This window comes from Homo sapiens, chromosome 10, assembly GCF_000001405.40.
Source record: "Homo sapiens chromosome 10, GRCh38.p14 Primary Assembly".
Classification (NCBI taxonomy): domain Eukaryota; kingdom Metazoa; phylum Chordata; class Mammalia; order Primates; family Hominidae; genus Homo; species Homo sapiens.
This window is the reverse complement of record NC_000010.11, coordinates 61,520,262-61,592,350: the sequence shown is the minus strand read 5'-3', so window position 1 is coordinate 61,592,350 and position 72,089 is coordinate 61,520,262. Positions and strand designations below refer to the sequence as shown.

At 36.8% G+C, this 72,089-nt stretch overlaps 1 long non-coding RNA gene across 1 annotated transcript, besides 1 other annotated feature; it reads left to right on the top strand.

Annotated features, from left to right (window-relative positions):
* Nucleotides 50,084–50,284: a silencer, noted in NCBI's record as "peak958 fragment used in MPRA reporter construct". NCBI's record gives its function as "represses an SCP1 promoter by STARR-seq MPRAs in K562 erythroleukemia cells {active_cell/tissue: K562}" and the evidence as "EXISTENCE:reporter gene assay evidence [ECO:0000049][PMID:32103011]".
* Nucleotides 56,655–59,263, top strand: LOC124902535 (uncharacterized). Its single transcript, XR_007062359.1, has 2 exons — nucleotides 56,655–56,769; nucleotides 58,926–59,263. It is a non-coding gene; the product is annotated as an uncharacterized LOC124902535 (long non-coding RNA).
* The last annotated feature ends 12,826 nt before the right edge of the window (nucleotides 59,264–72,089 follow it).

The following is a 72,089-nucleotide window of genomic DNA, read 5'->3' as shown; positions in this document are numbered from 1 at the left end:
TAGACATGCTAGAACTAGATTAGGCTCCAAGGAATAGAAAAAAAATTAAATCACCAAATGAATAAGACACAGGTTGATTTCTTTCTCATATTGCATCTTGGTGCTCCACCGTGTGTTCCTTACTTTCCGAAGGTCAACTCACAGTTCCAGATGTTCACAAAATCTGAAAGCTATAGGCATCGCATCCAATATTTCAGCCAGAAGGAAGCAGGAAAGGGCAGGAGAGAGAATGACACTTCCTTTAAGGATACTTTACATCCTACTTTCTATAACTTAGATGGTCAGATGACCACTCTTACCTGCAAGGAAGCATGGGCAATGTGAATTTTATTCTGAGTGCCCACATGTCCTGCTAAAATTGGAGGATGCTGTTCTTAAGGAAAAAAAATCACAACCAGCAGTATCCATTTTAAGAGGGAGCATCCTTCCTTATTACATAGTCACCCCAGTTGATAAAACAGTTGGGAGCAGATTGCTCTGGTTGAAGCAACAGTAGTTTCTGGAGTCCTGCCCACTCAGCCTTCTATACCTGTGCTCTGGTCCTTGAGACGGTGATAAGAAAAATGGGACTACAGAGCTCAGCTGGAAAACCATTGTACAGAGATGACAGCTTGCAGCTCAAAGGGTTACCTGCTTCCTGCTTTTGACAAACACATTTACTTATTTTTCATGATAAATTTAAAACTTATGGAAAAATTAAGGAATAGTATAGCAATAATAATATGCCTGCTACCCAGATTCACCCTCATCACATAAGGTACCAGTGTTGTTTAAAAAATATAAGGCATTTTGGATTCTTCTAGAATTCCTTTGAACCACCACACAGCCTCATTGTACACTTTCTTCATGTCTATGGCCAACACTGCTCTCCCCAGCTTGTATCATAATACTGGGAGGTATCCTTCTAGCTCATTATTTTTCCCAATTAGCTAGAGTCCATATTTATTTTTATTTCCTTTGTTCTTACCTAATGTCCTTTTTCAGTACCAGGATTCCATACAGGGATGTCACATGATATTTAGGAGTTTACTAGTCATGTCTCCTTTGGGTCCTCTTGTGGTGACAGATTCTCATACTTTACTCGTTTTTGATGGCTTTCATAATTCTGGTTAGGTATTTTATAGGACGCCTCTCTACTTGGATTTATCTGCTGTTTTTGTCACGACTAGGGTTATGGAAAGGTTTGGTGGAGGAAGACCACAGAGGTAAAATGCCATTTTTATTATGTCATACCAAGGGTACATTTTATCGACATGATTTATGACTGTTGATACTCACCTTAATCACCTGGCTGAGGTAGTATTTGCCAGATTTCTCCATTGTAAAGTTACTCTTTTATCCTCCTTTTTCCATGCTGTACTCTTTGGAAGGAAATCAGTAAGCCCAGCTCACACTGAAGCAGTAGGGAATGAAGCTCCCCTGCCCCAACTTGAGGAAGGAATATCTTCTACATCTAGGATATAGCATTTGGAATGCTTCTGTGTGAGGGATTTATTGCTTCTCTCCCATTTATTTATCCAACCATTTATTTATGTCAGTATGGATTCTCGGTTATTTATTTTATACTTTGGGTCCAATTCTACTTTATTTATTTTTGCTCAAATTGTTCCAGCTTAGAACATTGGGAGCCATTTCAGGTAGCTACTATTTCCCTTTGACACACCCCTAACCTCCCAGGGTCATTTTATTTAGTTATTTACTTTAGCAATTCTTTATTTTCTGGTACTACAAGTTGCCCCCAGGCTCATTATGTCCCAGTCAGAGAATCAGCCATCTATTCAAGAAGCCCTGATTTCTTTATTGGAGGATTATACAAAATGCTTTTTTTTTCTTTTATTGGAGGATGTCTATACACACATATACATATATACACACACATATATGTATATACATATATACATATATATGTAGAGGATTTTCATTTTAACAGGATTTAGTTGTGAGCTAACAGCAATACAGTTCTAATTGTGGCATTTTTTTTAGCATTAAAGGAACAGGTGATAGAATACTTAGGGGGTGGTCCTTGGGGCTACTGGCCCCTACCACCATCACAATGTGAAAGCAGTCACTTATTCAAATAAGGGACTTCAAACCTTCAAACTTTCTTTGAGTCATAAACTCCTTTTGGGAAGCTGCAAAAGGTTAACAGATCTTTTGCCCAGGGAAAGAAAAAGCATAAACAAACACACACAGAATCTGCCCAGGATTCCTAATGTTCATAGGCTCCTTGAAGTTCTGACTTAGGGCAGCCGGTGACTCCTGGACAGGGGACCAGGTGTAGTGGAAGGGCCAGGATGGCCACGTGCCTTGGTTCTTGGTTGCTGTTTTTCTCAAGCTTCATTTTCATTGTGACCTCTTTTCTGGCCAAGGAAATTGAGTCATTTAACAAATAAATAAAAAAAGTCTGATTTAATATTATAGTTTCTTCATTGGTTGATTACAAACATTTTATTTTAAGCTGCTCCTTTTATGTACAATCATGATGGAGTTGTTTTGGGTACTTTTTTGGTTTGTATGATTTAAAGAAAAAAATCAGAGGTAATTTGCATGGTTTCTTTAATTCATATCTCTTTGAATTTTGTTTGAGTCACTTCCTCTTTGCATCAATGGTTCCTATTTAAAACCGGTACAGTGAGAAGAAGGGTATATTTAGCATAAAGTTGTGCCTGTGAGAGCCGACATCAGTGTAGGACCGAAAGAGTTAACTGAATTAAATCTCAGTACATTTTTCTGAAGCTGTTTAACACTGATTATTTCAAGGTGGTTTTTATAATCACTTCCAAATGTTTTAATGAGGCTGTTTTTCATTTTTCACTAGACTTCTTTAAAAATTTTTTTCCTTTCCATATTGATTTTCCAGCCACTTTCCTTGATGCCACCATTGGCAGGCCCCTCCATGCACTTTTACAGTTTGTTCCAGAAGCTTCCCTCCACCTCCTGGCCCCATCTCTCTTCCTGTCTCCTGGGTGCTCTTTATCCGAGGAGGATGCTCTTCTGGTCTGATTCCTCCTGGTTCCTCTTGCAGCCTGAGTCCTAGGCCATGTGCAGTTTTTATTTCACTCTATCCATCTTAGCTACCTCCTGTTGTCATTTTAGGTTTTAAAGATCCCTCTGGAATAGAATCTATAAGACTTTTTTATTTTATCGAATTTTTGATTATAAGCATTGGAGATCTGTTTAATCATACGCGCCTTCCTTTGATTTCAAACTTGGCCTCAGAAGCAGTTGCTTCCCTTTCCCTATCTAGGTCTCCCTGGCCTGGCACGGGGCCCCTTCCCTACTGTATTAGGTAGCAATGGTCAATTAGGCTGCCCAAAGAAGACAGGGCTGTGACACTTGTCCCATGCCACAGCTTTCAGACAGTTCTGTGTAAACACACGTTACCAGCCAGCCCAGGCTGATGTCAGAGATTAGTCAGAATGCGCCTGCCATTCCTTCAGAGAGAGGTCCTGTTAGGTCATGATAAACAGCCACAAGATTTATGGCTTCCCAAAGAGGAAAACCAATTCCCCAGACTATCTCTGAGAGTGATATCTGTATGCTGGACACTCTTCTCCTTGCAAACATCATGATGCAGAAATGAGATCGCTCATCAAATGTGTTGCATCTTGGTGCAAGAGTGTTGGGTGTTTTCTAAAAGGTAATGGTAATAAATGGTCCTGTTTTCCCTATTTTCTTTTCCTTACTCTTCTATTTGAATCCAGGGCCTATTCTCAATTTAGTTAAAATCTTTATAAATATAGCTTCCCACCCCTCCGAACTAAATTACTTACATAAGCTTATTGAGAGATGCTGCATTTTTCTTTTGAAATCAAAGTAGTATATTTGTTTTTAATGGAGAAAGAAGGTGTGTCTCAGGTTGATGTCATGGTCTCTGTCAAGGTTATCAGAATTAAAAGCATTAATATAGTGTCCTTTATGTATGTGCTTGGGTAGTTAAGCTTGCTAATTGACTATTCCCCCAAAATGAGAAACTATTTATACATTAATGATGTTAAGTAGTTCTACCACTCAGTAGAGGAGAAGGCAAATTAGGTACTTTGTTTTTTTAAAAAAAAGTTTTTAAAATTTGGATTGTGGTACAAAGTTAATGTTAATTTTCAAGACCAAATTGCTATTTTTCAATGTAGTGGTAATACTAAAATAACAATAAATTATGGACAAATAATAAGAATCCACATTTTCCTAGGAACATTCAGATGGAACAATATGAATTGTCAAATCACTTGGATAAATACCGTCCCCAAAACCCAAATGTTTTCTTTTCACATATCTAAACATGTGAGTATTTGGAAATGTCAATTTAGGGTTGATATTTTTCTTCTTTCAAGCAGATGTTTGGCACCCTGTGAACAGGACAGCGTGTGTGGCTAAAAATTATGTGTTAAATGCATTGAAGGTTGAAGGACAAAGGCCGATTTGAAAAGAATCTTTGGAAAATCACAGTATCAGGGTCTCTGTACCATGAACTGGGTTCCCAGACAATATCCGCTGATGATTTCTTCATGAATGCCCACAGAAGTGATTGATCTGACTCTAGTCCTAGTCGGCTTGAGCTATCCAAACTCAAGAAAAAAGTGTTACTTGAATCTGGGGTCTTTTATTAATAAGATCAATTGGCATAAAATTTAATAATTGGGAAAGGATACCAAAAAGTAAGATAAAATGGGGGTTCTAATGAAAAACAGATACCCATCCCCAAGGAAATAAATGTGAGCGCGGATGTAATGTTAATGCAAAGAAAAGGGGAAAATGTGTATTTGCTGTGCATAGTGGTGAGCTCCCTCCTAGGGCTACGTCCTGGCTTCCAATTCTGTTCCCCCTATTATCTCTAACTCAAAGCTTCTGCTTTTGGAGCTGAAATTCTCCATGCTTTACTCTACCCTAAGGGAATGCATTCAGTTTTTCTGGAAGTTTTTATTTTGTGAAAGCTAAATCTCTTTGCTTTTATCTCGGCAATGATGTATTTTAACAAACGCAGGGCTGGCAGTCCCAGCAACAATTAGTCCAGCCTCTGCCTGGTCCTGCAAGGGGATAGGAAGCACCAGCTCACTCCCACTGGCGTCTGTATCCTCATTAATGTTTTTTCTTTTCTGACATGCTTTTCTTTTTTGGTTCTCTAACTGTGACCAATCATGGGGTCAGCTTGAGTTCTGCTTGTTCCATAAAGTCTTTCTTAGGGATTCTGTTCTCCTTGTTCTCTCTTTGCTTGGATGCTGAATGACACTGGCTCCTGATTGAGCCCTTGGCTATATACTATCTTCTACTTCTTTCTCTCTTTCTCTCATCTCACATATGTTAGCTTCAGTCTTATCAGCTAGACTGTAGGCAGCTTGAGAGACAAGAGACTCATCTTCCAGGAGGTCTCTTCATAACCGCACTCATGATAAGGGGCATGAAATTTTTACTGTTTCCACATCTCCCCTGTGGGCTTGATGGACTTGGGTAACAAAGAGGGTCCTTTTTCTTGAGAGGAAAGAGGCCCTGAAGAATGTATTGGAAAATATTCTCTAATTATGTTGTTAATAGATTATAAGAGATGACTGGGGTTTCTGAGAAAGATATCACAAGTTATTAACTGTCCACTGTTGTGAATAACTATCAAATTCCTGAGACCGATTATTTTGGGCAAAATTAGCCTAACATTATTGTTTCAGCAAAGTGTCTGACAATACTATCTTTTTGTAATCTTTTGGGACATGCAAACTGAGTTAGATCGGTGCTTTACAGATTGTTTTTCCATGTGCTAAAATCAGTTATACTTGCATTTTTAAAATGTGGCTTAAAAAATTCATAGTGCTATTTTCCCAACTGGCACATATCCCTTATGGCACTAAACCACATTTCTGGGGTAAGGTGGATGAGATGTTTTAGGGAGATGCACCAATGGACATTCTTAAATAAAAACATTTATTTTATAGATGCAGGCAGTGGGTACATGTGCAGGTTTGTTACGTAGATATATTGCATAGTGGTGGAGTTTAGGCTTCTAGTGTACCCATCACCTGAATAATTAACATCATACCCAATGGTTAAGTTTTCAACTTACATCCCTCCACTCACGTTTCCCCCTTTTGGAGACCCTCAGTCTCTGTTATTTCTCTCTGTATGTTCATGTGTGCTCATTGCTTAGCTCCCAACTTACAAATGAGAACATGTGATATTTAGTTTTCTGTTCCTGAGTTATTTCACTTAGGATAATGGCCTCCAGCTCCATTCATGCTGCTGCAAAAAACATGATTTCATTCTCTTTTATGGCTGTGTAATATTCCATTATATATATATTATGTTATATATATAATATATATATAATATATATCACATTTTCTTTATCCAATCATCCATTGATGGATACTTAGGTTGTTTCCACGATTTCACTATTGCAAATAGTGATGCAATAAAAAATGCATGCAGATGTCTTTTTGATATAATTTCTTGTCCTTTGGGTAGATACTCAGTAGTGGGGTTGCTGCGTCAAATGGTAGTTCTAGTTTTAGCTTTCTGAGAAATCTCCACACTGCTTTCCATAGAAGTTGTACTAATTTTTATTCCCACCAACAGTGAGTAAGTGTTCCAGTTTCTCTGCATCCTCAACATCTGTTGTTTTTTGTCTTTTTAATAATAGCAATTTTGACTAGTATAAGATGGTATCTCATTGTGATTTCAATTTGCATTTCCCTGATGATTAGTAATGTTGAGCATTATTTCATATGTTTGTTGCCACTTGTATATCTTTTTTCGAAAAATGTCTGTCACTTTTAAATGGGGTTAGTTGGTTTTTTTCTTGTTGAGTTGTTTGAGTTCATTGTAGATTCTGGATATTAGTCTTTTGTTGGATGCATAGTTTGCAAATATTTTCTCCCATTCTTTAGGTTGTCTGTTTACTCTGTTGATTATTTCTTTTGCTGTGTGAAAGCTTTTTTTTTTTAAGTACCATCTATTTTTGTTTTTGTTGCATTTGTTTTTAGATCTTAGTCATAAATTCATTGCCTAGGCCAATGTCCTGAAGAATTCTCCCTAGGTTTTCTTCTAGGATTTTTATAGTTTCAGGTTTTACATTTAAGTCTCTAATCCATATTGAGTTAATTTTTGTATATAGTAAAGGATAGGGTCCAGGTTCATTCCTCTGCATGTGGCTATCCAATTTTCCCAGCACCGTGTATTGAAAAGGTATCTTTTCCCCAATGTATATTTTTGTCAACATTGTTGAAGATCAGTTTGTGGTAGCTATGTGGCTTTATTTACTGGTTCTCTATTCTGTTCCATTGGTCTATGTGTCTATGTGTCTTTTTTTTTTTTTTCAACTAATACCATGCTCTTTTGGTTACTATAGCCTTGTAGCTTGTAGTATAATTTGAAGTCAGGTAATATGGTGCCTCCAGCCTAGTTCTTTCTGTCTAGGATTGCTTTGGCTATTCTGGCTCTTTTTCAGTTCCATATGAATTTTAGAATAGGTTTTTTCCTAATTCTGTGAAAAAAGACCTTGGGAATATGATAGGAATTGCATTGAATGTGTATATTGCTTTAGGCAGTATGGTCATTTTAACAAGATTAATTCTTCCAATCCATGAGCTTGGGATATTTTTCCATTTGCTTGTGTTGTCTATGATATCTTTCATCAGTGTTTTGTAGTTCTCCTTGGAGAGAGCTTTCATATCCTTGGTTAAATGTTTTCCTAGGTAATTTGTGTGTGTGTGTGTGTGTGTGTGTGTGTGTGTGTAGCATAAATGGGATTGAGTTCTTGATTTGGTTCTCAGCTTGAATATTATTGGTGTATAGAAATGCTGCTAATTTTCATACATAGATTTTATTACCCAAAAATTCACTGAAGTCATTTATCAAGTCTGTGAGTCTTTTGGAGGAGTCTTTAGGGTTTTCTAGGTATAAGATCATGTTATCAGCAAGCAGAGATAATTTGACTTTCTCTTTTCTAATTTCGATGCCTTTTATTTATTTATTTTTTTGCTTGATTGCTCTGGCTAGGCCTTCTGACATTTTAGATTTTAATAATATTTTAGTATGAACTAGAAAAGACTTAGAAGACAAATAAAACCTTAATTTCACTGGCTTTATTTCTTTGGATAAAATGTGTAAGACATTGTGAACCAGGTTAAAGAAAACTATCAAATATTTAAGTATTTACTTACGCTTTTAGTTGGACAAACAGATACAGCCAAAATTGTGAATTTAATAGAAGGGAGCAACTTAGAGAAAACACAGCTCAAACCAAGACTAGATCATTCAAAAAGAGGGGAAAGAATAGCTGTTTATTAGCACCCATCCAGTGAGAGAGATATATGCACCTAGTATGGTGCTGACTCCATTGCCATTGGTGCATTCTCCCAAGGGCCCTCTGCATGCTGTACCCATAATGCTTACTATACATATACATATACATACATATACATATACATATACATATACATATACATATACATATACATATACATATACATATACATAGTGCTCACTGTAAGTTGAACACAGCCTGAAGCCATTGATGACCAGGTTGTGTGTCTGGCAGCATGATTAGAAGAAAGAGTGAATATTTTTCTAAGCTCCATACCTTGGCATTACTACATGCTTGTGTGTCCTATAAAGTATGTCACAAAAAATCTGTTAATGAGAAATATTTATTGTACCAAAGTAGATAGGACTTCTCTTTTGTTATAAGCTAAAGCAGAGCCTCTTACATCTCTGTAAATATCATTGCTTTCACTCAGGTGTAATACTTTTTCTTGAGTGGAAGAGAAAATATGGGGAGATACAGGAGAGAGCTGGAACTATCCCTGCCTCTGGGTGTATCTTAAAAATTGTGTTATATTTGGGGCCATCATCCATTCTATGTGGCTGCCATTCTAGAGCATCTTATCATAAACCCTACTTCTTCCTCAGCTGTGTCTGAACACATGATTTATTTCTATGCTTTAAACAACAATGTACTTTTACAATTTAACAGCATCTAATTGACTTTTTTACCCATGGTCATAAAAATTGGCAAATTAAAGGAATAATTCTTGCTCTTTCTAAGTATCACTTTGAATGGCTGAGAATGAAAGAAGCTGATAAAGGGCAAATCACACCAGGCAAGTGACTTGGCCAGCATTACACTAGGCTTTCCATGTTACAGAACTCAGCGACTATTTTACCAGAACCCAGAGACTCATTATAGACTTCGTTGTTTGCTGGAACTGAAAAATCTCCTTTCAGAAGAGCTGTATGAAGAATTAAGAGCTGCCATTCTTCTGCTTTAATGAAGCTACTGGTAGAAATAGGAAGCTACTGGTAGAAATAGAAATAGAAATAGGAAGCTACTGGTAGAAATAGGAATTAGTACGTAGTGGGGATTCTAAACTGTCAGCTTCCCCAGGCAGGTACCATATCTTATTCATGTAGGGATTTTTGGTGTGTAATGCACTGTCTGGCCTATGAAAATACTCAATGGATGTTTGATGGATGTATATGAGGCAAACACAGTGTTATAGAAGAAGCCTGGGGCAGAGAAACAGCTGAATCGCGTTCTACCACCCATGCTGCCACCAGCAAGCATTTGACATTGGAGAAATTACTCCCGTCTCTGGAAATCTACTTGAGATTTATCCTATATCTCCAGAATGTGGGCGCTTAGAATATATAATTTCTAAGTTATAAAAATGTGCTTATATTTCAGATTATGTCCATTGATAGATCATGCCTATATGCAATAAAAAAATTAAAAATAACCTCAACTATTTCCTTATGTTGAGTACTTACCATGTGCCAGATACTTTACTAAGGTGTTCCATATATTATTTAATTTGATTATCCTATCAAACATGTGGGAGTAAACTTTGCAATTTCCATCTCACAAGTAAGAGTACCTTGAATTTAGCACTGTTACTTTCTGAAGACATCAAAGCTAGTAAGTGGTGGACACTGGATGGGAGTCCAGGACTGTGTGACTTGTCAGTGTTGGCCCTAAACCAATTTACTGCCTCCCTAACTATGAGTAGTCAATGTTACCAGAGACTAATTATATGTTTATAGCTGGCCATGCCACTAATTGAAAAAAAAATGGTGAAAAAGAAGGAGGAAGAGATATGAGGGGCAGAAGATATGACTATCTAGTTTATTATTTATTAATTAGATTTAAACATACTTTATTACTGAAAAAGTAATCTCTAAGGACGAGAAATTTAAAACCCGGTGATATGATTGTTTAAACTTTGTTTCTTTTCACTGACTTCAGTAGATCATAATTATTTTCCATAACTCTGATACTAAAGTGAGTATTTAATCAATGTGTTAGTAACTTTTTAAGCAAAGCAAAACATTAGTATAGGCTGAAACAAGAATTCTTATCATTCCCATTCACTATGAACTCTCCATTAAGCACAATTGGATAATAATGTAGTGTGACCATGGCTGTTCTCCGTCTCCCTTTGCCTCCATTTCAAGACAGTAGTTCTCATAATCTCAAATGTATTCATTTGAAATCATGAATGCTACAGAATCACTAAAACCAACACTTTCAAAGTTTACAGATCATTAATTGAACTTAAGTTGATTTAGTGATTCCAATATTGCAATTATCCTCTACTGAACTCTTCAGTAGGGAATTTGAAAATACTGAAAGTAAAGTGCTGGTTTAGAACTGGAATCTAATATGGATAGCCTTCTTGTTTTCCTTTCCTCCCTTCATCTCTCCCTATCTTTCTCCTTTCTTCCCTTTCTCCTTCCCTTCCTCCTTTCCTTTCTTCCTTCTTTCCTCCTTTTTTTCTTTCTATCTTTCAGCTGAGCTAGACTCAGTATTACTTCTGCCCATAGACTGCTTGGATTAAAACATTTGAAGAAATTAAAACAATATTTCTGGCTACTGTTCTGTCTTGATACAGAAGCCTTTGTATAATAACAAACATTTCTTCTGATGACAAATATCCTGCATTAAATGTTTATTAAACAAGTTTTAATTCTTAATTTATGCATGCAAGGTTGAAATGATACAAAGGAAAACCAAAGGAATTTGGTTATGAAGACACATTTCAACTTGCAAAACCTCCTAGGAACTGGCCAATAATGCTTGTGTTAAAGGCTATTTTATTTACTATTATATTACCTAAGTGAATTTAATGCATCAGTAATTTAGATACCTGGATGCCTCTAAGACTATGGATTTGGGGAGTTCTCATTACATGTAAAAGCATCCTGCAGTGTTCTTTGCTTAGGGAATCCAACCTGTGTCTATAAACCTTTGCAAGGTTTTCTTTGTTCACTGCAGGGGGTTCTAGCAAGTAAGCAGATAGAGAGGTTTTAAAGTAAAAAGAAGAACCCATTCTGTCATAATGGCAATTCTACAATACCTCTGAGGAACAATGTTAGTGATCAACACTGGCAGTAGAGATGACGATTTGGGTTGTGTGTGTATGTGGGGTGTGTGTGTGTATGGAAGATTTACATTTGCAAGGCTATTTAATGACTGCGCAGAATGACTTTCAAAAATAAAAATATTGCGGTTGATGCAGTGTAAAGTAATGCTTCCCTCTACCCTCATGACGCATCTCTTTACCCTCACTGGCCTGGGACAGCCTACAAATGCAGATTTTCTGATGTAGAATGAGGCATCATTAGGGCTCATGTCTTCAGAGATTCTCCAGGGATGGTCAGGAAGTTCCTACCCACAGCCCTCTACTTCACTGATTTTTCTTTGTTTCTGTTCTTTTTAAAACTTAAAAGAGTAGAACATTTTTTCTTTCTTCAGTTTTATTCAGAAACCCAATATAAAAGAAAGAAAAAGTAGAGTAGCTGCTTCTAAAGTGCTAGTAAGAGCCTCAGAGCTCTGACCACTGAACTGTCTCCCGTCCAAGGCTCTCTCTAAAACCAGCTCTTCTATAAATCATTCTAGAGTAAGATAAGTGTTCTAGTGATTCATTCATTTGGGTTGAGACTCAGAACCCCTGAGCCGCAATGTAAACACCTGGGAAGGTTTTCACACTTTGCCATTTCTTATTTAGTTGTTCCTACTTTCATTCTCTTCTGTTAGCTAGTAATGAGCAGAACCCTAAGTGGCTGAGGCAGAGGATAGTGAGCTCTAATTTTGGGGAAAATTAAGGAAAAAAAAAACACTGGGCTATGCCAGAGAGAATATAAAAAGGCTAACTCAATTAGAAGGACTGAGCATTTGGGAACAGTCTTAGAGCACTGGTTTTCTGGTAGAAGGAAATACATAGGCCAAAGGGAGGGAAGTATTGTGGAAAGAGAAAGTAGGTGATGAATTAAGACAAGTATCTGCTTTTACGTTAGGCAGTCCCTAGTCTCACCAATCTGGTACTGTGTTTGATTCTTTTGGTGAGAGGCCTCATTAACATTTAAGACCATTTAAGAGCTTATTTTGCCCAGGCAATTGCCTCTGAGACCAACAGAGTACTCCAGAAAGGAAGAAAAATTGGCCAGAACTTTCCAGTGTAGATCCCAGAGGTACATCTTGGCTTTCAGAACACCTTTGGTTTGGAAGTCCATTTGGGAATATTCTGGAGCCCAACTACCTGATGCCTAGTATCTGAATCCCTGCTTGGCTTAGCTATCTATCCCAAGGATGACTCAGAAGCAAGGAAGGGCAGGAACGCCTTTCTTAAATTTACCCCAATCTCTGCTGGGCCCTCTAATTATTTCCTTTCCTCTTCATATGAGTTGGATGAAAGTTCTGAAAAGTTATCCCATTTTCCAAAGGTGATGATGCAGAGGGTTGGTATATGTATAAAGCAATTCAGGTAAGCCACTCTGCATAAGTGTCTTATGGTTGACTTAATTAGGATTTATGTATAAGTGAAAAAATAGCAAAAATAGATTATACTTTCCCCAGTCAACTTGTTCTCATTCTACACATTTATGAGGAATAAATCAGTAATTTCTAGGTGCATTCATTTCCATGAATGTATTTAATGCAAATGCTTCTGCATGTGATATTTTCAAGGCAGTGTTTGTATGCAATTTTCACCTATGGTTTGTGTTTTGGGGGTTTAGTTTAAGATACAAAGATACCTTCCAATATTATGTATAAACTTTTTCTTTAAGCTTTTTTTTTTCTGCGTCATTCTTTCTATTATCTCCTCTGGGACTTCAAATATACATCTATGAGACCATTTGCTATCGTCCTACAGGTTCTGAAAGCCCTGTTCCCTTTTCCCCCTATTTTTTTTCTCATCTTCAGATCAAATAATTTCTACTTACCTATCTTCTCTTTTCTCTGTCATTTGCATTCTAATGTTAAGCTAGGTGGTGAAATTTTTATTTCAGATACTGTATTTTTAATTCTAGAATTTCCATCAATTTCTTTCTATAGGTTTTGTTTCTTTGTCTTTTCATTCACCATGAGCATATTTTCCTTTACATAATTGAATGTATTTATAATAAATAATTTAAAATGCTCTAGTAATTCAACATATGAGTCATTAGAGGTTTGGTCTCCATTGATTATCTTTTCAATTGAGAATGGCCAGCATTATGTTGTTACTTCATATTTTAAGTAATTTTGAATTGTACCCTGGACATTGAGAATGATATGTTATAGAAGTTATTTTATTTTTATTTTTTTGAAATGGAGTCTCACTCTATTTCCCATTTCCCAGGCTAAAGTGGAATGACATAATCTCGGCTCACTGCAACTTCTGCCTCCCAGGCTCAAGTGATCCTCCTACCACAGCCTCCGGAGTAGCTGGGACTACAGGTGTGTGCCACCACACCTGTTTAATTTTTGTATTTTTTTCGAAATGAGATTTCATCATGTTGCCCAGGCAGGTCTCAAACTCCTGGGCTCAAGCAATCAGCCTGCCTGGGCCTCCCAAAGTACAGGGTTACAGTCGTGAGCCACTGCACCTGGCCAGAGTTCTTTTATCATTAATTAGGGTATGAAGTCTACTTCATGTATATGTTCAAGCATCAGCTACAGATTTGTGTAGAGTATCAGTATGCCAAAAACTTGGGGCTTCCTTTCTTCAGAGTTTGACTTTCTGAAATTTTCCCCCTCATTTTCCTACTATGGTCGTTGCACTGAACATTGTCCTCTGGTTTTTCTAGCAAGATAATCTCTGTATTTTATGTCAAAGTTTTAACCAACTCACATAGTCCTCACTGTGGTTTGCTCTCATACTTAAAAAAAATAATTTAAAAATTAAAAAAGCTCACTGCATGCTATTTCCTTTTCCTCTCTGGCGTTTTCTTGTTTATTCATTCTCTATGCCTTCAAGTCATTTTTTTCCCCTCAGATCTTATAGTTGTTTCCCGCAGATCTTATAGTTGTTTTAATTTGTAGTCTTACCTTTCACATTTGTGTGTTTAATCCATCCCATATCTCTCTATGTTTATGATCTTAAGTGGAGGATCAGTTTTATTTTATTTTTCCATATAGTGAGCAAGTTTCCTTCCACAAGATCTACTAAATACCTGTTTCTTCCTCCACTGATTTGTAGCACAACTTTTATATATAAGAGTGATCTGTCTCTGGGCTAATTATTCTGTTATATTTGTCTATTCCTGTGCGAGTAAAAAAATTTTATTATAATGTGTTTGTAGTATGTCAGTAGCTCGTAATGTAAGTCCACTCCTTTGCTTTTCGTTTTCATATTTTATTTAACTATTTGTTTATATTTGTTTCTCCATGTTAATTGTAAAACAAATTTATTATCTTCTTCAAAAAATTCAGGGAACATGAATATTTTTATATTAGTAAGTCATTACAACCAAGAGTAAGGAATGTCTCCCCACATATTCAAATTTTTTTATGTTCTTTTATGATTTAAAAATCTTATCCTTAAAAGTCTTTTGTATTATCTTTTAAGTCCTGGATTATTTATAGTACCTTTGGTACTATTATGAATAGCCTTTTTCATTTATTATATTTTCTATTATGTTATTGCTCATATAAAGAAATGTTACTGATTATTTACTTTTAATAGGGGTATAAATTACATATAGTAAATTGCATAAACCTGAAGAATACAGCTTAATGAATTTTTATTTTTGTATATAGCTGTATAAATATAGCTCAAACCAACATGTAGTAGCTTTCAAGAATTCCAAAGGCTCCTTCATGTCTTCTACCATTTATATGAATTTGTGTAACTAGAACCATATATTATGTACTTTTTTGTGTCTGCATTCTTTTGTTCAACACATTTTTTTTGTGAGATTTATTTATGATGGTTTATTCTTTTTTCGTTCTTGAGTAGTATTTCAGTGTGTGAATACACCACAATTCGTTTTCCCATTCTCCTATTGATAAACATTTGGATTGTTTTGTTTAAGTTCATTGACAAGTTGCTATGAACATTCTTAGACTTATTTTGTGCTGGACATTAGTAGTCATGACACATGCTTTAGATTTTCATTAACTGATTTTTAAAATCTCATTAACCTTATTGAATTATCTTATTAGTTTAAAATTTGTTGAACCTGTTAATTGTGTAGATGACCATATAGTTTGAAAACATTTACATTTTTAACACTTTCCCTCCAATCCTCACAGTTGTAATTATTTTTCCTTCCTTAAAGCATTCACCAGGTTCTCTAAGAGTTTGTTAGAAAACAGTGGTAAAAGTGAGTGTCTGTGTGGTTGCCCCAATATGTAAGGAATAATATCTAAAATTATTTTCATAATAATGTGTTTCTCTATTAAGTATTAAATTTCTATATGTTTTTCTTATATAACCCTTGCCAAAGAAAGTTGTTGACTGTTCTTTGTTTGCCAACAGTATTTTTGTTTAAATTTCAAATGGGTATTAAAATTCCCAAATTGTTTTTCTGAAACTTTTAAGATAATATGATTTCTCCTTTTTGTTTGGAGAAATATATTGATACATTTTCTAATAAAAATTGATACTTGCTTTCCTGGGATCATGATGTTTTCTTTGAGTACAATTTTTAATTTATATAACTAATATTTTATGGAGGATATTTTTAACTATGTTTTATGCAGCATGCACCTAAAATTTTCTTCTCTTCTTTTCTCTTCCTTTTGCTTCTCTTTTCTCTTCTTTTTTCCTTGTCATGTTTTGGAGTCAAGGTTATACTAGCCAGGGAGCCAGCGAAGTTGGTAGCATGGCTCAAAGCCTTAGAACCAGGGAAACTGATGGTGTAACTCTCAGTTGGCGGTTGAAGGCTTGAGGATCCAGAGGGCTCCTGGTGATAGTCCCAGTATCTGAAGGCCAAAGACTTTGGGGTTCTAATGTCCAAGGGCAGAGGAAGAAGGGTGTCACACCTCCAGAAGAGAAAGAAAAAATTTGTCCTTCTTCTGCCCTTTTGTTCTATCCAGTCCTTCATCCAATTAAATAGCGTCTGCCACATTGGTTGAGAGTGGATCTTCCTTATTCAGTCCATTGGTTCCAACACCAATCTCTTCTGGAGACACCCTCACAGACACACCCAGAATGCCAGTATGAGTCTGTCCCCATCATCATTGTTTTGTTATTTTTATTTTTGTGGTTCAGCTCTATTGCTTACCCTTCAACTTACTGAAATAAATGCTTACCTCATTTGTTCTCAACTTTTCTTGCTTTCTGATATATGCATTTAAAGATATATTTTCCCCTCTAAGTATTGTATTAGCTTCATCCCACAAATGCCGACATGAACTACTTAATTTGGGGTACCCAGCTACCTGGGTATCCCTTAATCCAATCAAGTGGACACATAAAATTAATCATCACAACCAGATTGCTGGAAGCTTAGTAGAAGGCATCTCTTTAACTATGAAGGTCCAGGGCATTTTAGAAAGAGAGATCTTTGATTACAGTTTCAATTTATTTGGTGCATAATTGTCTCTTTGTTTCCTATTTTTTCTTGCACCAATTTTTCATTTTAGGGTGTCTGAAAATTTATCAGTTTTATGTAGATTTTCAAATGTATGCATGTGTTTTAAAAATAATATTTAAAAAATTTTTGCTTTTTACACTTTGTACTTTTTGGTAACTCCTTTCTCACTTTCTCTTTCACTTTACCTCTTTGTTCTTCATTGAGATATGAGTCTGTCTTCATCATGATTATTTTATTATTTGTATTTTTGTGGTTGAGCTCTATTGCTTACCCTTCAACTTACTGAAATAAATGCTTAGCTCATTTGTTTTCAACTTTTCTTGATTTCTGATACATGCATTTAAGGTATATTTTCCCCTCTAAGTACTGTATTAGCTTCATCCCACAGATACTGGCATGAACTATTTAATTTTTACTTTACAATATTCCTCGTGATCTCTAATTAACTAAAGAGTTATGAATTAATATTTTATTTTCTAAAATTTGATTTTTAGCAATTTTTAATTAATATTTTCTAATTTTATTGCATTAAGATCAGAGAAAATAGTCTGTAAGGTATTGATTCTTTACAATTTATTTAGGCTTACTTTGTGGGAGAAATGTAAATGTAAATGTTCCATATGCCCTCATATATAATAGTTTCTTTCTCAAGTATAGATTTTTTTTGTATAACTAATAACTCAAGCATGTAAATTTTATTATTCAATCAAAGAGTTCTAAAGAAATATCAAGATATTTGTGTCTTTATTATTATCTGCTTCATCTATTAAGTTCTAAAAGAGGTGTTTAAAAATCTCTAATTTCTATCAGTTGTCACTTTATATAATTTGAGGCTATATTTTAGAAGTATATTCTCTATTATTCTTTTTTTATAACCAATGTCAAAAGATACCATAGTGCATTATGGTAATTTCTACCTTAAATTTTATTTTTACAAAATTTAAAACTGCTATCACAGCCTCTTTGGTCTATATTTTTTTTTCCTGTGTAACTTTTCAATTCTTTAAATTTTGACTCTTTTTGATTCCTTTTGCTTTAAGTGTACCTATTATAGAAAATATGTTATTGATTTTTCCAAATCTGAGATCATTGGAATACCAATATCCAAGAATATAGGTGAGTTTATTTTGTTTATTATAATTCTATTTATATTTGAATTGCTTTCTGTTGTATTATTGAATAATTTCTATTTTAACTTTCATTTTTCTTCTTTTCCTACAGGTTATCTTTTGCTAGTTTATATTTTAAGCTATGCACTTAAAAATTTATGTGTTTATTTGTTTCTATGCTGCTTGTCTCTAACCTAAAAATCAGACTTATGTTTATTAATCCCTGATGATTTTTGTAAATAGTTTTTGATTTTGTAATTTTTCTGTCAATTTAGAAACAGAGAAAACAGTATAATAAAACCAATGTATCAACCATCCTACTTAAACTCTTAGCAACACATTACCAATATTTTTTTATTTCTAACTTCTTCACTGTCTGCCACCCTACCATTCCCAAGATTATTTTGAAGCAAATCCAAGATTTCATATCATTTTGCTATAAATATTTCACACTGAATTTCCAAAAGATAAAGACTCAAAAAACATATCCACAATACAATTACCAAATGCTAAAGAAAACTGTTGTATGTAATCTAATATTTAGCATTTTCATTTTGTTGTTTACCAATTTTTTCTTAATGTTTGTTTGAATCACAATCTAAATTATGTGCTTATATTTAACTGATTGATAAGTCTCTTAAATATCTTTTTTTTTTTTTAGCCCTCTTCTGTGTTGTAAGAGGTTCAGTACACTAGAGGTTAGGTAGGAATGCTCCACATGAGTACTGAGTCTGAATCTGCATTTTAATAAGAATTACAGTTGTTACAAATACACATTAATATATGTGGAACACTGTATTATTAATTCCTCCCCCCACCTTTTCATTATTTTTTAATTGAGTAAAATTGGGTTGTCTGTTTCATAGATTTTTTTAGTCTGGATTTTGCTGGTTTTTCCCTGTAGTATTTCTTAATATGTTTTTCTAAACCTTCTATTGTCTGCAAATTGATAGATCTGGAGTTTGAATTATATTCAGGTGCAAATTTTTTTGAAAGGATTTCATAGATGGTAGGTACTTCCATTAGGAGATATACAATGTTCATTTGTCTCTGCTTTTGTGATGCTTGTTAAGTCTTTGTTACCCTTAGATACGGATCACATGGGAAAAATAGGATAAACTCTTGATTCTTTTACTTTATTTACCAATTTTCAAAATAATGAAATGGCTCATTAGCACCCTCCAAAAATGACCTATTAAAACTTTTATGTTGATTTGTTTGCTTTTATATTATTCATTCATCTATTTATTCATTCGTTTTGGCATCATTATATACTCATGGATTAAAACACATTTTATATATTTCAACTAATTTCTGCTATTATCCTTACTGATGCTCAGCTTTTTCCACTTAGGCCAGGTTGGCTTCTCAGTCCTTTTGGCTTACATTTAAGAGTCCTTTATAACTTTTCTGCTTTTTGATATGATAAACTTTCTGATATATTAATTTTGTATTCTCCCTGTCTTGAACCGTTAGTAATTTCTATAAGGAATATGGTTCCTTTTGGTGTAACATGGTGTTCAAGAACATAACCTGATTATTGGAAAGGCTCATTGATTCTATTTTTGTTGTATAATGTAGTGAATTATGAGGGCAGAGCTGTGAGCCTGGAGGGTACGGCTATGGGCCTTAGAGGATTATTCCTAGGACTTGAAAATTAATGGAGTTTGCCCAGCTGGATTTCAAAATAGCTTGGGACCAGTAACTCCTTTTCTGCCCTTCATTCCTCCCTTTTTGAATGAGAAATACATGACTGTTAGCTAGTGCTTGTACCACCATTTTATTTTAGAAGAGAATTAGTTTTCGTGAATTTCAAAGGTTCACAGATAGAAATTTTACTACAGGATGGATCATATCAGAGTCTCATTCATACCTAATTTAGATGAGGTAGTGAGATATTTTACTTTTGAGCTGATGAGACATTAAATTTAGGAGTTGAATTGATGCTTAAGTCATGACATTTTGGACTTGTGTTGAGACTTTTGGTGACCTTGGGATGGGGATGAATGTATTTTGTATGTGAAAAGAATGTGACTCTTTAGGAGCTAGAGGGTTATGATAGGCTGAATAATGATCCCTGGAACCCATACATATGTTATCTTATATGGTTCATTAGTCAGGGTTCTTTAGAGGGACAGGGCTGGTAGGATAGATGTATATATGAAAGGGAGTTTATTAAGGTGTGTTGACTCACATGATCACAAGATGAAGTCCCACAATAGGCCATCTGCAGACTGAGGAGGAAGGAAGCTAGTCCAAGTCTCAAAACCTCAAAATAGGAAACTGACAGTGCAGCCTTCAGTCTGTGGCCAAAGGCCAGAGAACCCCCAGAACACCACTGGTGTAGGTCCAAGGGCCCAAGAGCTGAAGAACTTGGAGTCTTATGTTTGAGGGCAGGAAGCATCCAACATGGGAGAAAGTTGGAGGCCAGAAGACCCAGGCAGTCAAGCCTTTCCATGTTCTTCTGCCTGCTTTATTCTAGCTAGCTGTGCTGGCAGCTGATTAGATGGCACCCACCCAGACTGAGCATGGGCCAATAGGATATATATCCTATTAGTTCTGTCCCTCTAGAGAACCTTGACTAATACAGATTTTGGTAACAGGAGTGGTTCTAGAGGAACAGAATGATAAGGATGGAGTTCTTTCTTTGGTTTTAGGGTTTCTGGAGTTGGATGCTTAATATGATTAGACCCAAAAATGCTAAGGACTCTACTTCTAGTAGTATGGAGAACACTGATAGTCCTTGAAGTAAACTTCTTACAGAGTTATGCAAAATAAATGCATTTGAAACTCCTGATTCACTGCTCGTGAGAGGCAAGGAGTTTAGTGGCTCTATACATAATGCCTTTGACCATATGTGGAGAACCAAGGAACATAATGAAGCTGGTTACTTGCTCCTAAGTTCAGTGGACAAAGTGATAAAAGAAAATTATCAACTCAGGGATTATGTCTCCCACCTTCAAAAACAGATACTAAGCCTCAAATCTGCTAAGATTGCCCTGAATGAGAGTCTTATCTCCTGTAGAGAAAGCTGAAATTGTGGAAAAACAGACATAAGCTCTTATCATGCGACTGGCTGACCTGCAACAAAAGGTACATACACAGCCTCATCAGGTGTCTACTGTTAAAGTGAGGGCATTGATTGGAAAAGAATAGGACCCTGCAACTTGGAATGGGAATGTGTGGGAGGACCCTGATGAAGCTGGGGACACTGAGTTTGTAAACTCGGATGAATCTTTTTTTGCCAGAAGGAACAACTTCCCCATCCCCATTAGTGGCAACATCCCCTCCCTGACCCATGTTGCCATCAGCCTTTCCACCTTTGTCTGAGGAGATAAACTCCGCACTGCCTGAGGCAACAGTGATGGCCTCTCCTGAGGCAGATGCCAGGCAAAATAATGTTGATTCTTCTCAGGAGCTACCCCCAACACCCCTGTTTGCTTCTAGACCTACAACTAAAGTCCTGGTGGGTCCCTAGAGGTGAGGTTGAGAGTATGACCCATGAAGAGGTGCACTGCGCTTAAAAAGAACTGTTTGAGTTCTGTAATTTATATAAACACAAATCTGGAGAACAGGCATGGGAATGGATATTAAGGGTATGGCATAATGGTGGAAGGAACATAGAGTTGGATCAGGCTGAGTTTATTGATTTGAGCCCACTAAGTAGGGACTCTGCTTTTAATGTTGCATCTCGAAGAGTTATAAAAAATTTAATAGTTTATTTTCTTGGTCAGCTGAAATGTGGATTAAAAAAGGGCCAACTGTGAGAGAGCTGGAAATGCCTGATCTCCTTTGGCTTAATGTAGAGGAAGGGATGCAAAGGCTTAGGGAGATTGGGATGGTGCATTAGTCACATTAGACCTACTCATCCCAGCTGGGAGTATCCAGAAGATATACCCTTGACCAATGCCTTGCAAAATAGATTTGTGAGGGCAGCACCTGCATCTTTGAAGAACCGTGTAATTGCTCTTCTCTGTATATTAGATCTAACAGTGGGAACCACAGTCACTCAACTACAAAATTTAAATACAGTGGGAATAATTGGATCCCGAGGTGGCAGAGGCCAAGTGGCAGCACTCAACTGTGACAGGCAAGGTGAGCTACCATAATGGGCAGCAGAGACAAAGCAGCGATCAGAGTAGTCTGACTCATGTAAAGCTCTGGCATTGACTAATTAACCGTGGTGTTCCTAGAAGTGAAATTGATAGGAAGCCTACTGCATTCCTACTTACTTTATGTAAGGAGAAAACTTCTAGGTCAAATAGACAAAAGACTAATTTGAATTATAAAAACAGAGAATCGTGGCCCCTCAATCAATTTCCAGACTTGAGTCAGTTTACAGGCCCAGAACCCCTTGAATGAAAGGAATGCCGGATCCTCTTAAGGAAAGATCCTACTATATTACTGATAATTTATGCAGTGAATCTTTCTCCCATCCTTCCCCAAGGACACCTCTGGCTTTTTACCAGGGTAACTGTGCACTGGAGAATGGGAAATGATCGGACATTTTGGGGACTACTGGACACTGTCTCTGAGCTGATGTTTATTCCAGGGAACCCAAAACATCATTGTGGCCCTCCAGTTAAAGTAGGGGCTTATGGAGATCAGGTAATTAATGAAGTTGCAGCTCAGGTCTGACTTACAGTGGGTCCAGTGGGTCCAGTGGGTCCCCAGACTCATCCTGTGGTCATTTCCCCAGTGCCAGAATGGTAATTGGCATAGACATACTTAGCAGCTGGTAGAACCCCTACATTAGCTCCCTGACTGTTAGGGTGAGAGTTATTGTGGTGGGAAAGGCCAAATGGAAGCAGAGCTGTCTCTACCTAGAAAAATGGTAAGTCAAAAACAATATTGCATCCCTGGAGGGATTGCAGAGATTAGTGCTACCATCAAGGACTTGAAAGATGCAGGGGTGGTGATTCCTACCACATCTGCGTTCAACTCTCCCATTTGGCCTGCACAGAAGACAGTAACCACGTGGTGACTCCAATTGCAGCTGCTGTACCAGAAGTGGTTTCATTGCTTGAGCAAATTAACGCGTCTCCTGGTACCTGGTGTGCAGCCATTTACTTGGAAAATGCCTTTTTCTCCATTCCTGTCCATAAGGCCTACTAGAAGCAATTTCCCTTCGGCTGACAAGGCCAGCAATATACCTTTACTGTCCTACCTCAGGGGTATATCAACTCTCAGGCTTTGTGTCATAATCTTATTTGGAGAGACCTTGATAGCTTTTCTCCTCCACAAGAGGTCAAGAGATCAAGACCATCCTGGCCAACATGGTGAAACCCCATCTCTACTAAAAATACAAAAAATTAGCCGGGTGTGGTGGGAGGCGCCCATAATCCCAGCTACTTGGGAGTCTGAGGAAAGAGAATTGCTTGAACCCAGGAGGCAGAGGTTGTAGTGAGCCGAGATTGCGCCATTGCACATTGCACTCCAGCCTGGGCAAAAAGAGTGAAACTCTATCTCAAAAAAAAAAAAAATATATGTATATATATATATATATCACACTGGTCCATTACATTGATGACATTATGCCAATTAGATCCAGTGAGCAAGAAGTAACAAACAGACTGGACTTATTGGTGAGACATTTGCATGCCAGTTGTTGGGAAATAAATCTGACTAATATTCAGGGAACTTCTACCTCAGTAAAATTTCTAGGGGTCCAGTGGTGTGGGACCTGTCAAAATATTTCTTCCAAGGTGAAGGATAAGTTGCTGCATTTGGCCCCTCCTACAACCAAAAAAGAGGCACAACACCTAGTGGGCCCATTTGGGTTTTGGAGGCAACACATTCCTCATTTGGGTGTGTTATTTTGGCCCATTAATTAAATGACCCAAAAGGCTGCCAGTTTTGAATGAGGTCCAGAAGAGGAGAAGGCTCTGCAGCAGGTTCAGGCTGCTGTGCAAGCTGCTCTGCCACTTGGGCCATATGACCCAGCAGATCCAATGGTGCTTCAGGTGTTAGTTGCAGATAGGGATGCTGTTTGGAGCCTTTGGCAGTCCCCATAGTTGAATCACAGTGGAGGCCACTAGGATTTTGGAGCAAGGACCTGCCATCTTCTGCAGATAACTATTCTCCTTTTGAGAGACAGCTCTTGGCCTGTTACTGGGCTGTGGTGGAAACTGAACATTTGACTATGGATCATGAAGTCACCATGTGACCTCAACTGCCTATCATGAACTGGGTGCATTCTATCCCATCTAACCATAAAGTGGGTCATGCACAGCAGCATTCCATCATAAATGGAAGTGGTATATGTTACCAGGCTTGAGCAGGTCCTGAAGGCACAAGTAAGTTACATGAGGAAGTGGCGGAAGTGCCCGTTGTCTCCACTCCTGCCACCCTGGCTCCTCTCCCCCAGGTTGCACTGATGGCCTCATGGAGAGTTCCCTATGATCAGTTGACAGAGGAACAGAAGACTAGGGCCTGGTTCACAGATGGTTCTGCATGATATGCAGGCACCACCTGAAAGTGGAGAGCTGCAGTGCTACACCGCCTTTCTAGGAAATCCTCTAAAGACAGCTGTGAAGGGAAATCTTCCCAGTGAGCAGAACTTGAGCAGTGCACCTGGTTGTGCACTTTGCACAGAAGGAGAAATGGCCAGATGTGCGATTATATAATGGTTCATGGGCTGTAGGGAATGGTTTGGCTGGATGGTCAGGGACTTGGAAGAAGCATGATTGGAAAATTGGTGACAAAGAAATTTGGGGAAGAGATATATGGATGGACATCCTCAGTGGTCAAAAACTGTGAAGATATTTGTATCCCATATGAGTGCTTACCAACGGGTGGCCTCAGCAGCAGAGGATTTTAATAATCAAGTGGGTAAAATGACCCATTCTATGGACATCACTCAGCCTCTTTCCCCAGGCATCCCTGTCATCACCCAATGGGCCTGTGAACAAAGTGGCTATGGTGGCAGGGAGGGAGGTTATGCCTGGGCTCAGCAACACGAACTTCCACTCATCAAGGCTGACTTGGCTAATGGCCACTGCTGAGTGCCCAATTTGCCAGCAGCAGAGACCGACATTGAGCCCTTGATATGGCACAATTTCTCAGGGTGATCAGCCAGCTACCTGGTGGCAGGTTGATTATATTGGACCTCTTCCATCATGGAAAGGGCAGAGGTTTGTCGTTACTGGAATAGACACTTACTCCAGATATGGGTTTGCCTGTCCTGTATGAAATGCTTCTGCCAAGACTACCATCTGTGGACTTACGGAATGCCTTATCCACCATCATAGTATTCCACACAGCATCGCCTCTGACCAAGGCACTCACTTTACAGCTAAAGAAGTGCAGCAGTAGGTTCATGCTCATGGAATTCACTGGTCTTACCATGTTCCCCATCATCCTGAAGCAGCTGGATTGATAGAACGGTGTAATGGCCTTTTGAAGTCACAATTACAACGCCAACTAGATGACAATACTTTGCAGGGCTGGGGCAAAGTTCTCTAGAAGACCATGTATGCTCTGAATCAGTGTTCAATATATGGTACTATTTCTCCCATAGCAAGGATTCACGGGTCCAGGAATCAAGGGGTGGAAATGGAAGTGACACCACTCACCATCACCGCTAGTAATCCACTAGCAAATGTTTGCTTCCTGTTTCCCTGACATTATGTTCTCCTGGCCTAGAGGTCTTAGTTCCAGAGGGAGGAATGCTGCCACTAGGAAACACAACAAAGGTTCCATTAAACTGGAAGTTAAGATTTCCACCTGGACACTTTGGGCTGCTCCTATCCTAAAGTCAACAGGATAAGAAGGGATTTACAGTGTTGGCTGGGCTGATTGACCTGGACTGTCAAGATGAAATCAGTCTGCTATTCCATAATGGAGGTAAGGAAGAGTATGCATGGAACACAGGAGATCCATTAGGGCATCTCTTAATATTACCATGCCATGTGATTAAGGTCAATGGGAAACTACAACAGCCCAAATCCAGGTGGGACTACAAATGGTCCAGACCCCTCAAGAATGAAGGTTTGGGTCACTCCACCAGGAAAAAACCATGACCTGCTGAGGTGCCTGCTTAAGGCAAAATGAATATAGAACGAGTAGTAGAAGAAGGTAGTCATCAAGACCAGCTATGACTACATGACCAGCTGCAGAAACGAGGACTGTAGCTGTCATGAGTATTTCCTCCTTCTTTTGTTAAAAACATGTTTGTTCATGTATACACTTGTACTAAGAAAATATCTTCATTTTATTTCCTTTTCCTTTATCATGTGACATAAGTTTTGACTTCATATTGGCATTTAAGTATTGTTAACTTTATGTAATAGTATTTGGGTTGGGGATTGGTGCATTTTTGGTTGTACAAAGGAAGTTGTATTACGTTAGGTGTAATTGTAACCTTATTATTGTCTTTATTTGAGGACTATGTATGATCTCAGGAGATGTGTATGTGTTCAAGCTGACAAGGGGTGGAATTGTGATAGTTAATACTGAGTGTCAACTCGATTGGATTGAAGGATACAAAGTATTAATCCTAGGTGTGTCTGTGAGAGTGTTGCCAAAGGAGATTAACATTTGAGTCAGTGGCTGGGGAAGGCAGACCCACCCTTAATCTGATGGGCACAAACTGATCAGCTGCCAGCAAATATAAAGCAGGCAGAAAAAAGTGAAAGGTGAGACTGGCCTAGACTCCCAGCCTACATCTTTCTCCCATGCTGGATGCTTCCTGCCTTCAAACATCAGACTCCAAGTGCTTCAGTTTTGAGACTTGGACTGGCTGTCCTTACTCCTCAAGCTTGCAGATAGCCTATTGTGGGACCTTGTGGTCATGTTAAGTTAATACTTAATAAACTTTCATATATATATCCTATTAGTTCTGTTCCTCTAGAGAGCCCTGACTAATACACCAGTTTTAGAATGATAATACCACTACTACCACCAAAAATCTGATTACCAAAAATGGTTTAATTTTAGATTATTTCCCACTGAGAATGTAAAATCAAATTACTGTGTCTTAAACTCATTTGTAATAGATCTTCTCTGTGTGATTATGCCACCAACTGGAGATTGAGTTAGCTTCATTTGTTTCATTTTTAGATTTTAATGATTGCTTTTTGATTGAATTTTACCTTATAACCATGTAAAATATTTTTATGGTTCCAACATTAAATCTACAAATCAAGAAGTTTGGCTTCTTTTTCTGTCTTTTCTGCTATCCCCTTCTTCCTTTATAAGTACACATTTTTAAAAAAATTACTGGACAAATGTTATTGATTTATTTTAAAGGACTTCTCAGAGAACATTTGTTCTTCACTATGCATTGGTGATATAAATAAAAACGTAAGTTCATGGAGAATTTTAAACATATTACAAGAAAACAGAAAAAAATGTATGAAGCACCCTGAACTCACATCAACCTTGAGATCAGTTAACTAATGGCTCCTGTTTTTTCACCTGTAACTCTCACTCATTTTTCCTCTTCTTACACTATTTTGAAGTAAAAGCCCAAATACTACAACATTATATTCATAAATGTTTTATTAAATATTTCTAAATGACAAAGAATCTTAAAAATAAGTAAAATTATTACATCAGTGATTCTTTAATAGCATCAAATAAAAAGTTTAAGCTTGCATGTCATAATCCATTTTTATAGTTCTCTTTTTTGAAATAGAATACAAATAAGGTTCACTTACAGCAAATTTTTCTTTACAAATATTTTGTCTTTAATCTGGAGGTTCCCTTTGTATAGGGAACCTATAGAATAAATTGTTTCTTGCAACTAATTTTATTTTATTGCTATTGTTGATAAAACCATATTAATTGTCTTGTAGATTTTGCACAGTTGACATTTTACAGATTGTATTCCTGTGACATAGCTTAAGATATTTTTCAATGTATTCCCTGTAAATTGGTATTTTGATCTAGTATCTTGTAAGACTTCTTCAAACTGGTGTTTTGTTTTTCCATCAAGAGGTACATACTGCATGGTTCTCTCTCTTTCTCTCCCTCCCCCTCCGTCCCCCTTCTTTTTTTTCTTTCTTTATTTCTTTCTCTTTGTGATGATCAATTCTTAGATCCATTAATTCATTAGGGGCTGCAAAGTGATGATAATTTAATTCTATTGTTATGGTCTCCATTTTTAACTGGAATTCTTCCATAAAGTGAAACGTCTCATGTATTATTTGATTATACAATGATATCATTCACATAGGGAGGCAGGCAGGATGTTTGATTCTTCCTTCCTTTTTTTTTTTTGCAAGTTTTCAAAATAACCCCTGGCATCCACAAACAGAAGTTGTTCCCCCTTTTTCCCCCACTTTTTAATTTTTTAAAAAATTCTTTATGAACTCAAGGATTTAAACATATTAGATGTGTTTCCACTCACTGAAATTATCTTCATTATTAGTGCTCACATTGTTTCATCCATGGACTCTTCAATTTGGCTTCTGAATCATTTTGACACACTTGTAGTAGTTTTAATAGCTTCCCTCATTTTGGTATATTTCATGCTTATCTTGTACATTTCTTGCCCTAAATTTGAATCAGTCCTTTCTCTGAGGAGATCTGCTTCTTTTTAGAGTAAAATGCTATTTCCAGGCCACAACCTGGGTGCCACAGGTATACGCCGTTTACCACCAGATTGATCATTATTTTTAGGCCTTCTCTATAGATAAAACTAGCAATATGTAATTAATTCATTACCATTTTAATTCAGGACCACAGAGTTTTTTTTTAATGAAACTTCTTTTATATTACATATATATATATCCTCTTTCCCACTAGGAGAATCCCAGTTACCAATAACACTGGTAAAATTAGTCTTTCATATAATGACTCACTCACTGGATCCCACATTACACAACAAGTGTATCAGAAGAACAATACCCATACTACCGCCGACAATATGATTATTAAGACAGCTTAAAGAATTATTTGTAATTTCTTTACCCTTATGATTTGTATTCACTGGGAATATGCAGTCAAATTGCCATATTTTAAAGTCATTCGGAGTAGTTTCTGTAAGGCTGGTAATGCCTCTAGCTGGATGCTCATACATTAATTTAGTTTATTAAAAAAAAGTATATTTTCTTTTTAGTACAGTCTTAGATTTATAGAATCATTTAACAGATGGTATAGAGTTTCATATAATAACCCAACCACCTCTCCCTCCTCAGCATCCTCTATTATTAACATCTTGCATTCATGTGGTACATTTGTTAAAATTAACAAACCATTAACACATTATTATCAACTACAGTGCATCATTTACATTAAGGTTCATTCTTTGTGTTGTACATTCTGTGGGCTTTGACAAATGCATAATGACAGGTATTCACCATGACTATTTCACACTGACTAGTTTTCCCACCTAAAAGTCTTCTGTGCTACACTTATGCTCCCCTCCCCTCCCTCTCCCCTGAACCTTGGCAACCGCTGATCTTTTAATTCTTTTAACTGTCTATATAGTTTTGCCTTTTCCAAAATGTCATATCATTGGAATCATACAGTAAGTAGCCTTTTCAGCCTGACTTCTTTCATTCAGCAATACCCATTTTAGATTTCTCCATGTCTTTTCATGGCTTAATAGTTTAATAATTTCTGTTTGTCAGTGAATAACATTCCATTCCATTGTGTGGATATAGCACAGTTTATTTATCCAGTAACCTGGTGAAGGATATCTTGGTTCCTTCAGTGTTTGGCAATGAATTAAGCTGCTGCTATAAACATTCACGTGCAGTTTTTGTGTGGACAGACCTTCTCAACTTAATTGGATAAGTACCTAGAAGTGGAATTGCCAGATTTTATGGTAAGCCCATGTTTAGGTAACTTATGTGAAATGTGTAAGGACTATGTCCAGATTCATCATTTTGCATATGGATGTCCAATCTTCCCAGCATCAGTTGTTGAAAAGACTATCTTTCCTCCATAAAATTGCCTTCGCTCCTTTGTCAAAGATCACTTGGCTATATTTGGGTGGATCTAGCTTTTATCACTATCCTTCCATCCTATACCCTCCATTCCCGTGCAGTTGATCACTTAAAAAATTATGTACCACTCACTTGAAGAAATAAAAGGTAGCATACTATACATATTTTACTTGCATCTAGTTGCATTGGTCAGTAACTTCAAAACAATATTTAATAGCAAGGGAATGATCAGATAGGCTTTTCTTTTCCTGATTGTTGTAGGATAGTCTCCAATGTTTCTCTGTTAAGGGAGACCAGCTTTTGGATTAATAGATAGATAGGTAGATAGATAGATACATAAAATCATGTTAACAACATCTCCATCAACTCCTATTTTACTGAATGTTTTACAAACGAATGGGTATTAAATTTTGTCAAATGCCTTTCCTGTGTCCATGGAGATAACAATATTAATTTTCTCTTTAACTTCATTGAGATGAATTATAAGTGTCCCAATGTTGAAGCACACATATATTCTTAGAGTTAACCCTATTTAGTCACAAGAGTCATGCTTAATGTGTTGTAGGATTCTGTTTCCTAACATATAACTTATATAAAAATTCTATAGCATTATTTATAAGTGAGATTAATCTGTACTTTTTATATGGGGCAATCTTTGTCAGGTTTTGTGATCATGTAATAATTGTTTCATAAAATTAGAGTTAGTAGAATTTTCCTATGAAATCTGGGCCTAGTGCTCTTGAGTGGGGATCTCTTTTAACTACCAATTTTCTTTCTTTTGTGGAAAATGATCTGTTTAGGCTGTTTCCACTGGAGTTATTTTTGGTAAGTTGTAGTCTTCTAAAAAGAAGCTATTCCTTTTATATTGATTTGTTAATCATCTATTTCAGGAGTCCTCAACTCCAGGCTGTGGACCAGTATGGGTTGGTTTGTGACCTGTTAGGAACCAGGCCACACGGCAGGAGGTGAGTGGTGGGCTAGTGAACATTACCACCTGAGCTCAGCCTTCTGTCAGATCACTGAAGACATTAGATTCTCATAGGACCGCAAACCCTATTGCGAACTACACATGCAAGCAATCCAGGTTGCACACTCCTTATGAGAATCTAATGCCTGATGATCTGAGGTGAAAGAGTTTCATCCTGAAACCATCCGGCATCACCAAGTCTGTGGAAAAACTGTCTTCCGCAAAACTGGTTCCTGGTGCCAAAAAGACTGGGGACCACTGATCTATATCTTCCTTTAAAAAAGATATTCTCCCATGCATTGTTTTCTCTACTGTTAATTTTTCTGGAATTTTAGTTCCAGTTTGTTTTTGATGTATTTTTATTTATGCTGTTCTTTGTTTGTTAGACATTTTTAAAAGGGATTTGATGAAATTTATTGTCCAGATCTCTTCAATTATCCTCCCGAAATTAACCCTGTTTTTGTTTTAATATCTTGTCTAAGGAGGAATTTGAAGGTGGGAACTTGGCAAACTTTGTGATATCTTAGAAGTCTGAGAATATTTTTTTCTCATCAGATTTAAATGACATATTGGCAAATATAAAATTCTACAATCACAGATATGTTCCTTCTGCAGATTAGAAATAATACTGTATTGACTTCTTGCTTCTTTCAAATGTAATTCTTGTTTTTTTTCTCCAATATGTCTACTTTTTCATTTTGGAAGCTTTCAGAATTTTATCTTGTTTTTTATGTTATTACATTTTACTACAATATGCCTAGGGGTGAGGTTTTTTGTCTAGTGTTTTTTGCTCTGTATGGACCACTTTCAGCTTTCTTTAAATTGGGTGATTTTATTTTCCTTATTTTATCAAATATTTCTTCATTAGTATTTTTAAAAATCTCCATCTATTCCTCTATTCTCTATATGTTTTCATTTTGATTTCTAATCTCCACAAGTCTTATTTTCTTTTACATGTCTCATCATTATCTTTTCCTGTTGCATTTTGGGAAATTTCCTCAGTCTTGTATTCCAGCTCACTAATTTGTTTTACTAACTAGTGTTCTTTATTCACCTATCATGCTTTTCACATCTCACATTTGACCTTGTTCTTTTTCTTTCTTCTTAGCACTACTAACAATAGTAATGTCTTCCATTCCCTGCTTGAGAATATTTATTATGCTTATTTGGATTACTTATGCCAACAGTTCTTCTTCATAGGGTTATTGTTGTTGATTTATTTTTAGAGTTGTAGCCCTCAGCTGTCTGTAAACTTGTATTTCGCTAGGGATAACAAGGGTTTTCAGACTTTATTGACTTTATTCTACAGTCAGAAATACATTTTACCTCTTGACTCACTTGATATATATTGATAAAATAATATTTTAAAATATATTTGATATATTTTACAAAATATTTATCATCATGTTGAGCAATGCACTCTATTATTTCCTGGTCGGTTTGATTTTATTGAAAAATACCAGTGCTCTGTACTAAAGTGATTTATTCACTTGTTAATGGGTAAATACCTACAGTTTGAAAACTTTATGAGAATATATGTTAGGGAAGGGCTGAAGGTCAGCCATAGTTAAGAAGGAGGGGTTAAAGTGTTATGCCCTAGAGCCCAAGACATCACAGAATCCCTCAGATGAATCCAGTTTCCTTTATTTCATTAGGGAATAACTCTGTTTAGGCATTCATATGTAAATTCTTAGACAGGAACAGACTGTGAGATGTCAGTCTCTTTAGGTAATAAATTACCAGCTTTGTAATTTTTTTGAAGAAGGGGTTGAATTGATGACTATCCATGGGAGACTGGTCAGCTTACACCCACATCAGCTCCTCTCCCCCAAAGGCTGCTGTAAGAATATCCACAACCATGGAAATCAGTTACTGCTGATTCTGAAGCCAAGGAACAAGCAATGATTATTGCAAGGAAATACAGGCTGAGATAACAGCAGAATTTAAAAATATTTGCCCCAATCTATATTTACTGCTGCTGCCTGGCTGCTCTTGACCCTAGAGGAACACCCTGTCACTCCCAGAACAATTCACGTGGCCTTTCATCTCTCCGGAGTTCCTTACAGCTTTTATGTTATTTCTTCAGATCAATGCTTCTTTTCCTTCCAGTTTTTCCAGAGGGCATCTAGTTTGGGAAAATCCAGTGGATTATGTTTAGGAAAAGACCTATGTTAAATCTTTTAGGAGCTCTTTAAAATTTGCAGGCTCAAAATCATGCTTTTTCATGGTCAAGGAAGGACTCAGTGATCAATCTGAGATGAATCTATCTCAGAATAGAAATCAGGTTGATAGAAAGAACACATAGGTTTACTTATTTTTTCTTTAAGACTACTTTTGCATTTTATCTTCTTCTATGTTGCCCAGGTAGTCTTCGTTCTTACAAGTTCCAGGCTGTGTTTAAGTGATGCATTTTGGCCATATCTGCATAACCAAAACTACACAGGGGACTTCAGTCACAAATGCACTCGGAATGCAGTGAATCTGAATAGCTCAGGGAAAACACTCTTTGCATTTGTCTGATTTTTGTGGCTCATTTAAGATAATCCAGGTCACTGCTTTTGTGGGGGGTACATTATGTCCCATATGTGGGAATAAGTATACACTGGGGTGATCCAAGAAGCAAAGGGATAGGCCTCTAACTCTATCACATGATATGAAGAGCTCCAAAAAGCACCTCTCCCCTAAAAATCACCTCCATACCTACTCTGACCTTTTCTTCAGGTTGGCCTTAAATTATCTATCCTTATTTGCAATTTCTGTTATTCCTAATTCCTTTGAGTTAAACAATAAGGACCACAGAACTGTTTCTAAATCTCACTGACAAAAGACTTCCAGTATGCATTATAGTACAAGTGTTGATTAGTGATCACCCTCCATTCCAGTTAAGCAGGTAATCTCTTTTCCAACTGACCTCACCATCTTCCTTCACAAAGATGCCTTCTCCTCTTATGTTCTCCAGATCTGTGTCTGCCACTGCCATCCATGCAGTTGCACATAGTGATCCTCAGCTCTTTCCTCACTCTCGCTACCCCACAATCTACTATTAGTTTTAACTTCTAAGTTTCTCTAGAATCCAGACATTTCTGTTCATCCCTGCTGCCACCATCCTAGGCATTTCTCACTGGCTGTCTTTCATAGATTCTTGACTATCTCCATATCTTCAGTCTTGTCTTCCTCTAATCCATTCTCAGCCAAACGTTTTGACCATGTCAGCACTTTGCTAAAATTCTTCAATGTCTCCCAATTGCCTTTAGAGCAGTTTGTGAATGTTTTTCACCACTAAAACATACCCAAGAAATATAATGCCCTTCCTTTAGTATCTGCAACAAAGGCCCTTGATCTCATAATTGCAGCGCATGCCAGAGTATGTAGGGGGAGATATAGAGGGACATATCTGAAACTCCAGAATGAGAAGGACATTTCTGGAACATTGTAGATATTCAGTAAACCTTCCTTTAGTAAACGAATGATGAATGAGACTTAGGAAAAACCACCATGTTTTTTATACAATGAGATGAAAATAGAAAAATGGAAGTGCTGATATTAGCAATAATACATTTGAGGTATAATTGGAAGTTATCAGATAAGCTAAAAGTGTTGCATGTGTTTTTCTTTTTAAAATAAATGTTATTGTGGATATTTAAGGTATGCAACACGATGTTACAGAATATATATATATATATATATATATACAGTAAAATGGCTACTATAGTGGAACAAATTAACACACCTATCATCTTACATAGCTACCCACTATCCCTCCCACCAAGAGCAGCTATACTCTACTCATTTAGCAAAAATCCTGAATACAATACACTATTATTAACTGTAATCTTCATGTCGTAAATTAGATTTTTTGACTTGTTTAACCTCCGTATTTGCTACTTTGTATTATTTGACCTGTATCTCCCCATTTTCTGTCCCCACCTCAACCTTGGCAACCACTGATTTATTCTCTCTCTCTCTATGATCATTTTAAAAATAAGATTCCACATATAAATGAGATCATGCAATATTTTTCTTTCCGTGTTTGACTTATTTCAGTTAGCATAATGTCCGCCAGGTCCATCAATGTTGTGACAAATGGCAGGATCTCCTCTTTTTTAAAGATCGAATAATACTTCTTCATGTGTATACACACACACACACGCACACACACACAGAGTTTCTTTATCCACTTGTCGATTGATGAACACCTAGATTGTTTCTACATCTTGGCTATTGTGAATAATGCAATAACGCTTTAATGAACATGGGAGTGTTTTTATGAGGTGGTGATTTCTTTCCCTTTGGGTATACACCCAGAAGATGAATTTCTGGGTCATATGGCACTCATATTTTTAATTTCTTCAGGAAAACCACCATTTTTTTTTTTTTGTAATGACTGCACCGTCTACATTCCCATAGACATTGTACAAGTGGTCTCTTTTCCTACCCCCATGCTAATACTTGTTATCTCTTGTCTTTTAGATAACAGCCATCCTAACAGGTGTGAGGTGGTATGTCATAGTGGTTTCCATTTATATTTCCCTGATGATTAGTGATGTCGAGTACCTTTTCATGTATCTGCTGCCCATTTTTATGTCAACTTTGGAGAAATGTCTACTCAAGTAGTTTGCCTAATTTAAAGTCAGGTTATATGTTTTCTTGCTGTTGAGTTTAATAAGTTTTTTTATAAATCTTGGATATTAGCCACCTGTCTGACATATGGCTTGCCCTACTTTTTTCCTATTGGTGGGTTGCCTTTCGATTTTGTTGATTGTTTTCTGTGTATAAGCTTTTTAGCTTGATGTATTCCTATTTATTTATTCCTGCTTTTTAAAACAAAGCTTTTGGTGTGATAGCCAAGAAATCATTGCTAAGACCAATGTCAAGGGGATTTTCCCCTATGTTTTCTTCTAGAATTTTTGTGGTTTCAGGTTTTACATTTAGTTCTTTTATCCATTTTAAGCTGATTTTTGTGCATAATGTAAGATAGGGTCAAATTTCATTATTTTGCATATGGAAATCCAGTTTTCCCAGCACCATTTATTGAAAAGACTATCCTTTCCCCATTGTGTCTTTTTGGTGCCCTTGTTGAAAATCAGTTGACCCTATATGATATGGTTAGGCTTTGTGTCCCCACCCAAATCTCGTCTTGAATTGTAATCCCCATAATCTCTATAATCCCCACGTGTCAAGCGGGAGACCAGATGGAGGTAATTGAATCATGGGGGCAGTTTCTCCCATAGTGTTCTCATGATAGTGAGTGAGTTCTCATGAGATCTGATTTCATAAAGGGCTCTTCCCCCTTTGCTCAGCACTTCTCCTTTCTGCTGCCTTGTGAAGAAGGTGCCTGTTTCTCCTTTGCCTTCTGCCATGATTGTATGTTTCCTGAGGCCTCCCTAGCCATACAGAACTGTGAGCCAATTAAAATTCTTTCCTTTATAAATGACCCAGTCTCGGGTATTTCTTCACAGCAGTGTGAGAATGGACTAATACAGTATATGTTTGAATTTGGTTCTGGGCTCACTATTTTGTTCCACTTGCATCTTTATTTTCTATAGCATGTTTATTGGGCTTAAGAATGTCAACTGTCTGTTGTTGAGTTAATGTAATAAAATTAAAGGTAATACACTACATCATTGAATCATATTATATAACAAGTTGTTTTCTTCCTTCTCTACAGAAGAAAGGGTATAGTGGAGAAATAGAGAAAACAAAGAAATCTTTAAAATTGTAGGTTGGGTATGAAAAAGGTTTTCACTTTCATCTTTTTCATTTGGCTTATTAAACCAAGACTTTAATTTCATATCACATTAATTTCCAAATGGATCACAGATACAAGTGGATAAGTGTGGGGAGCAAGAAAAAGAAAGAGAAATACACCAAACTATAAGTACTAGGAGAAAACACGAGTGAATTTCTCTATATGAAATTTGGGAAAATATTCCTAAATTTGACTCAATATCTGGAAGTGATAAAAGAAAAGCACAACAAATTTGATTCAACAAAACTAAAAAAGCTTACATGGCTAATTAAACACAGTAAAAAAAAAAGTGGGAAAATATTTCCACTTTCTCATAGACAAGAGTTAACAATACCTAAAATATGAAAAGGGAGAAAAATTCCCTATAGGAAAATATGCTAGTGGTATGAAAAGACAGTTGACAGAAGTAGAAATTCAAATTGCTCTAAACCAAATGAAAAGATGCTTAACCTCATTTGCCACAAAAGTAATGCAAATTAAAAATACTGTAGGATGGCCTGGTGCAGTGGCTCACGCCTGTAATTCCAGCACTTTGGGAGTCCGAGGCGGCAGGATCACCTGAGGTCAGGAGTACGAGACCAGCCTGGCCAACATGGTGAACCCCTGTCTCTACTAAAAATACAAAAATAAGCCGGGCATGGTGGTGCCCACATGTAGTCCCAGCTACCTGGAAGACTGAGGCAGGAGAATCATTTGAACCTGGGAGGCAGAGATTGCAGTGAGCAGGGATTACGCAACTGCACTGCAGCCTGTGCAACAGAGCAAGAGTCTGTTTCAAAAAAAAAAAAAAAAAAAAAAAAGAAGAAGAAGAAGTACTGTAGGAAACATTTCTCCCCATCAAATGGGCAAAGCTCTAAAGCCTCACAGCATACTTCTTTGGAAAGGCTATGGGTAAGTAGACACTTTTATATACTGCTGCTGATAATTAAAAAATACAACCTTTTCAGAGAGGGATTTTCCCATATCTAGCAAAATTGCATAGGTATTTACCTTTGGATCCAGCAATTACATTTGCAGAGATATATCATGAAGAAACACTGGCAAACATTTGAAAAGATGCATGAGACTATTATAGCATTAGGGATAATAGAAAAGACTAGGATCAATCCAAATATCCATCAATAGGTGATAAGTTGAATGGAGGATGTTGAATAAACTATTGTACATCTACACGATGGAGTACTGTAAAACAGTATAAGAAATCTCTCTGTATACTCTTATGGAACAATCTCCAGGACATATTGATAAGGGAAAAAACAAGGCAATAAAAGAAGGCTAAAGTTCATCTAAACAAGTGGGGACATGGGATATGGGTATGAATATTTACTAACAAAACAATGAAAGACTACCATAAAATAAAAGCAAAAAATAAAAAGTTAAAAAGCTTACCTATAGAAGAAGAGAGGGACAGTGTGATAGAGACAGCTACACCTTTTCAAATATACCATGTTTTGAAGATTTGACTTTGAGGCCTTAAGTTTTTTTTACATCATTATAAAATAAAATTAAGAAAAAAGCAATATCTTAAAACCAAAAACAAGTAAACCTAGCCCTATATCCAGTTGACCTAATCTCATAGCAAGAACTGTTTTAAATTACTTTAAAACTCAGTAATTTGATTATGTATTACTACTAGGATATACTCAAAGAAAAGAACTGTAAAAAGTGTAAACTATTTTTAATAATCACATTGTTGGTGGTGGTGCTGTAACTACTCTGAGAGGGCTTTACATGTGGTGCGGGATAAAGCAAATGAGTGATTAGGTTGGTATCATTGAAAACCAAGCTTTTTCTTCTTTCGTTTTTTATTTTTTTATTTTACTGTAAGTTCTGGGATACATGTGCAGAACGTGCAGATTTGTTACATAGCTATATGTGTGCCCTGCGGTTTACTGCACCTGTTGACCCATCCTCTACATTCCTTCTCCTCACCCCCCACCTGTTTATGTGATGGATTACATTTATTGATTTGCATATGTTGAACCAGGCTTGCATCCCAGAGATAAAGGTGACTTGATCATGGTAGATAAGTTTTTTGATGTGCTGCCGGATTGGGTTTGCCAGTATTTTACTGAGGATTTTTGCATCTATGTTCATCAGGATATTGGCCTGAAGTTTTCTTTTTTGTTGTGTCTCTGCCAGGTTTTGGTATCAGGATGATCTTGGCTTCATAAAATGAGTTAGGAAGGTGCCCCTCCTTTTCAATTGCTTGGAATAGTTTCAGAAGGAATGGTACCAGCTCCTCTTTGTACCTCTGGTAGAATTCGGCTCTGAATCCTTCTGGTCCTGGGCTTTTTTTCTTTGGTCAGCTATTAATTACTACCTCAATTTCAGAACTTGTTATTGGTCTACTCAGGGATTCGACTTCTTCCTGGTTTAGTCTTGGGAGGGTGTATGTGTCCAGGAATTTATCCATTTCTTCTAGATTTTCTAGTTTGTTTGCATAGAGGTGTTTATAGCATTCTCTGATAGTAGTTTGTATTTCTGTGGGGTCAGTGGTGATATCCCCTTTATCATTTTTTATTGTGTCTATTGGATTCTTCTCTCTTTTCTTCTTTATTAGTCTAGCTACTGGTCTATTTTGTTAATTTTTTTAAAAAACCAACTCCTGGATTCATTGATGTTTTGGAGGGTTTTTTGTGTCTCTATCTCCTTCAATTCTGCTCTGATGTTAGTTATTTCTTATCTTCTGCTAGCTTTTGGATTAGTTTGCTCTTGCTTCTCTAGCTTTTTTAACTGTGATGTTAGAGTGTCAATTTGAGATCTCTCTAGCTTTCTGATGTGGAGATGTAGTGCTATAAATTTCCCTCTTAACACTGCTCTAGCTGTGTCCCAGAAATTCTGGTATGTCGTCTCTTTGTTCTCATTGGTTTCAAAGTACTTGTTGATTCCTGCCTTAATTTCATTATTTACCCAGGAGTCACTCAGGAGCAGGTTGTTCAATTTCCATGTAATTGTGCAGTTTTGATTGAGTTTCTTAATCCTGAGTTCTAATTTGATTGCACTGTGGTCTGAGAGACTGTTTGTTGTTATTTCAGATCTTTTGCATTTGCTGAGGAAGGTTTTACTTCCCATTATGTGGTCGATTTTAGAATAAGTGCCATGTGGCACTGAGAAGAATGTATATTCTGTTGATTTGGGGTAGACAGTTCTGTAGATGTCTATCAGGTCCACTTGGTCCAGAGCTGAGTTCAAATCCTGAATATCCTTGTTAATTTTCTATCTCATTGATCTGTCTAATATTGACAATGGGGTGTTGAAGTCTCTTACTATTATTGTGTGGGAGTCCATGTCTCTTTGTAGGTCTCTAAGAACTTGCTTTATGAATTTGGGTGCTCCTGTATTGGGTGCATATATATTTAGGACAGTTAGCATTTCTTGCTGCATTGATCCCTTTATCATTATGTAATTCCTTCTTTGTCTGTTTTGATCTTTGTTGGTTTAAAGTCTGTTTTGTCAGAGACTAGGATTGCAACCCCTGCTTTTTTTTTTTCTTTCTGCTTGGTTGATAAATTTTCCTCCACCCCTTTATTTTGAGCCTATGTATATCTTTGCACATGAGATGGGTCTCCTGAATACAGCACATCGATGGGTCTTGACTCTTTATTGAATTTGCCAGTCTGTATCTTTTAATTAGGGCATTTAGTCCATTTACATTTAAGGTTAGTATTGCTATGTGTGAATTTGATCCTGTCATGATGATGCTATCTGGTTATTTTGCATACTAGTTGATGCAGTTTCTTCATAAGGTCGTTGGTTTTTATATTTTGGTATGTTTCTGCAGTGGCTAGTACTGGTTTTTCCTTTCCATATTTAGTGCTCCCTTCAGGAGCTCTTGCAAGGCAGGCCTGGTAGTGATGAAATCCCTCAGCATTTGGAAAACCAAGCTTTTCACCATGAGGGAAAGGAGATACAGATGTAAACCTGCAGTCCTGAATTTGAACTGGAACATCAATTTGACCCATCAAAATATCTTTTAATAAAATAGATATTTCTTTGATTGGTTCACTCTGTAAAAATCAAGAAACAATGGTCAACTCAGCTGAGCCCCACTGACACCCAGATTGGGGTATTGAAATATTTTCTGCTAAAAGAAACTAGGGCTTTTAGGGAAATGAATGAATTCTGGATCTGGTTTAGGAAATGTGGAACTACCCTCCGCCCCCCTCCACACACACACAAGAATCTGAATCTTATCGATGTATTATATTTCATTAAGGAGAGGCAATCAACAAAATTCAGACTGTGGAGAAATTCCATATGGCAATAGAACCAATTTCTTCAACAACATCAACAACAAAAAATGCAAAGACAAAAACCCAGCATATTGAAGGAAAACCTATAAAGAGAAAAAAAATGTAACAGTGAACCACAATGTATTTACTTACTTGAATCACAAGTCAATCTAGGCAATGTTTTAAAAAGAGTGGAAAGAAGATAATTGGGATCTGTGAACACTGATGAATATTTTAGTGAAAATTTTAAGAAAATTTTTAGGTGAGGATGGTTTTGTGTTTTATGGTAAACACCAAATCCTATCCAGGAGTTTAAAAATTGTTGAAGATGGGTGGTGAGTATATCAGGCTTATTATTTTAGTCTCTCTACTTCTGTTTGTGCTTAAAATTTTCTGCAAGAATATGTTAAAAATGTTTCCATTAATTCAAATTTACATAGTTACTAATAGCAACAATGAAAACTCTTTTATCAAGAGAAGATTTTTGATGTTCAACATTTCTTATTAATATTTCAAGGAAGTTAATAAGATACTATTTAAGTCAGAAACTCAATTACCTGTTCAAGCTTAACACTGGCAAATTTTCTTCCCAATCAGGTTCCTCTGCTTCATAAAAGTCATTTCAAGTAAACTGAGAGAACTAGAAACTAGAACTGAGTGATAACAAATAACTATGAAAATTTATTTTATGATTTAATTTCATTCTAATCTAGGCTTTTAGTAATTGTATATACATTGCCAAACACTCAAAGTTTTAGAAAAACTAGATTATGTATCATATTTAGAGATATTTCTACTATTGTTAGCTTTCTATAAGGTATACTCCCCTTTTACTCAATCTTCTATTACTCCATTGAGTAGAACAAGTTTTATATAACAAAGTTGGAAAATCATGTCAGTGAACCAAAAACTGATTATATGTTTAGCATGTTGTTATTGGCTAACCATTTGGGGAAAGATTCACATCGTATCCTTATTTGATACTTTATACCAAAATTAACTCTATAATATATTAAATATTTAAAATGAAATAATAAAAGTAACATAATACGAATTATTGATAAATGCTTATATAACCTATGTTGAAGAGTAACTTTCTCTTGTGATATCGAGGCAGATGCTACATAAAAAGATTAATAGACTTGAGCACACAAAAACCTTAACCAAAATATCACAAAGTACTCCTCCCGGTTAGTGACCCACAGGTAAATGTTTAAAACATATGTAATTAAGGGTTAATATTAACATATTGAAGGTGTTTCACTTATGAATTCATGAGGAAAAGATAATCTCTAAGAAAAAATGGACTAAGGCCATGAATAAATGATGCAGAAATAAATAGAAATCACTAATATACATGTGAAAAAATGTTCATATATGCTTGCTAGTAATAAAATAAATGCAAATTAATATGAAGATGACAATTTCTCATCTACCAAAGTGGCAAAGACAAGGCGCCTGATTGGGCGGGTGTGTGATATTAGGGACTCAAGTACTGCACTGCTGGGAGAAGTAGCAATCAACACAAGTCTCTCTCGAGGCAATTTGGCAGTATTAAGACTCATAACATTTACATAACCTTTAACATGGAACTTTTTTTTCTGTAGAAATTTTTTCTTAAAAAAAAAACCAGAATGAGTGTGGAAACATTTAGCATAAATGTTTATGGCAGCATTATTTATAATAGCAAAATACTGTAAGCAACCTGAAATCCAATGATGAAAGATTTATACAAACCCTTGGTAGATATACACAGATGCTAAAGAGGTGCTTTATTAACAGAGAAAGACGTTATAGCTGTTGTTAAGTAGGAAAAGAAAGGTTCAAAGATATTTATATTGTGTTATTCCATATTATTATTTACGTATAGTCTATCTGCATTTTATATGAGAAACCTGTAATTTTGTGATAAATTTTAAAAAGATGCCTTATTTCCTATTTATATTTGAAAAGATTCTGATAAGAACCTATGTTGTAAAATGTAACTATAGGAAAGATCATTCAAGATATTGTAATGCTTGTTCTTTTTCTAATTTTTTTAATTTTTAATTTTTATGAGCTAATTGTAGTTGTACATATATATGGGGTACATGTGATATTTTGACACAAGCATACAATGTGTAATGATCACATCTGGGATATTCATAGCAACTAGGATATCCATGACCTCAAATATTTATCATTTCTTTGCGGTGGGAACATTCCAAATCTACTGCACCCACATATGAGTAAGAACATGTGACATTTTTCTTTCTGTGCCTGGCTTATTTCACTTAACATATGGTCCTCAAGTTCCATCCCTGTTGTTGCAAATACCAGGCTATCATTCTTTTTTATGGCAGAATAATATTCCATTATGTATATATGCCACATTTTCTTTATCAATTCGTCCATTGATGGGCACCTAGGATAATACCATATTTTGCCTATTGTTAATAGTGCTGCAAAAAAACATGGGAGTGCAGACATATCTTTGATATACTGATTTTCTTTCTTTTGGTTACTTACCCAGCAAGGGGATGCTGGATCATATCATCATTCCACTACGGAGAACCATATAGACATTCCTCAAAAATCTAAAAATAGAACTACTATAAACAACAATGCTCGTTCTTTTTGAGGCAGAGTACTGAAGAACTCCAGAGGAAAAGCCCAAAATGGTCAGGAACCTGCATGATGTATACTCATATTGTGATCAAACCAAACTGAGTCCAATTGCCCATAAGCAACAGAAAACTAAACACCAAAGCTCCGGGTTTTGCAGCGAGAAAGGTTTTTGTGAGTGGACTGACAAGGAGACGGGAGGAAACGCTCAAGTTGGTCTCCCCTTACTGTCCTTGTAAACATAAATTTTAGGGAGACATTTTGAGGGTGGGGCTTTGGGTCTGGAAAGAAACGGCATTTGGAAAGTGACTTGGGCATGTGCTGTTGACCCTACATGCTTCTTTATGCCTTGCATGTTCAAAAAATGGCAGTGTTAGCATGATCTGGAGGTTAAGTTTTCAGCCCTCTGGTGTCAAAAGGTCCCTCATGGGGTGAGTAAATCTACTCTGTGCAGACTGTAGTCAGCCATGTTGGTTCCAACCGGTCTCAGCCTGCCAGCCAACTTTGTTGCAAATCCCGGGGATTTTAACAATCTGTTTTCTTCTCTGCTTGTTATCTTCACTGTGTTGCAAAACAAGCTCGAGAAATTTTGCTAGTTAACAAATTCTCTAACCCTGGGGCATGTTTCAGTGCCCCCTGTCTTTTAATCATTCCTCAATCTTGTGATGATGACCATTCTAGGTACTTTCTGCTGACGAGGAGCATTGACCTTAGAGAAATGAAATTGTTTAGCACTTTGCTGTGGGAGTTCCCTGGTATTAAGCTTACATTTCAGAAGTTTCAACCCGGTTCTGGGAAAGAGACATTTTCAGCACCAGAGAGTTAAGAAATTGAACATTATTCTCATAACACACAGGAGGAAATGAATAATCAGGAAAAGTTGCAATACAGGTCAGAAGAAGGATCCAATATCTTGGGGAAGCCAACTGAAAAGATTATGAAGTAGAAGAACCTTGGTTCTTTGTTAGATACTTGGTTAAGGCAGGTGGCTTCTTGTCCGATTTTCTCCAAATGTATCTCAACTTCTGCAGTGGTATTAATGTAAACGCAACATGATGTGTTAACTACTACACAAACAACTCCTTACTCGGCCAGTATACAATCAAGAGCCACTCCATGGCTATACTATTTTAACCAAAGAATCTATACCCTCTGTTTTGCCACTGTGGGTAAGGTGGTCTCATTGGTAAGCCTTGCCAGGGTGTTGGAAAGATTTCTAATCATGTGTTCATGAACTGCACACCCCACCTAGTTAACAGAGTTCACCTGAAGAAATATCATGCCCCATGCAATAAGCTGCCTGGCAAATATTTACTGGGTAGGGTATCTAACATAAATCTTGGCTCTTGCATATAGTTTTATGGTACTAGTCCAATGCTTGGCATCACTAACATTATTGATAAAGAAAGGAGTGACTAGGTGCCCTAGTAAACAGAAACCTCCTATATGACAGCTGTCAAGGTATTCATAGGTCCAAGACTGGCCATTTGCTCTGCAAGTAAATATATATCCTGAAGGGGGCACACACAATACTAGACATGTTGTTAAAATTCAAGTTCTCATTTTTGGAAATTTCATCTAGGACTTGATCAAGCCAGGAGTCAGTTTATAGTGGTGTCCAGGAGGAGTCATCTGTCGTACAAACTGGTAGGGAAGTGGGTGGTCCTTGAAGGTATACTCAGTTCCTTCTTGACATAATGGTGTAGACCTATATTTTGACATAATGGTTTAGACATTCTCCACATAATGATGTAGACATGTACTTTAATATAATGGTGTAGACCTGTACTTTAATATAATGATGTAGACATTCTTGAAATAATGGTGTAGACCTGTACTTTGAGGATGCATTGGTTCATCTCTTCTGGACTACAGGGTAGGATACAGTAAGCAAAAAGTAAGTGTTGTTATGTAAATGGATGATTTCAGTCCTTCCATTAGGCAATATCTGCTGTATGTGGGCATAGGCCTCTTTGTGCTTGCATTGTTTTTCAGCTCTTAGCATAGGTGTGTCTTTGTGGGAATTGTTAGTGGAAAACAGGCAACTGACAATTCTCCATCAGCCAATCTGACTCCATAAGTTATACCTATTTTGTTTTTGTTTTTGTTTTGTTTTTTTTTTATCATAGGTCACCATGAAATTTGGCATGCTAGAGAAATTGGTCACAGGGATAATTAGGAGATCAGCATGATTAGGTACAGAGGAGGTTCCTGGATCACATATGCAACACTAAGTAAAATCCCCAAAGTGGCAAGAGATTGGGAAACCTGTATTAAGGAAAAATTCCCATGCTATGATTAAAGCAAGTGAATGGATATCGTTAAGAAGAAGGTGGCGGGGCGGTGGGGGGGGCGGAAAATTTTAACAGAGGGAGTGAAGAACCTTAATGATCATGAAGAAATGATTTAATTTTTCAAGTAACACACACACAAATCACAAATTAATAGAAATTTAGGACAAAGCAAGCAACAAGTAAATCAAGAATCTAAGAAGCATCCATATCTTCTCTTGTGGCTTTCTTTTGAAAAGCAGCTAAGAGCAGCCAAAGCCTCACAAAAATAGGAGGCTGAGAGAAGTCTGTGTCAGGGGTAGGCTTCCAATCGATGTTGGGGTGGCCTTAGCCCTTATGGAAATCCTCAGGACAGTTCCCATTCTAATGGCATGACTGTGGGGAGAAGGTCAATCTGCTGAACTGGAACCATCTTGACATGAGAGTGGTGAATCCAAGGCGTGACTCCCTATAATTTAACAGAGAAATGAGTTACCAGGCATACTTCATATGGCCCCACATACCTGGGATGCAGTTGATCCTCAGAATGTTTGTTCTTCCAAGATTTAAGCAACACCCAGTCTCCTAGAGTCAAATGATGAAGCAGCACATCTATAAGAGACCTTAACCTGCGGGAGGCAAACTTATGAATAGCAGTTAAAGTGGCACCTGGGGATTGGACATATTTAATGAGGTCTAGTTCTCTTACCCTCCATCTCTCCGAGGCCCTAGGTCAAGCTCATTTTGAGGGAAGGGTCTCTCATAAAGTATTTCATAAGGGCTCAGTTGGAGCTTACTTTGTGGGGGCTACCCTCACTCTAAGCAGTGCAACCAACAGTGGCTTATCCCAGGTCAAATTAGTTTCTTGACAAATTTTAGCCAGAGCTTTTTTTTAGAGTGTATTTCATCTTTTCTATCTTTCTTGTGGAGTGGGGTCTCCTTGAAGAATGGTGTTTCCATTGTACTTTCAGAGCTCCAGAGATTTCCTGTGTCATTCTAGCAATGAAGGCTGCTCCACTGTCACTTTGCATTGAGGATGGCAGTCCAAATCTAGAAATGATTTATTTTAATAAGGTTTTGACTACTTCAGAAGCTTTTTCTGTCCTAGTAGGAAGGACTTCTACCTATCTTGCGAAAGTATCCACACATAGTAGCAGATACCTCAAGTTTCTGGCAACCTTCAGCATCATGGTGACATCTGTTTGCCAGTCCTCACTGGTGGTTTTTTTTTTTTTTAAACTTTTCTCTCTTCTCTTCCTTCTTCCTCCTTTTCTTCTTCTTCCTCTACTTCCTCTCTTCCTCCTCCTTCCTCTCCTCCTCCTCCTTCTTCTTCTTCTTCTTGTTCTTCTTCCTTGTCCTCCTCCTCCTTCTCCTCTTCCTTCTCCTCCTCCTCCTCCCCTTCCTCTTCTTCATCTGCTTCTGCTTCCTGATTTTTAGAGATGGGGTCTTGCTATGTTGCCCAGGCTGGTATTGAACTCCTGGGATCAAAAGATCCTCCTGCTTCAGCCACCCACAGTGCTGGGATTATAGGCTTGAGCCTCGGCCCCTGACCCCTCACCTGGTCTTAACCTCCTGGCTTGAACTCCTTTTATGACTGAGATGGACCAGTCTTTATGTTATGGAGTAACCCATTTTTCTAAAAGATGATTTAATTTGTTTCCCTTGTTCCCTACTTCCTACTTAGCCCTTTAGAAAAGCAAATATAGCCTTTTACCCTCTCCTTCATCAGACCCCCCACACAGGGCAAGTTCATCTGTCTCCTGGAGAGTTAATAATCAATTTACAGACCAAAGCATCCCCACTAAGGAACTCCCTCCATCAGGAGGTGGCCTCAAGAGATAAGAGTCTGTCCATGAAGGTGCCAGCAGTCACCAGCTTGACTGCCTACTGGATAAGGCACCAGAGCTTACGTGGACCCCTCACTTTGATTATTTCCTCCTTGCCTTTTAAAAGTGCCTGCTTTCTGCCCCAAAAGTGAAGCAGTATGGCAGGACGCCTGTGCCTCTTCCCCAAGCTAGCTTTGGAATAAACCACTTTCTTCATACCAGATCTCACTCTTGTTAATTGGACTCTGCATGTGGTGAATAAGTAACCTGATGTTCAGTTACATTTGGTTTATTCTTTGTACAGATCACACATTGGTGTATTACCTTTTGGATTGTTCTCCACAAGTTGGGTCCAATGATATATTTTTGTATCCATTGTAGTGTAGCATCCCTACCATAGTGAGTGCTCTTGTGGACATGACTAATTACTTCTTCCATTAAGTGCTGAGGAATCAGTACCTTTTCTTGTCTATTGCATATCCCTCTTTCCTTAGTATACTTTTATGTGGTGTCCTGAGAACATATCAGTCCCCAGTTAAATCCCCATTGATTGAATCTTTCCAAGTCCTTGGGGGAGTAGATGGGCTTACTTTTTGATGAGGGTGTATTTAGTTTGAGCTGGACATGTCCTGATGAGTGTCACTACAGCATTTTCAGCCATCCATATCCCTCGATTCATGAAACTACTTCCATCAGTGAATCAGATTTGGATCTTTTAGGGGTTGATTTACTGAGTTGAGCTGGCTAGAATAAACTTGACCGATAATTTGAATACAATAATGAATAGTTTCTTCCATGCTACTCAGGAGTAAGGTGGTGAGATTCAAGATGGAGACTACTTTTAGTTTCACATTCGAGTTGCCCAGCAGTAATGTTTGGTATTTTTCTAGCCTCCCAGGTATAAGCCAATGTTCTCCTTTTTGCTCTAAAAGAGATAACGTGTAATGTGGGGTGTGAATTGTAGTAGGCTGTCCTGTGGTAAACTTGTCAGCCTCTAAGAAGAGCAAGTCACAAATGATTGCTACTGCCTGAAGTCAAACTGGCCATCTTTGTATGACAACATCTAGTTCTGAAAAATAAGCCACAGGTTTCTTATGGGCCCTAAATTCTGAGTTAACACCCCAGGGCTTACTTGCTGTCTTTCATGACAAAAAGGTCAGAAGATTTTCTTAGACCTGGAAGGCCTAGGGAAGGAGCAATCATCAATTTTTCTTTTATGTCCTGGAAAACTCTGTGACATTCTCCAGTCCATTTTAGGGGTTCCTTGTCCTCATCTTTCATGGCTTCCTAAAGGGGCTTAGCCATGAACTCAAAGTTGGGAATCCAAATTCAGAAAAATCCTACCATTCCCAAAAAAACCCTAGGGGAGTAGTGATCTGTCTATCTATCTATCTATCTGTCTGTCTATCTATCTATCTATCTATCTATCTATCTATCTATCTATCTATCTATCTACCTACCTGTTGGTTTTCAGCCACAGTTCCATGCTCGCCACTCCCATAGCCTTACTTATAGTCTTTTGTTACAATGTTGAATGTGTCAGGTCTCAGGAAACAGAATCTCTCTGACATTTTATCATGCCCACCTCTCACCTGCTCCGAGGCAGGACTCTAATCTTCCCCTGGCTTTCTGACTGTTGGTCATAAGACCTTCATTCCAGAGAGGGTCTCATTCCATACCCTGGGGGAAGGAATGCTGGCATCCTGAAGCTTCCATAAAAACCCAAGAGGACAGGGTTCAGGGAGCATGTGGATAGCTGGATGTGTGGAGGCTCCTGGAGAGTGGCATGCCCAGGGAGAGCATGGAAGCTCTGCACCCCTTCCCCCATACCCTACCCTACACACCTCTTTATCTGTATTTATCCTTCCTTTCTAATATCCCTTATAATAAACTCGTAAACATAAGTTAGTGTTTCCTTGAGCTCTGTGAGCAGCTTGAGCAGCTCCTGCAAATTAACTGACCCTAAAGAGGGGATCTTGGGACCCCAATCTTGAGGCTGGTAGGTCATAATTTCCAGAGGTCCAGAATTGCAACTGGTGTCTGGGGTTGAGGGGGCAGTCTTGTGGGATTGAGATCTCAATGTGTGGGGTCTAATGCTCCCTCTAGACAGATAGTGTTGAAATTGAATTGGAGGAAACCCAGCTGTTTGTCTGCTGCAGAATTGCTTGCTTGCTTGCTGGTGGGGAGAAAGTCCCACATTATCTGGGGGTCAAAGGAGTCTTGTTAGTTGATTGCTGTTGTTGGTATTAGAACAGAGGAAAAACATGGCTTGAGGGTTTAATAACAATTGGTGTCAGATAAATAAGGTTTTCTAGAAAGGCCCTTACTCACAGAAATATGTGGTTTGGGAAGAGAAAGGATGGAAATGTGGGGAATAAGGAACCTTTCCTTCCCTGAGTGACCACATGGTCACCCATGGCATTGGAGCTGCAGCTGTGCTGCACCCAGTTACTAAAGGCAAAAGTTATCAGTGGAATTTAGAGATGGGTCAAATTAACTCCTGCGGAGTTGGTTTACTGGCTGCACAAGGAAATGCAAACTAATAAGAAAAAAAAGGGAAATACTCAATACCTTGGTTATTGTTATCTATAATAGCTAAGATGGAAGTAAAAGAGAATGCTAGGCTGGGCCTTGAGCTGGACCAAGCTCAGATGTGGATGTGTCTGGGTTCAGGCCACTAACCACAAAGTCATCCACAAAGGGGAAAGTTCTGTTCCTTGGGGACAGCAGAAAGTACCTCTGAGACCTGTGATTACCAAGAAGGTAGTTAATGTAGCGGAAGGGCAAAACCAAGTAACTTGAAACCAGAGGGTATCCTGTGTGACAGCACTGTCTCATTTTGAAGATTAGCATTATCAGCTTCTTGAGGAACTTTTACTAAAATGGATTATGAGATAAATTAATTTAGGGGCAGTATCTTTGGTTTTAAATGCTGCAGAGTGGAAGACCATGTTTGGGTTGATGCAGGACCCACAGGTCACTATTGAACAATTGCAGATACGTATATATGAACTAGAAACACAGGAGGTTATTCCTGAAGAAACAGCCCACCTGCCCACAAGCCACTGTAAGGTCTGTTTACCCTGAAAATGGGACCTGTCCAACTCCATCTATAAATACCGAGTGGAGCATCAGATGAAGTAGCTGATATGCTTCCTCCCAATAGTTCCTTGCTCAGGGCTTCAACCAGCAAGGTGGCCTGGTGTTTCATTTTGCACTGCTCATTATTTTCTTGGACCTCATCTCAGCCACCAAAAACCTTGAAAGCAATCTGAAACCACTGAGACATGGTCATTCCTAAAGCCCCTTCCACTATTTGTAATTTATTCTGAATGTTGGGGGCAGCTTGCCCAGTAAAGGTCATATTTCTCATTTTTAGATTTTTCAGTGCTTCCAGATCTATTTCTGTGTATTGTCAGTAAGCCCCCAAAATTCTAAGTATTCTGAGGGGTCTTTGTTAGGCTTTTGTTTGACCTACTGGGTGTAATTTAAACTGCTTTGTTTCAAAACTCCTTTCTTTAGCCCTTTAAGTATGCAATCTCTGTAATGTTCAAACTTATTTCTATGTTCCATGTCCCAAGGATTCCATCAAGGGTTCGTGTAGGGATGGTCAAGTCAGTGCAGCCCTTAGCAAGTTATTAGGGGCTTCTTCATATATCTTAACCGCCTTGATACAGGCTCTTTTAAAGGAAAATTCTATGTTCTTCTGAAGTAAGGAGGGTTTTTAAGAGAGTTTGGATATCTGCCGGAGGATTGTGGGTGGCAAAAAGAGAAGCATTCTTTTCTTTCTTTGTTGCAGACAGAAGGGATTGTAACAAACTGTTTTCTTCTCCACTGTCCTGCGAAAGAAGCTCAAGAAATTTTGCTAGTTAACAAATTATTTACCACTGGGGCACAGTTACAGTATCTGATTTTGACATGTCATAAATTAAAGAAATGTAATACTTTGGGATTTTTGAGGCTTTAAAGGGGTAGAACATGGATAGATTTTTACCTCCAAGATATACACACACATACACATAAACACAGACATAAATATACAAGCTTGGGCAGTATGATGAGGAAAGACTACTAATGCAGTCATCCTGATAAATACTAAGAACCGATAAATAAGGGATTTAAACTCGATGATACATCAAGTCCTGTGCTACAGTTAGTTGTTATGATCAGATGTCTGTAAAATATTTAATATTTGAAAATGTTCCAAAAGAATACCAGGGCTTAAATAAGCAGATTCACTCATTCAACAAATATTTATTAAGCACATGTTATGTGCCAGGAATCATTTTAGCCTCTGAGACTACTGCAGTAACCAAACAAATCTCTACCCTCATGTAGCTTTCAGTTGAGAAGTTAAATTTTTGTAGAACAAGTAATGGATAAATTTTTTAAAAAAAATCAAGCTCAGTCATCCACATTCACTAATTGTAGAATCACACATCGTGTGCACCATTTTTAAAAAGCTCTGATTTTAGCCCTTTTACAGTTAACTGAACTCTGACCTTAGGGGTTCTGAACACAGAGGAGTGGACTCTACTTATTTTGCAAGGGCAAAAAGGGAGACATACGCAGGTTCCCAGATAATTTCCATTTTATTCATCCACCCTCACCCCCACTGAATATCAAAAATCATAACTAGAACCTGTTAATTTTATTTTTAAATATTTCTTTAACATCGCTCATGTCTCTCCATGTACATTATCACCACGCACCACAAGTAACCATCATGTCTTGCCTGGGCCGTGACAATCTCTTCCTAACTGGTCTCACCACATTCACCTTTATTCTGCTCCAATTCATTCTCTACACATGGGCTGTCAGGTGTGCCTTTCTACCACTAGCCGCAGGGGCTATTGAGCAACACACAGCTAGTCTACATTGAAATGAGCTGTAAGTATAAAACACACACCTGATTTCAAGCACTTAGCATGAAAAAAGGATGTAAAACATCTCGTTTATAATGATAATAATTATTATTATTTTGAGACGAAGTTTCGTTCTTGTTGCCTAGGCTGGAGTGCAGTGGCGCAATCTTGGCTTACTGCAACCTCCGCCTCCCAGGTTCAAGCAATTCTCCTGTCTCAGCCTCCTGAGTAGCTGGGACTGCCACCATGCCCGGCTAATTTTTGTATTTTTGGTAGAGACACGGTTTCACAATGTTGGCCAGGCTGGTCCTGAACTCCTGACCTCAGGTGATCCACCCTCCTCGGCCTCCCAAAGTGCTGGGATTACAAGCGTGAGCCACCGCACCTGGCATCGTTTATAATTTTTATATTGATTCCATGTTGAAATGATCCATCGAGTTAAGTAGAATATATTAAAATTAATTCCATCTGTTTCTTTTTACCTTTTTAAAAGCTATGGATGCTAGAATATTTATTATTCGATATGTAGCTTGCATTATATTTTTGTTGGACAGTACTGCTGTGTACTGTAAACAAATCTAATTATGCCAGTCCTTGCTCACAATCTTTCAGGGTCTTTCTGTTACTCTTTAGATAAAGACCAAAATCTTTAACGTGGCCTCTAGGTCTGTGAAAGATCTCCCACCTGCCTCACTATTTCCATCACTTTTCAACCTTCCATCTTGATTTCTGAGCTCCAGTCAGCCACCTCTTTTTAGGTACTTCAGCACAGTGATTTTTTCTAACTACAGATTGAGACTTAATAATGAGACATGAAATAAATTCTGTGAATCGAGACCAGCGTTAAAATAATAGAAGAGAAAAGAAGGGAAGGGAAGCGAAGGGAAAATAAAATAGGGTACATCACAAACAAAAGGGTAAATACTTCATGTAAATGCTTGTTACGTTTTGTGTTAGTTTACTGGATTATGTTGTAAAATATATTTTGTATTGAAAGGAAAATGTTTGAGAAGCAATACTTTAACCCAGGGTTTCTCAACCTTGGCACTATTGACATTTTGGTTGGATCACCCTTTGCTGTCGAGGGGCTGTCCTGTTCTGTGTAGGATGTTGAGCAGTGTCCCTAGCCTCTACCCACTAAATGTCAGTAGCACACCCTCTTCCATCACGACAACTAAAAATACTTCCAGATTTTGCCAGATGTCTCTGAGTAAGAACCCTTTCTCTAAGCCATCAGGCTTGATCTCACGACCCAGCTTTTTTCCTTAACTGAACGACACATCTCACCTCTCAACTCCTGGGTAACTCTTACTCACTCTTTAGTTGTCAGTTTAATTGTACTGTCCTTGGGAAAGTCTGTCCTAACTCCTCCAGGAGGATCTTTTCCTTTTGTTACACATTCTCCTAAAATCATGCTCTCTCTTTCAAGCACTTATCAGTTTTTAATTTTCCATTTATTTCTGTGATTATTAGGTGAATATCTACGTTTCTCACTAGATAAAAGCAGGGATCATTTTTGTTTTACTCACAATACAACATTAAATATATATTTATTCAGTGTCTACTATGCATTGCCTCCATTCTAGGTGGTAGATATACACCGCATACCTGAACAAGTAAAATTCCTGCCCTTGGGTAGCTGACAGCTTTGTTGGGGAGACATAAAATACAGAAACAGACCAATACTTAAGTACAAATTAAAAATGGAAATGGTGCTAAAATAAAGATGTGTTTGGGGGTTGGAAGACCTATTTAGACAGAGTTGTCAGGAGAAGAACTCACACAAGGAGTGAACTTTAAGTAAAATTTGAAGTATTAGAAAGATACTCCCATATACAGACAGGGAAAGAATATTCAAGGAGCAAGTACTATCTAACTCAAAGGCCTTATAACATGTTTCTACTAGGTTTTTAAAAGATCATCTGCTGTTAAGAAAATGCATCAAGGAGACTGAAAGTAAAGAAGGTGAAGCCACTTAGGAAGTCATTCAGTCAAGGCAAGAGGTCATTAGTGTCTTGGACTAGGGGATGTCATAGTGGTAATGACAAGAAGTGTATGAAATACAAAAATTTACTAGATAAATAATATGTCAATTCTGACAACTGACATACTAGGTACTTACTAAATATTTGCTAATTTAATATCAATGTGAATAATAAAATAATTTAAAAATGTGAATTCATTCAACATTTGCTAACACAATGAGATCAAAGCTTTAAGAAATTAAGACAAATTTGGAGTAAGTTTGAGTATTTGCTTTTTATTTTTGCCATGATATCTGCCTCTTAAAGCTTAGTTTAAATTCTATATTGTCTAAGGAAAAATCTGTCTCCATAGCTATATTCTCATGGCAAATTTGCTCTAGCTCCATTGTAGCATTTATCATTGTCTACCTTAGACATTTATGTGTTCATCTGCCCAACTATATTATGGTTGGTAGTGAAAGCTAATTTTAAAAAAATCATTTGAATTCTGATACAATAAACTGTATATTGAAGACATTAAATAATGTTAAACAAAATGTTATATATTTCTCACAGAATATTACTTGGGAAAATTCAATCTCTTAAGACTTTTATTTGATGACTCTTTCTGTCAGAAATAATCTTCCAATGGACAGGAAATTAATTGTTTACAGTTTTTATTTCAAGTTAAAGTTTATTTTAAAAAGTAGTGTTTTAAAACATGTTTCAATGCCAGACATAGCAAAGACTATTTCACTAATACAAACAGTTTTTGATGATGCATTTCATTATGGGAGCTGAGGTTATATATATTTCATTTCTATGTGATGAATCCCGAGGAGTAGAATTGCTGCATCATAGGGTAAGTGTGTATTTAACTCTATAAGAAACTACCTAATCTTTTTCCAAAGAGATTAACCATTTTATACTCAGCCACATATGAAAGTTCTTATTTTGCCACATCCTTATCAACTTTTGCTATGCCAGTCATTTTCATTTCAGCCATTTTAGTTGGAGTGAAATGATATGTCATGGAAGTTTTAATTTGAAGTTTCCTGATGACTAATGATGTTGAGCACTTCATCATATGTTTATTAGCCATTCATTTGTCTTTCTTTTTGAAGTGTCTCTTTTAGTCCTTTGCCCAATATTTAAAATTTGCTGCATTTTTGTTATTGAATTGTAGGTGTTCTTTACATATGGTGGATATATGTATTTTTCAGATGTATCTATTATGACTACTTTCCCCCAATGTGTGATTTGCCTGTTCGTTTTCCTAATAGTGATATTTAAGGAACAGAAGTTTTTAATTTCAATGAAGTAATTTCTCATTTTTTTAAATGTTTTATGGTTAATGTTTTCTACGGCCTAAGAAATCTTTGTTGGCTACAACTCATGGAGATATTATTCTATGTTTTCTTTTAAAAGCATTATAATTATAGCTTTTGAGTTTAAGTTTATGATCTTTTATTTTCTGTGTGTGATGTTTTGCAGGGATGGTAGTTTATTATTTTTCTTATGGATATCTAGGTTTCTTGGAACCATTTGCTGAGAAGACTTTTCTTTCCTTATTAAATTGCTGCTGTATTTTTGTAAAACTTTAATTGGCTGTATATATAAGTGAGTCAACTTCTGGATTCCAGATTGTTGTTGTTGTTGTTTTGATCTATTTTTTTCTATCCTTAAGTCAATATCACATTGACTTGATTACTGTAACATAAGTGTTACAATCAAGTGTATGTAATTCCTTCAACTTGGATGTTCTTTTTCAGAATTGTTTTTAGCTATCCTAGGTTTTTATAAATTTCATATACATTTTAGCACTTGCTTGACAATATCTAAAAAAAACTGCTAGGATTTTGTATGGGATGATGTTGAAACTCTATATCAACTTCAGGAGAATTAACATCTTAATGGTAATTATGTCTTCTAATCCATGAACATGGAATATATTACCATTTATTTAAGTCTCCTTTAATTTTTATTAAAAATGTTATATAGTTTTTACTGTGGAAGTCTTGCACCGCCATTGATATATTGTTAAATTTATGATTAAACATTTTAATGCTATTGTTCAGAACATTTTCTATGATCTTATTTTTATCTCTGGGATATGTAGTGATGTCCCTTTTTCATTTCTGATATTGCTAATTTTTGTTCTCATTTTCTGTTTCTCTCCCCTGAGCATTTTAAAAGCCCATCAATTCTATTAATCTTTGCAGAATCAACTTTTGTGCAGAATCAACTTTCGATTATTGTTTATTATTTTAAATTTCATGTATCTGCTATTATCTGACTTATTTCCACTCTTTGGCTTACTTTGGGTTTAATTTTGAAAAAGTCCAATTAAAAATTTTTACCAACCGTCTTCCGTTAGGTAAGAAGCCCTTTGATAGCGAAGACAATATCTAATGCTGTGTATATAAAGCTTCAAAAATATTGGTTAAATCAATTGCCAGAGACAGAAATGGGAAAGTTCCAGTTGTCCAGCATGTAATTTGGTAAGCATTTGCATTAGTTATCTATTGATGAATAATATATTAATCCAAAGGTTCTTGCCTGATCGGGAAGGGGAAGAAATATAAGAAAATGACTAAAAATAAAAATCCCTTTAAAATGCAGAGGAGTGTAATAATGTAGAAAGAGCAGAGATATGGAACAGAATGGGTCAAATTCCAGTCTCTAGATGTGGAATTTGGGGTAAATACTTCTCTGAACTTTAATTTCCTCATGAAAATTTGGTTATCACTACTTCTAATAGGTTTATAGAATTAAATGAAATAACATGTAAAATGCTTGGAAGAATGTGTAGCATATATTAGAAGTTCAATTGATGTCATTTTTATCAGTCTCGGTGTCATTTTGTAAATATGCTCTGAGATTAAAGTTACTACTGAGTATATGGAAGGAGATACATAAATAACGTGGTTAGCACCAGGCACAGTCCATTTTAGATGTGCCTAGAACACACACCTTGTAAATGTCTGTAGAACTTACAAACCTTTACAAATCATGTTATGGCTATTGGAGACAGAAAAAAGTCTATAGATGACTTTTTGGGCTCATAATTTTTGCTTAAAATCTATACCTTGTTTCTTCAACTGAAGGTTTAGTTGTTATTATTATTATTTTTTTCAAAAGACCTAGCTGTGAGCTAGTGCATATTAAAAGAGAACAAAAATAAAGACAAGATGGGACATATGAAACAACCTTTGGACCACCATATTCAATAAAGTAGAGTAAAAAATGGTAATTCGAGATCAGGAATTCTGAATTTTCTCCTTGTATATGAGTGACCACCCAAGGGGAATCACGTACCTTCAATCTCTTAAGAATATTGTATCTTAGATAAATAAATCATCTCTTAAGACTATTAATGGGTGTAAAACATATTTCCATTATAACATCAAAGGTTAGTGATCATCAGGATTTTCCCATAATTTGGTGAATACCTATCATTGCCCTGAATGTTACTAAAGAAATATCTGAGATTGGAAAGACACACCCTCACACTTTCCACTTCTGTTCATATATTATTGGGTAAAAAAGTCATGTCTATGGTTAACTTTAAGTGAGTAGATGTGATGGTTAATATTGAGTATCAACTTGATTGGATTGGAGGATGCAAAGTATGGTTCCTAGGTGTGTCTGTGAGGGTATTGCCAAAGGAGATTAACATTTGAGTCAGTGGACTGGGAGAGGCAGACCCACCCTCAATCTGAGTGGGCACCATCTAATCAGCTGCCAGTGTGGCTAGGATAAAAGCAGGAAGAGGAAGGTGGAAAGACTAGACTCACTGAGTCTTCTGTCCTCCATCTTTCTCCCGTGCTGGATGCTTCCTGCCCTTGAACATAGGACTCCAAGTTCTTCAGCTTTGGGTCTCTTGGACCTTCAACCACACACTAAAGGCTGCACTGTTGGCTTCCCTACTTTTGAGGTTTTGGGACTCAGACTGGCTTCCTTGCTCCTCAGCTTGCAGACGGCCTATTGTGGGACCTCCTTGTGATCGTGTGAATCAATACTCCTTAATAAAGTTCTCTTTATATATACATCTATCCTATTTGTTCTATCCCTCTAGAGAACCCTGACTAATACAGTAGAGAAGTACAAGCCTTCTGTGAGCAGCAGTAATATCTACCACAGACACTTAAAATAGCTACTAAGCACATGGTTCTCTCATTTTCTTTACTCATAGACCCTAAAACAATTTAGAGCTCCAGATTATAAGCTGAAAATAGTTGACATAAACTGATTCAACACTTAAACATTTTCCCAATCATGAACTAGGGCTTCTAAGTGCTTTATACATACTTGTTCATTTATTCCACAAGACAATCTTAAGAGGTCAATATTATTATCCCTATTTTATAGATAGGGAAGTTAAGGTACAGAGAAGACAAGTGATTTGCCCAGTATCACACAACTGGAATTCATAGCCAGGCAGACAGTCTGACCCCAGAATTCACACTCTTAACCATTAGAACACACTGTTCTACAGTGAGGGGAACAACAAACACCAGGGTGTGTTGGGGGGTGGGGGGTGAGGGGAGGGAGCTTAGAAGATGGGTTAATAGGTGCAGCAAACCACCACGGCACACGTATACCTGTGCAACAAACCTGCACGTTCTGCACATGTATTTCTTTTCTTTTTTTTTAGGAGAAAAAAAAAGAACACGCTGTCTTCAGGATAGGTCCTTGACAACTATTTTTTGAAGAGCTATGGGCCAGGATCTGAGCTGGGATTTTTAATCTGTATTCTCAATATGCATGGAATATATGTGTCAGAATCTAGCCATTATGCAGGAAGACCACTGCTGGACTTGAGAAAAATTTCCACAATGCACTATTTTCAATTATGGACATATTAGAAAAGAGTATTCTACATTTTGTGCCACATTTTCTGAATCCAGTCTATCATTGTTGGAGATTTGGGTTGGTTACAAGTCTTTGCTATTGTGAATAGTGCCGCAATAAACATACATGTGCATGTGAAAATGTGGCACATATACACCATGGAATACTATGCAGCCATAAAAAATGATGAGTTCATGTCCTTTGTAGGGACATGAATGAAGCTGGAAACCATCATTCTCAGCAAACTATTGCAGGGACAAAAAAACCAAACACTGCATGTTCTCACTCATAGGTGGGAATTGAACAATGAGAACACTTGGACACAGGAAGGGGAACATCACACACTGGGGCCTGTTGTGGGGTGGGGGGAGGGGGGAGGGATAGCATTAGGAGATATATCTAATGTTAAATGAGGAGTTAATGGGTGCAGCACACCAACATGGCACATGTATACGTATGTAACAAACCTGCATGTTGTGCACATGTACCCTAGAACTTAAAGTATAATAAAAAATATATTAAAAAAGAAAAGAGTATTCTATTCATTTTGTATATTTTTCCATATTTCTACAAAGGGTCCTAACATATAAGTAACTTCTGTTGCTCAGTGTATGACCTTCGTTAAACAGTGCTTGTGCCAAAACCTCAAGAATGCATTACTTTCCTCTTTTGAGAGGAGAAAAATATAATTTTGCAGGGTTGCATGGGATGAAAATAATGAAAATATACAAATCCGTTATTTATATTTAGTTGACTTATTTGTCCCACACAGCCTTCCAATTTTTAATCTTTTGTACCTTTGTACTAATGGCAAATAAGAATTAATGGATAAAGAAGACAAAATGGAAAATCATAAAGTAAGTTCATAGTCTCTAAAAATAATTTGTTTTAACATCATCATTTTTGCATTTTCAGAAATCAAATTCTACATCAAGTGCCATTTGCTAATTGAATAATTTGATCATCTATGAAAGGGATTAGCAAACTACAACCTGCAAGCCAAGTCTGGCCTGCTGCTTATTTTTATAAATAAAGTATTATTGAAGCATGGCTATACCCATTCATTTAGTGTCATCTATGGCTGCTTTTGCACTTAAAATGGAAGAGTTGAGTAGTTGTGACAGAGACAGTCTGGCCCACACAGCCTAAATTATTTAATATCTGTTCCTTTTCAGGAAGAATAAAATTGCCAGCCTCAGGTTTATGCACATATCAGTTGCTGAACTATTGATAATAAGTCTGATATTTTGGGTATCCTTTTTTCTGTAGTCAGTGTTTTGCTTCACCTTGCAAATCACATGCTCAAAGAAGGGCCCACTAAAAATATAGTGAACAGATGTCCTAGTCCCATTAGATCATCAAGGCTTACATTCATGATATAATTGATCCCATTATCAAGTGATTACCATATTATTAAACTTTCTACTAGGCATCTCTGTTTTATGGTGCTTTGCCAAACACCAGTCCTATTTCTGTTTATTCCTGCTTTATGGTAGCTCACATAATACCGAGATAGAGTTTCATGCTATAGTCTAAATGAAATAAATGTTTAAATCACTGGTAATGAAAGGAGATATCAGAAATCCTTTTCTAAAATTTTTAATTTTTATGGGTACCTAGTAAGTGTATGTATTTATGGGGTATGTTGTATATTTTCATAGAGTATTATCACATCAGGGTAAATGGAGTATCCATCACCTTAAGCACTTATCCTTTGTGTTACAATGCAATTATACACTTTTATTTTAAAATGTACTGTTAAATTATTGACTATAGTCACCCTATTTGCTACCAACTACTAGATATTATTTATTCTTTCTAACTATTCTTTGTACCGTTTAACCATCCCCACTCTCCTACTCCCTACACTTCCCAGCTTCTGGTAACTATCCTTCTATTCTCTATTTCCATGAGTTTAATTGTTTTGGTTTTTAGATCCCACAAATAAGTGAGAACATGCAATGTTTATCTTTCTGTGCCTGGCTTATTTAACTTAATGATTTCCAGTTACATCTATGTTATTGCAAATGACAGGATCTCATTCTTTTTTATGGCTGAATGGTACTCCATTGTGTATATGTACCATATTTTCTTTATCCATTCATCTATTGATGGACACTTACGTTGCTTCCAAATCTTGGCTATTGTGAATAGTGCTGCAATAAACATGGAAGTGGAGATATCTCTTTGATATAATGATTTCTTTTCCTTTGGGTATATGCCTAGAAGTGGGATTGCCAGATCATATGGCAGCTCTACTTTTAGTTTTTTGAGGAACCTCCAAACTATACTCCATAGTGGTTGTACTAATTTCCACTCCCACCAACAGTGTATGAGGGTTCCCTTTTCTCAACATCTTGCCAGCATTTGTTATTGCCTGTCTTTTGGATAAAAGCCATTTTAGCTGGGGTGAGTTGATATCTCATTATAGTTTTCCTTTGCATTTCTCCGATGATCAATGATGTTGAACATATTTTCATATACCTGTTTACCATTTGTGTGTCTTCTTTTGAGAAATGTCTATCTAGATATTTCACTCATTTTTTAGTCAGATTATTAGATTTTTACCTATAGAGTAGTTTGAGCTCCTTGTGTATTCTGGTTATTAATCTATTGTTAAATGGATAGTTTACGAATATTTTCTCCCATTCTGTGAGTTGTCTCTTCACTTTATTGATGTATCCTTTGCTGTGCAGAAGCTTTTTAACTTCATGTGATCCCATTTGTCCATTTTTGCCTGGGCTTGGGGGGTTATTACTCAAAAAAGTTTTGCCCAATCCAATGTCCTGGAGAGTTTCTGCAGTGTTTTCTTGTAGTAGTTTCATAGTTTGAGATCTTAGATTTAAATCTTTAATCCATTATTATTTGATTTTTGTATATGGCGAGACATAGGGTCTAGTTTGATTCTGCATATGGATGTCCAGTTTTCCCAGCACCATTTATTGAAGAGACTGTGCTTTCCCTATTGTATGTTCTTGGCGTCTTTGTCAAAAATGAGTTTATTGTAGATGTATGGATTTGCTTCTGGGTTCTCCATTTTGTTCCATTGGTTTATGTATCTGTTTTTATGACAGTAGCTTGCTGTTTTGGTTACTGTAGCTCTGTAGTATACTTTGAAGTCAGGTAATGTGATTCCTCCAGTTTTGTTCCTTTTGCTAAGGATATCTTTGGCTGTTCTGGGTCTTCTGTAGTTCCATGTAAATTTTAGAATTGTTTTTCTATTTCTGCGAAGAATGTCATTGGTATTTTGATAGGCATTGCATTGAATCTGTAGATTGCTTTGGGTGGTATGGACATTTTAACAATATTCATTCTTCAAATCCTTAAACATGGAATAATTTTCCATTTTTTATGTTCTCTCCAATTTCTCTCATCAATGTTTTATAGTTTTCATCGTAGAAATCTTTCACTTCTTTGGTTAATTCCCGGGGATTCAATTTTATTTGTAGCTATTGTAAATGACATTACTTTCTTGATTTCTTTTTCAGATTGTTTACTGTTGGCATATAGAAATGCTACTGATTTTTGTATGTTGATTTCTTATCCTGCAACTTTAGTGAATTTGTTTATCAGTTCTAAGAATTTCTGTTAATTTAGATATTTTGAAATAGATTTACCCTGAAAATTTTAATGAGAAGTACATAAGAAAGAATTGTAATGAAATTTGCTTATCAGAAAGTTGTGTCAAAAAATTTGCATTAAAAGATGTCCTGTTAAATTCATAGGGAGTAAAAGGAATGAACAATTTTAGGCATTCTTTTCTTAATAGTCTTAAGCCAAGATTAAATAAAGAGACGAAATATGAGTTTGCAAAGGCAAACAGACCTGATGCCTAATGTGATCTTTCTGGTTTTTTTGGCTCTGAGTTCAACATTGTAGCTGACTTGCACTGTGGGTGATAAAGTTAAAACTGAATAAAAAACTTGAGAATCTTACTTATCTGGCTTTCACTTTCTTCTAATGTTGCACCAAATCAAAACTCTGCCATAATCTCTGCATAATAAATCAAGCAGATGTTTCTGTTTATTTAATGAATATTATTTTTTCCATATGTGACCATTGCTGTGTCTTCAGCAAGTATAAGGGTAAATTAATGAAGCAAGTAACTAAAAATTGCATGTTCTATTAACTAATTAGATGACCACAAAGAGAAGGTTGGTATATTATTTTAACCATTTGCCTGAAATGATCAATTTCTAATCAAGGTGATCCCGTTGTCTAACAATGGGATTGAATTTTTTTTCTGATTTTGTTATGAAAAATTTCAAACATGCAGAGTACTTGAACAAAATAAATATCTACCATCAATATTCAGCAATAGGTAATGACCATATTTACATTTGCTCATTTTATCTCTAGCATTTTTAAATCTAGAGTAGTCTTCCCAGCTTTTGGTGTATTTAACATATTTTTAAAATTATTTTAAAATTAAACTTATTTTGAGAGAATTATAGATGTACATGCAGTTGTAAAAAATAATGCTGATAGAGCCTATGTATCTTTTATCCATTTCCCCCCAATGATAGCATTTTGCAAAATGATAGCATTAAAATATCACAATTAGGATATTGACATTGATAAAATCAAAATACAGAAGACTTCCATCACCACAAGCATCCCTTGTATTGCCCTTTTATAGCCACAACGGCTTCCTGCTGTTTCCACCCTCTCCAATGCCCCTGGCAACCACTAATCTGTTCTCCATTATTATAATTTTTTATATTGACTTTTTAAAAAGACCAAATCCATTTTCTCACTGATTGTCCCACATCCTAAATGTATTTGATAGTTTCCTCTTGACGTTTATCTTTTTTCTTTATCTCCTATTTCTGGAAAACTGAAAGGTTGATCTAAAGACTTGACTAGATATACAGTAAACATTTTGGACAATATTTAATAAGTAATGCTTTGTATTTCATTTTACATCATATCAAGAGGTACACATGTTGGCATACCCAAATGTTAGTGAGGCTAAGTTTGATCACTCTGTTGATGTGATGACGAGCAAACCTTTCCACTTAAAGGTATGTTTTCCTTTGGCAACTGTGTATATCTTATACTCTAGCAACATTTTACCTAATTGTTTTAATCTTTACAAATAATTTTTGCCTGAATTACTTATTTCAATGTGGGGGGGTCAGAAAAACATGATTTTAAAATATTATTACGCTTTCTATGTTTATTAACTATCATTCTTTTGTAGAAAAAGTGTTTCTTCTCCAAAAATTTGCTCAGCTCCTTTCTTTTAATTACCAGCTGTCAGAGTAAGAAACTGGTGTAATAATAAGATGACTAGCTATTCCAGTTTATCCATGACAGTCCTGGTTATATCTCTTTCCACAGAAAGTTATTGTGTTTCCATTCACAATAAAAATTTAACAAATTGACAATAAGTTATAACATTATTCCATGTATCAGTCACCTCCAATTTCTCTCTCCCCCGGCTTTCACTTGCAGAATCACTACAGACTACTAAGTGTTTATTTATTCAATGTTTCATAATTAATTTTGCCTTTTGATAGGCAAATCTTTTATACTTGAACAATTAAAATAATTATCCCTATTGGTGCTCAAATTTCAATACGCAAATACTCAGAGCTCAAAATTGGCTAATGTAAATCCCTTAAAAATGCTTTTGTGGAAATGAGATCATGTCCTTTGCAGAGACATGGAAGGAGCTGGAAGCCATTATCCTCAGCAAATTAACGCAGGAACAGAAAACCAAACACCGCATGTTCTCTCTCGTAAGTGGGAGCTGAACAATGAGAACACATGGACACAGGGAGGGGAACAACACCCACTGGGGCCTGTCACAGGGTGGGATATGTGAAAAGAGCATCAGAAAAAATAGCTAATGCATGCCGGGCTTAATACTTAAGTGATGGGTTGATAGGTGCAGCAAACCATCATGGCACACGTTTACCTATGTAACAAACCTACACATCCTGCACGTGTACTGCGAACTTACAAAATAAAGTAAAAAATGGCTTTCTGTATTTTTGACGCAAATTTTTGCTTCAGTGGTCTTTGACTAAATTTTTGTTTTATGAACTATTAAGATATTACAGTCTTACGCGGTGTTTTCTTTTTTCTTTTTCTTTTTTTTTTTTTTTTTTTTTGAGACAGGGTCTCACTCTGTCACCCAGGCTGCAATGCAGTGGTGCAATCATTGGTCACTGTAATCTTGAACACCTGGACTCAAGTGATCCTCTGACCTCGGCCACCAGGGTAGCTAAGACTATAAGTATGTGCCACAATATTTGGCTAATGTTTTATTTTTTTGTAGAGACAGGGTCTCACTATGTTGCCCAGGTTGGTCTTACCTTGTATTTCCTATGTTCCAGATCAGAATTCAAACATTTCTTCAAAGATCTCTGAATTCATTTTTTAAACATTTATTTGTATAAATTTAAGGTGTACGGTGCAATTTTGTTACATGGATATACTACTTAGTGGTGAAGTCTGGGATTTTAGTGTATCCACCACCTGAATAATGTTACATTGTGCCCATTGAGTAATTTCTCATCATCCAACCCCCAACCTGCACCCTCCTGAGTCTCCAGTGTCTCTAATTCCACACTCTATGTCCATGTGTACACATTATTTAGCTCCCACTTATAAGTGAGAAGATGTGGTATTTGTCTTTCTGCATCTCACTTCTATCCATGTTGCTGCAAAAGACATGATCTCATTCTGTTTTATGGCTGAATACTATTCTATTGTGTATTTATATCACATTTTCTTTATCCAGTCATCTGATGATAGACACTTAGATTGCTTCTGTATCATTGCTAATATGAGTAGTGTTAGGATAAACATAAGAGTGAAGGTATCTTTTTGATATAATATCTTCTTTTCCTTTGGGTAGATACCCAAACAAGGATGCATACTTTGACCACTCTTATTCAGCATAGCACTGGAAGTCTTAGCCAGAGCAATCAGGCAAGACAAAGAAATAAAAGACGTCCAAATTGGAAAAGATAAAGTTAAATTATCCCTGTTCATTAGTGATATGCTCTTACATGTACAAAACCCTAAAGACTCCACAAAAAATCTTTGAGTCATAAATGAATTCAATAGTTTCAAGATACAAAATTAATGTAAAATATAGTACCATGTGTATACTTTAGCTATCTAGCAGAGAACCAAGTCAACAAGGTAATTCCATTTACAACAGCCACAAAAAACCAAAAAAACATAAAACCTAGGAAAACTTTTAACCAAGGAGGTGAAAGGTGTCTACAATGAAAACTACAAAACACTGATGAAATAAATTGTGGATGACACAAACAAGTGGGAAAATCATCCTATACTAATTGACTGGAAGAACTAATGCCATTAAAATGACCACAATGTTCAAAGTAAACTACAGATTTAATACAATCTTTATTGAAATACCAATGTCATTTGTTTTACAGAATTTGAAAAAACAATCCTAAAATTCGTATGAAATAAAAATAAGCCTGAATAGCCAAAGCAATTCTAAGCAAAAAGGAACAAAGCTGGAGGCATCAGATTACCTAACTTTATTTATTATTATTATTATTATTATTGTTATTATTATTATTATTATTATTAGTAGTAGTAGTAGTAGTATTTGAGACAGAATCTTGCTCTGTAGCCAGGCTGGAGTGCACTGGCAAGATCTTGGCTCACTGCAACCTCTGCCTCCCAGGTTCAAGGGATTCGCATGCCTTAGCCTCCCGAGTAGCTAGGATTACAGACATGTGCCACCACGCCCAGCTAATTTTTGTATTTTTATAGAGTTGGGTTTCTCCATGTTGGCCAGGCTGGTCTCAAACTCCTGGCCTCAAGTGATCTGCCCACCTTGGCTTCCCAAAGTGCTGGGATTACAGGCGTGAGCCACTGCACCCAGCCCACATTATCTAACTTTAACCATAGTACAAAGGTATAGTAACCATAACAGTATGATTCTGGTATAATAGACATATAGATCAATGGGAACAGAATAGACAACTCAGGAATAAAGCCATACACTGACAGCCAATTGATCATTGACAGTTGACAAAAACACACTGGGGAAAGGCCACCCCTTTAATAAATGGTGCTGGGAAAATTGGGTTCTCATTATGCCAAAGGATGAAATTAGACCTCTATCTCTCACTATATTAAAAAAATCAACTCGAGATGAATTAATGACTTAAAAGTAAACCTGAAACTATAAAAATACTAGAAGAAAACATAGGGAAAACTCTTCTGGATATTGTCCAGGCAAATAATTCATGACCTCAAAAGCAAAAATAACAAAAACAAAATGGTACTTAATTAAACTAAGAATCATATCTGATTTTTTTTGGGGGGAACTGATAATTAGAAACTCAAATGTGAGTATCAGGAGTATTCATTTTCATTGGGGTGGTGTGGTTCCCAGACATTTCAATGAATAAAGCTAGGATATATGTAAATATAAGTATATTTAAATATTGAGTATATGTTGTTTATTTCTAATTCATATTTAATATTATAGTGCTTTTCTGATTTTTTTGACTTTGTATTGATAACCTATGTTTTATATTGAAAACCCTGGTTACTAATTAGCACATTTACTTTATTCTTTATTCTAGGACATGTATAGAATGACTACAATGTAAAAATTTCAATATGCTTACCAACTCTCAATAAGGTTTATAATTTTCTTTCGGATTTTTTTCCCTTTAGAATATGTTCTATTAAGGAAGTTCAGTCAGAATACTAGGCTAAAAGTCATTTAAACATTTGCCTGCAAAAATACCACAAGCAAAATAAAGATACACAATAATCTAAAAAAATAGCTTCCAGCTTTTTATCACAGGTGAAAGATTAATATTCCGAACATAAAAGAGCTAAAAGAAACAGAATATATAAAATAGAACAAAAATGTAGTAGAGATACAAATAGTTCATTGAAAAAAGAAATACAAATGACTTTTAACATATGCAAAAAGGCTTAACTTGATCACAGTAAGTTACATGTAAAACTCTATTAATGTACAAATTTTGACCTATCACACTGACAAAAATCCAAAAGTCTTACAACATATTCTCTTGGCAAGGCTTCAGGGGTAGAGACAATGACATATTGCTGGTGACAATACAAAATGTTATAATTCTTTATGGAAAGGAATAGTCAATATCTAGCAAAATTTGTACATTGTTTTAGTCTTTGACACAGATAATACAAAATGTTTCCATCCCCAAATCATTAATTTAATAACATCCGAAAAATCCCTTTTGCCATGTAAGGTAATATATTTTTAGGTTCTGTGGATTAGGACATGGATATCTTGGGGGGCTTTTTTTTTTCTACCACAGACAGTCACAGAAGACATAGATGAATTTACTAATAAATTTAAGAGGAGTGTAGTTGTGTAGAGTATTTTCCCTTATATTAAGAGAATTAAGTAAAAAAGTCATTGAGAGATAACAGCAATTTAGAAAGCAATCAACACACTTCCAAATTACCCTCAGATCAAAAAAGAAATCAGAAGGGAAATTAGAAAATATTTGAAATTAAATGTAAAGAAACCACCTATATTTCAAAATTTGTGGGATACAATTAAAGCAATGTAGACAGAGACATTTATTTATTTATTTATTTTTGAGACAGAGTCTTGCCCTGCTGCCTAGGCTAAAGTGTGATGGTGATCTTGGCTCACTGCAACCTCCACCTCCTAGGTTCAAGCGATTCTCCTGCCTCAGCCTCCTGAGTAGCTGGGATTACAGGAGCCCACCACCAAGCTTAGCTAATTTTTATATTTTTAATAGAGACAGGTTTCACCATTTTGGCCAGGCTGGTCTTGAACTCCTGACCTTAGGTGATCTGTCTGCCTCGACCTCCCAGACTGCTGGGATTACAGGCGTGGGCCACCACAGCCGATACAGACATTTATATCTTTTAATGCTTACATTAGTAAAGTGAAAGGGCATACAATCAATGAACTAAGCTTCAGTATAGGAAGCTAAAAAAGGAGAGTTAATAAAACCCAAGTAAGTGAAAGCAAGTAAATAAAGATGAGAGCCAACACAGTAAAAGAGAAAACAGACCCCCAAAATAGAGATGAATAAAATTCAAAGTTTGTTCTTTGGAAAGATAAAAAAATGATTGAATGTCTAGTAGATGAATTAAGAAAAAAGAGAGAAGACACAAATTGTCATTATCAGAAGTGAAATAAGTGATGTCTCTACCGATCAAACAGTCATTGAAAAGATTATAAAAGAATATTATGAACAACTTTATTCCAATAAAATTGAGAACTAAAATGAATTGGGCAAATTGTTTGAAAGGTCTTAATTACAAAACTGACTTGTTGAGAAATAGACACCTGAATAGTTCTGTATGTATCAAATAAATTAATTATTTAAAGCCTTTCCCAAAAGAAACTGTAGGCACAGATGACTTCATAAAAGAATTGTATTGCATATGTAGGAAAATACAATACCAAGCCTAACAAACTCTGTAAGAAAGTAAAAGGATGCCTGTTCACTCTGATGGTAGTTTCTTTTGCTGTGCAGAAGCTCTTTAGTTTAATTAGATCCCATTTGTCAATTTTGGCTTTTGTTGCCATTGCTTTTGGTGTTTTGGACATGAAGTCCTTGCCCATGCCTATGTCCTGAATGGTAATGCCTAGGTTTTCTTCTAGGGTTTTTATGGTTTTAAGTCTAACGTTTAAATCTTTAATCCATCTTGAATTGATTTTTGTATAAGGTGTAAGGAAGAGATCCAGTTTCAGCTTTCTACATATGGCTAGCCAGTTTTCCCAGCACCATTTATTAAATAGGGAATCCTTTCCCCATTGCTTGTTTTTCTCAGGTTTGTCAAAGATCAGATAGTTGTAGATATGCGGCGTTATTTCTGAAGGCTCTGTTCTGAACAGACACTTCTCAAAAGAAGACATTTATGCAGCCAAAAAACACATGAAAAAATGCTCATCATCACTGGCCATCAGAGAAATGCAAATCAAAACCACAATGAGATACCATCTCATACCAGTTAGAATGGCAATCATTAAAAAGTCAGGAAACAACAGGTGCTGGAGAAGATGTGGAGAAATAGGGACACTTTTACACTGTTGGTGGGACTGTAAACTAGTTCAACCATTGTGGAAGTCAGTGTGGCCATTCCTCAGGGATCTAGAACTAGAAATACCATTTGACCCAGCCATCCCATTACTGGGTATATACCCAAAGGACTATAAATCATGCTGCTATAAAGACACATGCACACGTATGTTTATTGCGGCACTATTCACAATAGCAAAGACTTGGAACCAACCCAAATGTCCAACAATGATAGACTGGATTAAGAAAATGTGGCACATATACACCATGGAATACTATGCAGCCATAAAAAATGATGAGTTCGTGTCCTTTGTAGGGACATGGATGAAAGTGGAAATCATCATTCTCAGTAAACTATCGCAAGAACAGAAAACCAAACACCGCATATTCTCACTCATAGGTGGGAATTGAACAATGAGATCACATGGACACAGGAAGGGGAATATCACACTCTGGGGACTGTGGTGGGGTGGGGGGATGGGGGAGGGATAGCATTGGGAGATATACCTAATGCTAGATGACGAGTTAGTGGGTGCAGCGAACCAGCATGGCACATGTATACATATGTAACTAACCTGCACAAGGTGCACATGTACCCTAAAACTTAAAGTATAATAAAAAAAAAATAGGAAAAAAAAAAGAAAGTAAAAGGAGACAACATTTTTCAGACCATGTTATGAGTCTAGCATTAGCTGAACACCATATCCAAATAAAGACTTCAAAAGAAAACAAAGCTAAAGAGCAATATCTCTTATAAAACAGGATGCAAGAATCCTGAACCAAATATTTAAAGATTAAATCAAGCAATATAAAAAACAGATAGCCTGTAATCCCAGCTACTTGGGAGGCTGAGGCAGGAGAATTATTTGAACTGGGAGGCAGAGGTTGCAGTGAGCCAAGATCACACCACTGCACTACAGCCTGAGTGACAGTGAGTGTCCATCTCTAAAAACAAAACAACAACAAAAAAACAGATAATACATGATGACCAACTGGTATTATCCCAGGATTGTAAGGCTGGTTTATTATTATTATTATTATTTTAAGATGGAGTCTTGCTCTGTCACTAGGCTGGAGTGCAGTGGCAAGATCTTGGCTCACTGCCTCCTGGGTTCAAGGAATTCTCCTGCATCACCCTCCCAAGTAGCTAGGACTGCAGGCACGTGCCACCACACCAGGCTAATTTTTGTATTTTTAGTAGAGACGAGATTCCACCATGTTAGCCACAATGGTCTCAATCTCCTGACCTCGTGATCTGCCTGCCTTGGCCTCCCAGTGTGAGGATTACAGGCAGGAGCCACCACACTCAGCTGGTTTATCATTTTTAACTCAATTAATGTAATTCCCCATGTAGAAAATAATGAAGACAGCTATTGCCACTGCTGGTGTCCTGAGTGCACTCTGCCCCTGAATGCCCTGTCATGCTAGCATTGCCAGCACAAGCACATGCATGGAGGCCAAAAGTCCCACCTCCTGCCCTGCACCGCTATTGCTGCTCTGGCATGAACACATACACAGAAATTGCCAGCCCCACATCTACCAGCACCCTGCCTCTGTACAGACACCACTGTATCCACAGACGCCAGTAGCCCCAACACCTGCCCCCCGTATGCTGCCACTGCAAACACCTGCATGGAGAAAGTCAGTCCTGCACTGGCCAGCATCCCTCACTAGCCAACGAGTGGACACTCTGCTGCTATGCCGCTGTTGCGCTACTGACAGGTATGAAAAAGCACAGATCCACAGATTCTGCTGTCACCTCCCAATGAAGTGCTTTGGCTGGCACAACCCATCATAGTGTTGTGGCCAGCAGTCCAGGAATATCTCAACTCCTCCAGTGCAGCAAGTTCCTAACCTGAAGGGGCCAGGGCCTGCTATCAGCCCCTGTGATTTAGAGCATGCAGCCCAGG